The 72,089-nt window shown below is 34.6% G+C and overlaps 2 protein-coding genes and 1 pseudogene across 5 annotated transcripts; 1 reads left to right on the top strand and 2 right to left on the bottom strand.

The window, feature by feature from the left end:
* Positions 1–6,610: 6,610 nt before the first annotated feature.
* On the bottom strand, positions 6,611–10,238 carry LOC114177636 (Pyruvate kinase family protein). Its single transcript, XM_028063062.2, has 3 exons — positions 9,909–10,238; positions 8,206–8,667; positions 6,611–7,714 (listed from the first exon to the last, which is right to left on the bottom strand). Exons 1-3 carry the CDS (start codon positions 10,137–10,139, stop codon positions 6,902–6,904), a joined length of 1,506 nt encoding a protein of 501 aa, XP_027918863.2. The 5' UTR covers positions 10,140–10,238; the 3' UTR covers positions 6,611–6,901.
* Positions 10,239–23,622: 13,384 nt separating this feature from the next.
* On the bottom strand, positions 23,623–28,870 carry LOC114176460 (protein FAR1-RELATED SEQUENCE 6-like). 4 transcript variants are annotated; one of them, XM_028061506.2, is made up of 2 exons: positions 28,647–28,870; positions 23,623–25,775 (listed from the first exon to the last, which is right to left on the bottom strand). In XM_028061506.2, exon 2 carries the CDS (start codon positions 25,773–25,775, stop codon positions 23,772–23,774), a length of 2,004 nt encoding a protein of 667 aa, XP_027917307.2. In that variant the 5' UTR covers positions 28,647–28,870; the 3' UTR covers positions 23,623–23,771. The 4 variants fall into 4 exon arrangements, with proteins under 4 accessions (XP_027917307.2, XP_027917308.2, XP_085526779.1 ...); XM_028061507.2 differs by having other exon boundaries at positions 23,623–25,731; XM_085670653.1 differs by having other exon boundaries at positions 23,623–25,711.
* A 7,516-nt stretch (positions 28,871–36,386) lies between these two features.
* On the top strand, positions 36,387–37,410 carry LOC146887681 (uncharacterized; annotated as a pseudogene).
* The last annotated feature ends 34,679 nt before the right edge of the window (positions 37,411–72,089 follow it).

The raw sequence follows: 72,089 nt of genomic DNA, 5'->3' as shown, positions 1-72,089 counted from the left end.
AGTATTAAATATCATAAATATTCCCACTACCCACATTTATTAAATAATTATTTATTTAATTATTTAAATTTCTTGAGTCTTACATGAATGACAAAGGATTACTTAATAACCAAACCTTTCCTAGCCAAAGTTTACGTCAAACTCTTTTGCACCAAACTTCTCAAATGGAATTAGGTTTGATACACAAGTGAACATACACTACGCTATTAGATACATAAAGCAAATATAGGAAGCAAATTAAACTAACTATACAGCCTAATGGTAAAGTTAGAAGGCACTTAGAACCTTTAAGTCATTAACAACTAAAAATGATTCAAATATGGTTTAGATGTTCAAGTTAAGAGATGGGATTGAGAATCAAAGACTCCCTAAGACACCTAAAAAGTTTGTGAGCTACAAGTTTTAAAGCAAAAGCAATTTTTCAACTCAAAAAGCAAAAATAAAGGTCTTAAATAAAGGAAAGAAAAGCAAGAAAATAAAGCTAAAAACATAATGTTAGCACAAGTGACCTTGGTGTATGGATTTGATGAAGCAAGTTCATGTGATCATAAGAGGTTGATGAAGAATTGATGAAAATGCATAGATGATCAAGCTAGAGATCTGCTACATCTAGAATTGTCTTAAAGATCATAGAGATTGTTGTTTATATCATATTCGTAGACCATATGAAATAGGTTAGATGTCATTTTGTTTTGGGTGTGCCCTTTTTAATCTGTTAAAAAGGTGTTTAACAGGTTAAAATGGTTTATGCATATAGTTTTGATATGAAAGTATTCAATAAGTTGAATTGTTATTCAAACGACTGTTTCACTTAAGTCAAATGAAATCAACAAATTGTACGGACAAGTAAACTTGTTGAATTCATGATGAAGGATTATCTTGTTTCCTTTAATATTTACGAATATGGTGAAGTTGTTTAAGAAAGCTTTTCGAAAATTCCCACTGGACATTAAGATAGCAAGCTATCTAGATGTGAAGGTTCATTTCTCAAGCTCATAAAAGGGAGGAGAGAGTTGGATTCAAGTTCAAGTAGCACACGATTTTAACAAAACTTAGAGAGCAAAAATGAAAGAAGAAACAAATAAAATGGAAAGCATAGAAGGTGGTGCAATGGAGGAAGCATGCCACTCATAGGGGAGATCTAAGCCAACCAAACCCTAGAGATGAGTGAATGGTGTCGCCACTTGCAAGCAAGATAAGGCAAAGGTGAGTTTCACTTCATGGAAGGAAAGCTCACGAAAATTTAGTGGTTGAAACACAAGGTTTATAACATCAAAGTGATCAACCCTTTTACAAGACAAAGAGCCCCCTTTAAATAGAAGTCCATAGGGGTCTTTTAGCAAAAACACAAACATGAAAGGGATCAACTAGCAAACCCTAATTCCTAGGCTAGGAATGCCACACGGCCAAAATGAGAGGCATTGATTGGTGGATGCATTTCCATGAGGATTCTAGGCCAAAAAGGGAAGGAGACCAAGTAGCTTTCAAAGGAATCATCCAAAATGGCAAAAGGAGACAAGGTACATGTTTACTTTTGCTTTTACTTTATGTTTTTTGCTTTTCTCTCTCCTCCACATCATTCACATGCTCCAATCACCATGCACCACCTAGCATGCTCTACTTTCTTTAATTACCTACAAAAATAAGACAAACAAAGATTAGCACGTTGGTTTAACTTAAGCTAATCTTGGTCAAAGGTCAACTTTGGTCAAAGTCAACAAGTCAACCAAAATAAGTCAACTAAAAACCAACTTAGAGAATTCAAACTAAAGTAATGGAAAACAAAGATAAAGGTGATGGAATAGAAGACTCCCCTCTAGACATGCTTCTAGTGATCCTTCTTGAGGGTGCTTCTATGGAGGTATCATGGTTGGTCACGCCTTCATCAATTCACTTATGACCAAGCTATATAAGATGATTTCCAGAGAGATGAGATACAAATTGAGATTTTTGAGTAGGAAAAATAGTGATATGAATTTGGGAAACACTCTCCCTCTCGATTACACAGTGTGCAACTATTGATTGAAGAACTTGGTTGATTTTTGAAGCACTTTTGCTTAGTTGAAGCTAGAAGAACACGTGTTTGGTTGGCTAGGGAGATCCTCCATCAGGTTTGGTTGTTCTTGTGCTTTTGTGTTGTTACTAGTGTGATTCCAAGTCTGTAACTGGGATTCTTACAGTGTGGGGAATAAGATTCTTATAAAATTCAAGAATCTTGGTGTTTTTGGTATATTCAAAAGTGTAATCTTGGAGGAATTGTGTAAAACTTTGGATATAGTGCATGATTAGGCTTAGTTTGTCCTAATAAACTAGATACAACTTAGTTATTGAGTGAACCAGTATAAAAATCATTGTGTGGTCGTCTTTCCCTTATCTTGTTCATCATCTAAATATCAAGAAAATCAATTAGATCAATCTTTGTAAGGTGTGCATGTGTTTTCACGTCATTTGGTAATATAACTAAGTTGGATATATTGATTGGAATGGTATCTTGGTTGAGAAAGCATGATGTTTGAGTGAGTTTTGTGTATTTCACGTTTCTGCATGATTTCCCAGAATATCAACTGACTGATTTTATATTTTATTCTGTTGAATCATATTGCATGAACAAATTAGTATGTTGTTGTTAATTTTAAATAGTTGAAAGTGTACAGTTCCACAATATTTGCTTTCCGATTTCGTGGTTAGTTTGATTCAACGAAAAGGGGTCTTAAGTTTTTAAAAAGTAAACAAAGTTTTAAAAAGCCAATTCAACGCCCATTCTTGGCTAAACTATCCATTTCAATACTTACAATAAGAATGTCCTAAATAAAGGCGATAGAATGGATGCACAATAAAAATAACTACAATATAAAATGGGTGTTTCATGTCTACACAAGTAATGAGCTAGTGGTGCACTATGGACACTCTTTTAGCCTCAAAGCCGAGACATATAGTTGTTGTTTAAACTAAAAATTAATGCAAAACAAAGAGCAAAACTACAACAAAATTTCACACACAACAAGTTAGTGGTAGTGGTCTTAAGCACATGATTTTCAACATTTTTCTTGGCTCTTTTGATACTTTTTTTGTAGCCTTTTTCTTTGAATCTTTTGACAACTCTTTTTATCTCTTTTCTAAAGCATAAACTATGACCATTACACACCCAAAACAGTTTGAAAGTTCAAAAAGATCAAGAAGCACATAAATGGAAGAAATTCTATTAGAATAAAAAATAGAGCATGAAACTCAACAAAACATAAGAGAAACTTAACCCTAAGTACTTACCAATGATCTAATGACATGTATGAATTGAAATATGTAAAGTAAAAGCACTTAAATGGATGCATATGGTGCAATTTTCAAAACCAAAATGAGCATATATTTTTGTGATTTTTCTAAAACTTAAACTAGGAAGAAATGATATAATGGACTAAACATGAATTTAGACAATATGGATGAATTTAAAAAATAAAATGACCCAACAAACATATATGATCGAATGGAAAGATGAAGAATGGCTCAAGAAAAGCAAAAGCACACAAACACATATAGATATGGAAAACTTAAAGAAAAAGTCGAATGGTTCCAAGGAAAGAACAAAAAACTAGAACCATGAAACAACATATATATTGATGTGAAAATGTGACAACAAAGAACAAAACATGGAACACAAATAAAAGCAATAAGATAGGTAAGCACCAAGAAATTTAGCTCTTTTAGAACCAAAGCTCTTGATACCAAATGATAGACTCTTCCTCAAGTTATGTTTGGCTAAAGCATGAAAGTAAGGCTATGACATGGAGTAGTGCGGAAGCAATAAGGTTGGGCGTGAATATACGCTTTGGGTTTGGTGGTTTAAATGGTGAGGTGAAGGTGTTTGATGGTTACCTTGACAGGTTGGGCCGACTTTAAAGAAGGATGGCTAGAGGAGACCACATGAGATAGTCTAGCCTTAACTTAGAGACAAGTATGATGACACAAAATATTTTGGCAGCATAACATTACAAATCTCAAAGTGAAAATACAAGGGGGAGACACCTCTATTTATAGGCTAAGGTGTCTCCAAAAATTTGTAGACACAAAGCCCTAAAACTATCATCTTCGCCCCCAAAGGTACAAGGGTACAAGTCTAGAAATCCTCTCTATTGAGAGGAGGACATGTGGCCACGAACTTGTTGGAATCCTCTTCACTCCTAGAGTGACATATGGCTACACTTTGGAAAAAGCTTCTCCATTAGGAACATGACACATGACCACTACCTACGAAAAATCCTCTCCATTAAGAGCTTGCCAAATGGCTATCACTTTTTTAGTGGGACGTCCTCCACCTTGGCAACCAAGCTAGGTTAAAAACCTTAACCTCCCATGGTTAGCTTAAGCTAGGTGGAAATTGGATTAACAATAAGTGTTGACTTTTGTTGACCCAAGTTGATCAAAAACCTTGCACTACTTAGCCCATGATACAAGGCCTAAAAAGAAAATCCTATACTACTTGATACAAGGTCAACATATTCCTACGTTACTAAAAAGGCTCCATGATGGCCCAAGAAAATAAGAGCTTTGCTTTATCTTACATAGATGAACCTAGTTCTTCTTGAATATGCTTGGCCATTCTTCTTGGGATTGGACCCTTGGCAGTTTGCCATCACCTGGAGATAGGAGTTGCTTAAATGTGCGAGATAGGAACATGTGAGACAGGTACTACAAAACCTTAAAAGGCGGGAGTGAGAGAGTTAGGAGGGTGACCTGCAATAGTGAGAGAGACCAAGAGAGGGACGACGACGATACCACCAGATCGAATGTGATAGGAGCCACAAGAATAAAGCAAGTGCTCGAAGAGAGGAGAATGAGACCTCGAGGAGACGAGAACGAGAGCCACCATTGAAGGGCAAAGCGATAGCGAGATGCAACTGGAGAAGGTGCTTCAAGGGTCCTTAAAGAGGGTGGAAAATGGTGAAGTACAACGATTGGGAGAATAAGGAAGAAGAAAATTAAACATCATATGCCAGTTATAATGAAAAACAAACATAGTATAAGTTTTTTAAATTTAAAATAATATATGCGTCCACTTTATATGACGGTTCTAGATACAACCGACATAGAAAATCTTCTAAGTACTAATTTGCCATGTTAGTTCTCGGTACAATCGACACAGAAAATTTTCTACATTATTACAAATTTGCCACCGTGCCTACTTTCTATGCATATTTTAGTGATAATTGATATAGAATGTCCTTTCATATTTACAATACTTTTTATTGTGCCACCTATTATGGTGGGTGGATTTGAACCGACATAATAAGTCATCATAAAAAATAACTTTTATACTAATGTTGTGCTCTTCTTTTTTCCTTCGCTGAGCTCTCAATTATAAACACACAAAAAAATGACCTTTTAAGCTTTTTACATTTTTATTATTAGCATGTTCCTGAGTCTCATATTGAAAAGTGTACTTTCATCTTATACAATCTACAAAAATTAATTTGTAAAGAAAAGATTGTAAGTAGTTATATCACTACTAAAAATTCTTATATTATATGGGACTTTGCTTGTAAATTTATTAAAAATATTTGCAAAAAATGACTTCTTTCTTCTATTTTTTCTAAAAATCTTTATTAGCGGATAATTTCTTCATGGGTAGTTATTTCCTACAAAATTATAAAATTTGTAGGTATTTCTTACAAAATTTGTTGTGAAAAGTGTTTTATACAAAATATTTTATAAAAAATTTACAATAATTTTCTGCAATTTTTTTTATAACAAAATTTATAAATATTTTTTTAAAAAAAAATTCAAAACAAAATTAACATACGAGAGTGTATATTTTATTTGAGTTAGTATCTAGATAATGTTGAGATTTCTCATAGATTCATACACGGAATATCTAAAGTGTAAAGTTAGAAAACTGCAGCACAATAAAAGGAACAAGCTTCATTAAAATAAATACTGAAATTATAGAAAGTAGGATTAATTGCGAAATATATATTTAGTTGAAAGACCAAACATAAGTTTCCGAAAGATAATTTAAATGCACTTTCAACCAATTATACACCACATTCATTGATAAACACAATTCAAACAAGTCATGCAATATTCACATTCAGAGAAAATACATAGAGGGTAACAATTAGAAAGCATAAAAGTAGATTTCCCAAACTTGTATCTGCAACTAACTTTTGAGAAATTATTTCTGAAAATTGAATTTAAAAATATCCATTTTTATTTTGCATAATTTCAGAATTTATATTTTGGTTTATAATTAAACATGTTCAAGATATCTTTTAACTTCTAGAATCTAAATAACCTCAAACTTTTCTTAAAAACCTAGGGGATGAAACTAAAAATAATCAATCAGATTCACCAACAGATATGGGGCACCAGCAAAAACTGGTAAATAGACAGAGAAAAATATTAAAACAAAAAAATAAACTCAATTTCGTAGTGTGAATGGAGAAAGGGTGAAACAGTTCTCATCATTCCCCGTCCTGTATAGTTCTTCTACCTCTTTTGCTTATATAAGTTCTATTTTTATTTTTTTTTTTAGATAAACAAGTTCACTTTCCAACCCATCGTAATAGAATATACCTATCCCGCTGGATTTACGAAGGATGAGAACCCAGTTAGCCAATGAAACAAAGAAAAGGCATACACTTGTCAATCAAACAGCAAAAATTCAAAATCCAGAAGGCGGTTAGTTTTTTGGTTCACCAAAAGCCTCGTACAAAATCTTAATAAAAGAAAACAAGTGGCTACTCGCCACAAAGAAAACTTCATATATGGTATGAGAAAAGCAGGGAACCCGTCCTAATAAATTGCTTTTACGTAAGTTTGCAACCAATGTAGATTCGAAATGGTGTGATGAAAACCTCTTTGCACCATCTAAAATAATCGCCAAAAAACAGAACTCCTAATGGGGTGATCATTTCACAGTCAAGATCTTGATGATAGATGCAGTGCCCACACGATGCAGTGCCACAATAGAATCCCCATTATGGCAGAGACCCTTGGACTTGGCATGTTGCATGGCAAATTCTATGGCTTCTTCAGTTGTTTCAGCATGAGAAGCTCTAGCAGAAGCTGCACTCAATACTGGAACCAATCCACGGAATATGAGGCTGTGTCTCGCAGGGGCCTCGTCACTGCATTCCCAGTCAAAGGTATCAGTCTTGAGCTCAGGAACAACTACAGAAAGAATTGGCATGCCTGGCCTGTATTTAGCCACCAATTTTGCAGTACTCCCTCCTCTAGTTAAAACCAATATAAGAACCGCTTTAGCCGAGTTGGCTGTTCTAACAGCAGAAGAAGCTAAACTCTCCAATGGGCTCATGGGTACTGGTGAGTGTTCCATAATCCTTTTAAACACATCTCCATAATCAAGGGTGCTCTCTGCTTCAATGCATATTTTAGCCATAGTTCGAACAGCAAGTTCTGGATAAGCTCCAGCAGCTGTTTCACCACTAAGCATCACACAGTCTGTGCCATCCAGAACTGCGTTGGCAACATCAGTAGCTTCAGCCCGGGTTGGCCTGGGAGATTTGATCATTGACTCCAACATCTGGGTTGCAGTAACAACAGGTTTTCCTTGAATATTGCACTTATAAATCATCACTTTCTGTGCGAGAAATATCTTCTCTATTGGAATTTCCATTCCAAGGTCGCCACGAGCCACCATAAATGCATCTGAATTTGCAAGGATTTCATCAAAGTTCGCAACCCCTTCTTGGTTTTCAACCTGTCATATACATTTGAAGTAATGGACAGCGTAAGTGACCAGGAACAAGTAAATACAGAGAAATGATAGCAACACACTATCATAAAAAATATTCTTTATTATATAATTGAGAGAAATCGACGTGAGACCCTTTAAATAAAGGAGTGTGGACCCATTAAATAAGAAGTGACAGCGCATCATTTACTAGGACCCACATTGATTTCATTCAATAGTGGCATGCTGAAAAAGAATGAATTAGATAAAGTGTTGTTAGCATTCCTTTTAAATGTAACATTATAATAGAGATAGCAAGTAGTTAGAAATTCATAAGGTAGTTTAGTTTCTTTAAAGAACACAACAAATTTGACAGATGATATCCTATATCATACATTAGCAGGAATGTAAAAGGCATCTCAAGGATATTACAACTAATTCAGAATAATTAACATTTCTTTTTATTCATATCTTGAATCACTTTCCTTTTCCATAAAAGAGAACACAACACAACATACCTTAGACATGAGCATAATGTTCTTAGCATGTTTTCCAAGAACTTTCCTGACTTCCACAAGGTCAGAACCTTTTCGAACAAAAGAAAGAGCAATCATGTCGATTTTATTGGGAATTCCCCAGGCCAAGATATCTTCCTTGTCTTTCTCTGTCAAAGTTGGGAGATCCACTATCACTCCAGGCAAATTAACATTCTTCCTCTCACCAAGAGTGGCAGAGTTCTCACACCGGCATTTAACCAAACCCAATTTTTTGTCACACGATAAAACTGTAAATGATATGGTGCCATCCGCACACAGTATCACCATTCCGGGCTTCACATCCTCAGCCAACTTTTTGTAGCTCATACAAATCATTTTTTCATCACCCTTTATGTCATAGTCAGTGGAAATTGTTATTTCATTACCTTGTTTCAGTTGGACAGGCTTACCATCCTTGAGAAACCCGGTTCGAATCTCAGGCCCCTACAACAATGTAAATAGTCAAATAAAATGAAAGAAAATTATGATTATGGACGAAAGTTTATTAAAAATGATTGGCCTCGTCTACCAAACAATACCAACGCAATATCAATCAAAAGGATTGTATCATGCAATATTCCTCTTGACAAGAATAATGAGATATGTATCAAAAGGACAAGGGCTTCAACTCAGTTAGATAAAAGCACCTGGTTTACACAAGCACCAATGTAGTAGTAAGAGCCGATCTTTATGCGAAATTAAAGTCTTACTCCACTTTAAGGAACAATATATGATAACAATAGCTTGACAAAGGATTTAGCCATAAAATATAATCCATCATTGATTTGAAACATTGATAAATTGAGTACCCTTTTTGCTCAATGGTAATCTTCATGAAGGTATAGGGACCTCAAAAATACTCATTTCTTATAACCTTATGCACTTCAAAGTATACGAAATCTCAGCTGCATTGGTTTTTCTAACTTACAAATAATGTCGGGTAGCGAGGAGTCTCTGACAAACACAATTTAAAGGACTTGGATCCTCTCATATGTACTTTTTAACAGAAGAGGAACCACTTAACAAATCCTAATAATTTATTATGTCTATTACTTATGCTGCGAGTAAAAACCAACAAAAAAAAGAAAACCAAAACCAAATGAAACTCAATGTATTACAAACCCACTAACCTACTAAAGCAGATTCACTTGTTCCCTATCATTCTTGCGTAGTTATAGTTAGTGTTTATTGTAAAGAAAGATTGTAATAAATAGTTACGATTTATTGAATCAAACCTCTCCTCTTAACAGCAAACCAGAGAAAATCCAAATTTCAATTTAAATCCTTATGGATACATACACATAAAAAATAAGATCATGGGTGGGAGGTCACAACTGATTGTTAGATAATCTCAATTCTCCAACACTCAATCCAAGATTAGATTTGATTCATGCAATATTATCAAATCTCACTATTAGCATTCCTCACACACTTCACTTTCACAAACAAACACATGTACAGTCAGATTAGACAATAGCAATCGATCACAACCTATTCCCATCAGAATCAGAAAATCAGCAACAATCAAATCAAACATCAGATTTCAAAAATATATAAAAAAAAAAAAAATCGGCTACGAGAATATATATATATATATATATATATATATATATATATATATAAATATAAACATAATCGCAATTAAAGAAAAGGTACAAAAGGATCAAGAAATAGAAATCTCGTGCCTTGGTGTCGAGCATGACAGCGCAGAGAATACCGGTGTTCTCCATGGCGGCTTTGAGGTTATCGAGGGTTTCTTGGTGGTATTCATGGGACCCATGTGAGAAGTTGAAGCGAGCAACGTTCATGCCCGCTCGTAGAAGTTTCTCGACCATCGGAACGGAACGCGATGCGGGTCCCAGCGTGCACACGATCTTCGTTTTGGGTCTCTTCTCTGCCTCAACCGTCGTCGCCATTTCTGCTTTAGTTCCTGTGTCTCTCAAACAACGAAAACCACTCTCTTTGTTTTTCAACCAAAACACGCAAAAGAGTAGACAAGACAAGAAAGGTTGAGATGCGACTCTTGTATTTTATGCTCCCTGCGACCTTTTTTTTTATTTCTTTTTTTAAAACACTAAGATTGTGACACTTTTGTAGGAATACCATCCACATACCACCAATCCTATTTTCCTTCAGTTACATAACAAGTGTACTGTAAAAATTTTATTTTCTTATTAAATTTTTCTATTTATATTTCTAATTATTTAGTGATAGATGGTTAAGAGGTGTAAGATCGAACTAACTATACCCGAAAAAACAAGGTGCACACTTATATATTTATCAAGAAATTTACACAAAGTTATGATTTAATTACTAAATTTGTATACAACTCTTGTCTCCTTCGTTTTTAAACATGGGCCATAATCATGATCAATAATTACATGATAATGTGTAGACACTTTTCAAATTTGAGTAACATGTTGTCCATTAAGTTACTTTTGTCTACAAATCTCAATTTCTCCCTACCTACCACTTTAATTTATGTAATGTATAATAAGGTTTTATCTTTTAATGATAAATTTTTGTACTTCATATTAAATACGATAAATTTGTTGATATTTTATCCAACTCGATGTATGGTCCTATGTATGTTTCCATGGTTTGGTGAAAAGATCATGTTATTATGCCATATCTAAGTCTACCAAAGGAATGCTATTTAATAAATTGCTATTTAACCAGAAGTAGTTATTTATATTGGCAAAGAACTTCATGACTTAGGAATTTCATGCAAATTCACAATTATCTTAAATGTGAAGAGACCCTCAAAATATGGATAATGATTTTAACTTAACCAAAACATATAATACATGAATGACATGCAAAATGACAAGAAAATATTTTGTTAGAAAATAATAAATGAAAACCTTGTCACTTATAATATGAAATATTTATTCAAGACTCTAGGTATTAATTTTCTAATAAGGTTCCTATTTGATGAGTATTGAAGGTAAGGAGGATCTAAACTAGTTTTAAATAAACAAGTTATTGTAAAGTATAATTTATTTTGTTTATAAAATTTTAGAAATAAGAAAATTTTACGTTTACGTACTTTCTTGTGCCAAATAGTATTTTTTGTAATTGAACCCATTAAACTCAACAAATGAGGGTTTGTAAATATTGAAGAGTTAAGAAACAAAGAGCGGTAGAAGACATTAAAAACCTAATTCAAACCATTCAACATCTCACCAAGATAGTCGAAGGAAACAAAAATTGTCAATAAGAGGGCTAAGGCATGACAAACATAAATGAAAGACAAGCATGACACTAGCATAAAAAAATGTGCTAATATTTTTACACATAAGAAAAATTCCTAATTATCTTCTTTTGATTGAATTTCGAATTCAATTTTTCTCTCCCATGATCTTTGGAATTCTTGACCAAATTGAAGTTCTTTCAAGTGATGTTACAACTTCCATAAATCCATGCATTTATTTCTTCCACTTTCTATTTTTCTCTTCTTCCATAATTATTGTTTAATGTGTATGTTCCTCTTCTACTCTTAGTATAATATTTTGGATTGAAATTATTTTCAATGGAAAGCTTTTTAGTGTTCTTTATTCTTCTTGTTATTGTGTTGTTCTTATTATTCTTATTATTATCTTGTGTTCATGTTGCTATTCTAACTCTTGAATGAAAATTTTCACACTTATATAATCCTAACGATTAAATTCATGTTTGATAGTTAGCTTCCTTGAGTTTTCAATGCATAACTATGTGTGATAGATATTAAAACACAATCCATAACAAACACAAGCTAAATACAACATGAGTATCATCAATGTTAGAAGTGTGGTTGAGAATCCAATTGCAAGTGAAGTTTTTTATGTAATTGCCTGGGGATTTTCCTTCTAAACCATGACATCATCCTGAAAGGGGTTACCATGATATGTCTTGGTAGTTGTATATCAAGTCTACCAAGGTTCTATTTTTGTTGATTCCATATATCCTTTATACTTATTTCGAAGTTTATAATATGCATATAAGACCTATAACAAAGTTCACTTGTACTAAGCTAATTTATGTAATAGAACTAGATTGACCTACACTTTCATTGAATCACCTTTGAGTTGGTTTATCACTTTTACAATGTTTTTTTTTCTCAAAAATATAGTGTTAGAGCAAAAACCCTATGTTTAGCATTGATAATGTGTTTAACAACAAAATATAAAATATGATGTTATATGCATAAGATCTTGACAAACAAGTGTTCCATCTAGTCAAACAAACATATAAATAGATGATATATACACGTAGTTTGAAGCATTTCATGGTACACGTCAAATACTTATAAATGTTTATTCCATGTTTTCAAAGAATGTTTGTCTCTTCATTTCTTACAAGAGAATTTTACAATGAAATGTCTATATCAAAAATCTATTGAAGAATGCACCTAAAGTTTTTCAACGCTAACAATTAAAAGGTGGAATGATAGTCCTTCCTAAAGAATCAATCTTATTAGGTCTTATGCTTTACTCCAATTTGGAAAAAATTAGTTGTCTTAGTCCTACATGTCATGTATTAAAGGCTTTTGTAGAAAAGAGATATGCATTTAATACTGCATGAAGAGCATTTAATGCATCTTCAAGCTTAAACGCAAACATATGAAAGGCAAATTAGAAAAACTTCACAATACTTCACAACAATTAAAAGAATTTGTAGTGACTCTTTCATACTCAACATTTATATATGGAACATCTTTTGAAGAAGAAAGGTTCACAACATTCACAGTGACGAGAATAATAACAAAACTCTTGTAATCTGTAGTAATCCTTAAGTTTTATTGTGAACAAGAACATTGTTGTGTTTGTTAACAACCTACAAGAGTATTATCAATATTTCATAGAACATTATCCTCTTTTAGTTAGTAAATTTGTGATTGTTTAGATCATAACTTTGTGTAAAGAAGGTGTCTATTTAGGAGTGACTATGTGTTCAAACAATACTTAGTGCTTAGCTAGGATTGATTGTGTGTTCAAAGAGTACTTTTTGTTTAGTAAAAAGTAGTTATGTTCCAAATAATACTTTGCCTTAGTCAGGTGTGATTCCAGTCCAAATAATAATCTATGTTTAGCCAAAAGTGGTTAAGGTTCAAATAATACTCATCTTGTATCTTATATCATTACCAATGAAACATGATTGTATTGATAAAAAAAATTGAATGTAGTAATGTAAATCTCTCTGATACGATCCTAATCAGAAAGATTACGATCTTTTTTTACTTTGGATTTCTTTTGTAAAATAAACAATAAATTGAGAGTAAAGAACGTGGAAGAAGACAAAGAAGGAAAGTGCCACAATTTATCATATTGATAAGCAATGGAAGATTCACCACAAAGAGCTCCTTCTTTGATAACAATCAAAGGGTAGACGCCACAATCAACAAGGAGAACATCTTTGATGTTGAAAGGATCCATTGCTTATGATCCTTGTTCCAAGGATTTCCCTTTGTTGTTATCTCCATAAGTCACGAATCATTCATTCTTTAAACTCAACTTTGCAAAATTTGCTTGGTCACCAGTCATTTGCCTAAAACAGCCACTATCTAAATACCACACGCTTAGTGATCCAAGTCCCTCAACGACAAGTACAATTCGCAAAAACTTAATAAAAGGTTTGCCCAGTGAATTTTGTCTCGCCTAACAAACTTACAACTTGAAATTATGCTAAAAGTGAACTATAAGCTATGATATTGATGTTTCAAGGACTTTCAACTTCTTGTATCATCAAAAGTCTTGAAGATATTTGTTCTTCTATTCGTTGACTCATTGACCTTGTCATAAGCCCCTTGAATTGCCATGGTTCTTCTATTCAAATCATTGATGTATACTACAACAACAAATAAAATAGGAATAGAAAAAAAAGGCAAAGATTGAGTAGAAATGAGAGATGTATCACTCACTGAAAGACGAAAACAAAAAGGCACTAGAAAGGATATATCTTTCTAATACCCTATAGCACATCTTCTTACAGAGAAGTATAAAAGTTGCTCGATCCCTCCATAATAGTATTAACAACAATCCCTTTTCCTCATACTCTCACACTCCTTGAATAATAGGGTTTTACTCTCTATAAATAACTTTGCTAGCCCAACATTCTCTTTTGCACCTCTAGTTATTAGAGATATGTAAAAAAATTCAATCATTCAACTAGATGTTAGTTTATATTTTTTTCTTTCTATTTTCCTCTCTTATTCGATTATGAGATGCAACAGTATAGGCTTTTGGGCCTATATATATACTCTCTTTGTACTATTTCTTGAATGAAAAATAAAGAATACAGTTTTAGTTTTATGATTACCTTTCTCTTCCATATTCTTTTATAATATGGTATCAAGAGTCGAAAATTGATCCACAATGGCCAATCAAAGCTCACACCCTTCCTAGTTTTTCCTAATTCTATAGTAGAAAAGTTTGATTATTCTAATTACTTTCATTGGAAACAACAATTTGAGCCTATTATCAAATCATCATCTTCATCACTTTGTTGATAACCCCGTTATCCCTCCAAGGTTTCTTAATGATGAAGATCGTGATGTTGTAGTTGTCAATCCGACTTATAAGGAGTGGGAAGTTCAAGTCCATATCTTACTTTCTTGGTTATCATCAACCTTTTCCAAGTCAACTTTGTCATGCGTCCTTAGAGTTGCTCACTCCTATCAAGTATGGGAACAAATTCATGACCCTTTCTATACTCAGACCAAGGCTCGTGTGAGGTAGCTGCACACTGATCTCCGAGTAACCTTTGTTGAAAACAAAACCATGAGCGAGTTCCTTAGAACCATAAAATCCATTGTCAATGAACTCACTGTAATTAGGTGTCTTGTTAAACCAAAAGAATATATTGACACATTTCTTAAAGGTCTTTCTCCGAAATATTCCCCAGTGATTTCAGTCATCGAAAGCAAGTTTGAAACACCACCAGTCACAAAGGTGAAGGCGCTTCTTCTAGCTCATGAATCTCGCACAAATTGTTTTTAGAAAAATTTTCTTTCTCCTTTGATCAACTATACCCAACACTATGATCAATCAAAAGTTCAAGAACGTACCAAGAACTATAATCGCATGGGTTCTTATGATTATTTCATCCGTGAACGCACTAGATGTGGATGTGGTGGAAGATTTACAAGCTTCTAATGTCAAATATGCCTCAAATATGAGCATATTGCAAACTTCTATTTTTATCGAGTTGATCCTTCTTATCAATGGAATTAATTTCTTATTGTCTATGGTCTTGCAACCACTATTGTACTCTCTTAATCAATTTCTCACTTGCCCAAACAACTGTATTAATCTAAGTGATAAAACTACAAATCAGAACACTCAAGGTGTTCCTTTTACTACGATGGCAAATTTAGCACCTCAAGAACAAACCACCTGGATTCCAGACTTTAATGCATCATATCATGTGACAAGGGAATCACAGAACATATAACAATTTGATCACTTTGATGCTCTTGATAAAAAATACATTGGCAATGGTGAAGGTTTGCAAGTTCTTGGTATTGGATGTTCTTGTTTAAAATATTTCTCTATTTTACTTATATAATTTGTTGCATGTCCCATCTATTACCAAATATTTACTTAGTGTTAGTAAATTTTCTCTTGACAATGGTGTTTATTTTGAGTTTTATTTTCATTATTGCACTATTAAATATCAGGCAACAAATGAAATTATCCTTAGAGGTATCAATGGTGTTGATATATATACTCATTTCCTAGTCTCACCACTCATGTTTGTTTTTCTACTTTCTTATCAAAGATTTCACAATCTTACCACACTACCACCATTATTGTTTCATCTAAATCTTTTAATATTGGTTCTGAATGCAACAATCTTTGGCACACTAGATTAGGCCATCCAAATGCTAATGTCTTAAAAATTGTTATGACTAATTGTAAACTTCCATCATCTAATAAAATTGTTGTTTTTTATACAATAAAATTGTTGTTTTTTATACATCTTGTGCTGGAAAGTCTCATAGACTTCCTTCCTTTGCTTCTAAAATTGTTTATAGTTCTCTTCATTTAATTTTTTCATATTTGTGGAGGACATCCCATGTTCCCTCGATCAGTAATTATGTTTACTATGTATCTTTTATCGATGCATACTCTCATTTTACTTGGTTTTATTCTGTTAAATAAAAATTTGAAACTCTCAATATTTTCTCAAAAAAAAAAAATCAAACAATGGTTGAACTATAATTCGAAACCAAAATTAAAAATCTCCGAACTTTCTAAGAAGGAGAACTCAAATATTTTACAAACTTTCTAAACACATTAGCATTATACATAGAGTTGCTTGTCCCTATACTCATCACCAAGACGGTGTGGATGAGAAGAAACATATGCACATCACTAAGTTAAGTCTTACTTTACTTCATCATGCCTCACTTCCTTTAAAATATCAGGACTATTCTTTTCAAACAACTATCAACCTTATAAAAAAATTGCCCACTACCTTATTAAACTTTTAGGTACCCTTCATTGTACTCTATAAATAATCTATTGATTATAACTTCTGATATTGTTAGGATGTGCCTGTTTTCCCCATTTTAAACCATATAATAATCACAAGTTAGACTTTCGTCCTCAAGAATGTGTCGTTCTTGGTTATTTTATATCTCATAAGGGTTATATGTGTCTATCCAAATCTAGCCGCATTTATATATCTAAGGATGTTTTGTTCAATGACAATAGGTTCCCTTATACTGAATTATTTTCAAGTTAGACTGATTATATTCCTCAATCTAATCAATTTTTCAATCTCACTCATAATCTCACACCTCTTATTGTTGTTCACACTAACCCAGCCACAACTAGTCCTTTTGAAAATATTGTCGCAACCGAAATTGCGACGGGATGACGAACCAAAAAGAAAACAAGTTTAAAAAGAGATTTGGAGTCGCCACCATAGTTATTTTTGGAAAACTACGGAAAACCATAAAAATAAAACAAGTCTGCGAAAAACCAGATTTTAGATCCGGGAGTCGGTTACGCATAGGGAAGGTGTTAGTACCCTATCGCGCCCACCCGAGGGCGGTACCTTTAATTAAAAATGCAAAATCGATATGGTTTTCAAAATGTTAATTTTCCCCCAAAACAATGAAACAAATAATACTAAAAAGAAACAAAAATATTTTTTGATTTTTTGGGCCCGACAAGGATTGACCTTGGTCCTACGTATTCTCATTTAAAGTGAAAAATCAGAGTTACGTAGTTCTTGAAAGATATTTGGAAAACAATTGAGAAAATGATTTGATTTTTTGGAAGTGAACCTGACAAGGATTGGCCTTGCTCCTACGTATCTCACGGTGGAGAATCAAGGATCACGTAGTTCTTAAAATGATATATTTGTTTAAAAACGTTGATGTTTTTATATTTTGAAATTTTATATTTTTTTTTGTATTTTTGAATTACTTGAAAACATGTGTCATACGACGCGAGCAGTCAGACAAACATTAAAAGAGAAATAAAACTATTTTTGGTATTTTTAAAAATGAGTGTCATACGGTGAGAGCGACCGGACAGACATTAAAAGAGAAAGAAAATTATTTTTGTTTTTTCGAAAATGAGTGTCACATGGTGCGGGCGACCGGACAGACACAATAAAGCAAAAGAGAATATTTTCTCATCTTTTAGATTTTTTGTATTTTTTATAATTTAAAATATTTTTTTTCTCAATCTTTATTTTTTTAGAAAAAAAATAATAAAAAAAGGATAAAAGTGAAAAAAAAAACAATAATAGGGTGCATGAGTAATGTGTGAGGTGCATGAAGTAAACATAAAACACAAGCCCAAAAATGAGAAACAAAGACATAGGGGATGCATGAAGTAAATGTGAGGGTGCATGAAGTAAACATGAAACAAGTGTGGTAGAGGTGCGAGGTTAGTAAATATCAAGAGGTACTCGCAGCATAAAATTAAAAAAGGGGTGTGGGATAAAGGAAAAGGGGGTGCGTAGAGTAAAACATGGAACAAGTGTGACAGGAGTGCGAGGTTAGTAAACATCAAGGGTACTCGCAACATAAAATTAAAACAGGGTGTGAGATAACGAAAAAAAGGGGTACGTAGAGATAAAAAAAATTGGGGTTGCGCATAGATAAAAGATAGGGGTGCGCGGAGAAGACAGACCCAATACACACATGAGACCTATGGATGTGGGATTAACCACAGTGGGGTGTATGAATAAAAGAAACAAGCTTGAAACATAAAATATGGGGGTGTATGAGTTAAAAACCGGGGGTGCACAAAGAAATGGTCAGCCTCAGCCCAGATCTCTTACATCACCATCTTTAGGGTTCCTTCCTTCAAACAAGAAAGAGGAGCCAAGACAACCCTCTTCTTCCCTCCATGGATGCAGCACGTGAGGACCAAGTGTCATCTTCCCCAACTCCGGCGAACTCCACACGGCCGCCCCGACCAAAGCCTTTGGCGACGACGCCAACCAACATCGGGAGCTCCATCGACGATTACGTCGCTCTCTAGTTCGCCTCGCACAAAGCAACATGCACCAACGTCCGTGACTATCGTGCCACCGCTCACCCTCACCGACACGGCCTGGAGCCGGCAACGCTGCACTTTTGTTTCCTTCTACACGAGACACACCTAAGACCAACACCGTGACTGGCTGCGTCTCCTCCCTCTAGCCGAGACGACCATAATGATGCCTTCATCCTTCGCTTGAAACTTCGACTCGTCGGCGGCATTGTCGTCGGCGATTGGTTATCCTCCTTCCTCTGGCCATTCAACCTTCTTCTTCCTCTGCTATCTATTTTCTGTTTCAATGTTGGTTTCTATTCTTGTGATTGGTTTGGAGTTATTATGATTGGGGAATGGAGGCGTTGGATGATAATGGAGAAGAGTGGGAACGGTAACGGTGGTTAATGGAGGTGGTGATGATGCACAGTGGTATTGACAGGCTATGGAGGTGATGATGATTCACGGTGGTATTGGGTTGGGTTATGTGGTGTTGAGATTGTGAGGATGAAGGTCCTGATTTTGATTTTTAGAGAACAGAATGAGGGAAAGCCTCCAAAGAAGGTGAAGCCTCTTGAATGAAGAGACTCCTACCTATCAGAGACTTTAGATCTTACGTTAACCTCTTGTCTTTTTCTATTATTTTTTTTTTCATATTGTTTATATACATATTTTTTGATAAAGGAATAAAAATAAAATAAAATAAAAAAGGTAAACAAAATATGACTAAAATCAAAATTAAAAATTAAAATAAAAAACAAAAATAAAAAATAAAATAAAATAAAAGAGATAAAAAAAAAAGAAACAAGATAAAGAAACCAAGATTAAGTAAAATAAAACAAGATTAAACTAAATTTAAAATGAGATGAAAATAAAGTAGGAATCAATGTTCACTACTCTTTTGTTTTTTTTTTTTATTTCCTCCTCTTCCTAATTATTTTTTGAAAATAAAATTATTTTTTTATCCAGACGAAATTGAGTGTTGACAAATATGTATCAATCATAGTATTCAATTGTTCTTAAGACTACCCATATTGTTGAATAACTTATGTCTCGGTTCTTAAATACTCATGTTATGCAAGCAAGATCAAAATCTGGTATTCATAAACTAAGGGTGGATCCTTTACTATTTTTAACTAATAAAACCATCCAATGTTAAATAGGCTCTGCAGGATCCAAGATGGTTGTCAGGTATGAAACAAGAATATGGTACCCTTATCCTCGATCACAACTGGGGTTTGGTACCCCTTCCCTTCCTACTGTCAGGAGAATTGTTGGCTACAATTGGGTGTTTAGGATTAATGAAAATGTTGATGGTATTGTTGATAAATAAAAAGTGAGGTTGGTTGCAAAGGGGTTCAGTCAAGTTTATAGGTTTGATTTTCATGAAACCTCTTCCCATGTTATTAAACCCATTACAATCAAGATTATATGCACTATTGCGCTAACAAATGAGTGGGATTTGTTTCATTTAGATGTTAACAAATTCTCAGTGGCAATCTCGATGAAATTGTGTATATGGTTTAATCGTCTGGATTTGAATACTCGTAAACTATAAACTAATTTTTCTCTCAAACAACTAGACAAATTTGATTATTTTCATTGAAATTAACTACTGTGCAGACAAAACCATTGTGATGACTTAAAGTAAATACATCAAGGATTTGCTACACAAGACAAAGACGGTTGAAGCCCAACCAATTTCTTCCATATTCTTTTCTAATATTGATGACAATCCACTATAAACTTGATTAATTTTCATTTAAATTAACTATAGTGCAGACAAAACCATTGTGATGACTAAAGTTAATACATCACAGATTTGCTACACAAGACAAAGATGGCTGAAGTCCAACCAACTTCTTCCATATTATTTTCTAATATTTGATATTTTATAGATAATCCAATATTTGTATGTTGTGGTTGCCTCTTGGAATAGGAGGCTTCTTCCAGCACCTACAAGTATTTTTTATGCGCCTACAAACTTTTCACCGCGGCCAATTATACCTTTCACAAAATAAATAAAAATATGTTAAGTAAAGGTAAGCAGGAATTACTGCTTACCAAACGTATTTACCATGTTTGGTGTATATTTATTGAAAGTCTTCTTCTTTCTCGACGAACTTTGAGCTTCTTCTTTCTCACTGTTTTCATATTTTTTCACATCGTTTTCAGTGACATTTTGTCTTTGTTTCTCACACACAAGTAAGTATATTTACTTCATTCTTCTTCACATTTTATATGTTTTTTTTTTAATTTTGTCATTATTTTTATTGCACCTTGCATGTTGAATTGAGTTAGAAAAAAATAAATTAAGTAGTCACCGAATTTCGAAATTCAGTTTAAGGAATCGTCGAATTTGAAAATCCAGTTTAAGGCATAATATGATTTTAAAATCCGGTCAAGAAACTTACACATTTAGAAACTCACTGAATTTAAAAATACGGTTGAGAAACTCGCCAGATTTCACCGAATTTTGACATTCGATTTTGGAATTTAGCGGATTTCGGAAATTCGGCTATGGAAATCATCTGATTCGAAATTCGGTTAACTCTTCTTCCGAATTTTAGGTTTCCCTTTTTTTTCACTTTTTAAAATTTTAATTTTTTTATATACATTTTCTTATTTTTTTTATAGGCTTAGTTTTTGTTATTTTATTTTTTTGTTTATTTTGTGTGTTGTTTTTATTTTTAATTTTATTTTAACTTATAGTTTTGTTAATTTTTAGTTAATTTTATTTATTTTGTGTGATATTTTTAGTTTTTAGTTTTTTTATTATTTTTTTAATTTTATTTAACTTATTGTCTTTAATTTTTATTAACTATTTTTAGTGTTTTTTATTAATTTTTTTAGTTCTTATTTTTTATTAAATTTTAGTTTTTTTTAATTAATACTTAACAAATATTTTAATTGGTATATTTTTTTAAATATTGATTTGAATTAACATCAAAACAAAATTTAATTAATTTTGGTTCAATTTTAATTTAATAAAAAATAAATAAGATTTAGGTATAATTACTGATTTGGTACCTCAATTTTTTGATTAAGTTCAATTTGGTCCACATATTTTTTGTTTGTTCAATTTAGTACCCAATTATCTAAAAGGATTTGATTTGGTCATCTCCGTTAAGTTGGAGTTAACACTGTACGTGTCAAGCCGTGAAATTTTTATTTTATTTTTTTAATTTTTTAAATTTTTTCAAAAAATTTAAAAACTGCCACGTGTATTCTCCTATTTAAATTTTTTTGTTCAATTTAGTACCAAATTTTTTAAAATGATCCAATTTCGTCCTCTCCAATTTGAGACCAAATTAGTAAATAAGTTTAATTACAACTTATATATACATGTTACAATAATTTTTTCTAATATATACATCAAATCATTTCACCTAAATACTTAAATTATTTTATTTTTTTACATTTTTTACCTTTGTAATTTTTTACACTTGTAAAAAATAAAATAATTTGAATATTTAGGTGTAGTAATTTGATGTATAAATTTAAAACAATTATTTTAACATGTATATATAAGATAAAATTAAACTTAGTTACTAATTTGGTCTCAAATTGGAAAGGACCAAATTGGATCATTTTAAGAAATTAGGTACTAAATTGAACCAAAAATTTAAATAGATAACTAAATTAAAAACTATTATTAGTGTCACGTGTCATGATTGTAAGCTGTCACGTGGCATGATGGTAAATTGACACGTGACAGTTTTTAAATTTTTTGAAAAAAAATTTAATTTTTTTTTTAAATTTAATTTTTTTAAAATATTAAAAAAAATTAAAAATTTCATGGCTTGACACGTGTGGTGTTAACTCCAATTTAATAGAGATGACCAAATTGAATCTTTTTAGATAATTGGGGTACTAAATTGAACAAACTAAAAGTATGAGTACCAAATTGAATTTAACCAAAAAATTGGGATACCAAATCAGTAATTATACCTAAGATTTATTAATTAATATGTTAGTATAATTTAATATATTAAACTTTTATAAATATTTTAATTAATATATTTTTTTAAATATTAATTTTAATTAATATATTAGAAAATCAATTAATTTTAGTTTATAAAATTAAATAAAATTTGTTAAATATTTTATTCAGTTTAATTTAATATATGTTAACCGATTACAAACCGGTTAACATTTTTAGTTAAAGTTTTATTTTAAATTAAAATTTAATAAATATTTTAATTATTACAATTAACATAAAAATAAAATTCAATTAATTTTAGTTTAATTTTAATTTAATAAAAAATAAAGAAAATGTGTTAAATATTTTATTTAATTTAACTTAATATTTTAATATTTAGAATATGTTATAGGGATTTCAAATTTTTGTCCTTAAAGTTTTGTTTTACATTAAAATGTATTAAATATTTTAATTAACATGAAAATAAAATTAATTAAGTTTGGTTATATTTTAATTTAATAAAAAAATTAGATTAAATATATTAAATATTTTATTTAGTTTAATTTAAAATCTTAATATAATTTAATATATGTTAACCTGATCTCGAAATATAATTAATATTTTTAGTTAAAGTTTTTTAAAATACTATCAGATTTCAAAATTTGTTTAATTATATTATTGAATTTTGAATTTTGGTTAAGTATTTTTCAGATTTCGAAATTCATAATTTTTTTTCTAAATCAGATTTCGAAATTTGATAGACTCCTTAACTAATTTCGAAAACGAAATAGTTGTTAAAATCATTTTGAAATGGAGCATAAAGCTGACACACTGAGGGCAAAAACTCTATCCCAAAAAACATAAACAAACTAGCAAAGTTCTCAGGGTATCTGTATGAGCAAATGCTGATGAATAGGTTGAAGATTATAATAATGCCTAATACAATTTAGAGGTGAAAAGCTAGAGAGTGCTTATGTATTAGTATCAACAGAGCCAAAATCATTTACAAGAAAACATATGTAACTGCCATTTCATTTTATACAATTATCAGTACCACAAAATCTTGAATAAACCAAGCACAGGAGGGTTATAAACAGTCAATTAGTAGTAAAATCGTTATAAGTGGGGAATGAGGATCTTGTATTGATTAGTTACATTGAGTTACTGTCCTCTATATCAAACTTATCTAGCAACTCCTCCAATTCTTTTAGAGCAACCATATAATGCTCCTGTGACTGTGCCCCTACTTCTAACACTGGAAGAGCACTGTTAAACAGATGGGTATACAAGTGCACAGGGTTGTAGGAATCAGTATTACTAGGAGCATGGAATTGATTAAACGATTGCTTGAAATCCCTCGTCCAGCGGCGTAGGATGTACCGAGATGGGATTTCCTCAACACCATTATAATTGAGAACATTCAATGCATGTCTGCACAGATATCCTTTGTAATTGAGCAAACTGCAAATGCATCGAATATCCAATTTTGTAGTCTCATATAAAACTTCAAAACTTTTAACTCCCTTCTCATTCCCCTCAACTTCAACTCTTTCTTTCACAATATATGTTATTATAGATCCGTTAGCATTAACCTGTCTTGTGTTGAAGCAAGAATACATGCCCTCAACCTCTGCTTGAAACTTTTTAAAGATTTCTTCTGTGTACACCTTTGAGAGTTGTGCCTCAAAATTACATCTCGTTTTGTATTCAAAGCGTGCTTTTCTAGTCTCCAAATCTACCATGGCTTCTTTCATGTGCTTCCTGTGCAGAGCTAAGTCATACTTATCAAGGAACTCCTTAAAGGATGTGTGTTTATGCACATAACCCTCAAAAAATGCAGTCAGACCCTCATTTTCTTTAGTTGAGACCAGTCCTATCAAAAAAACATCTTTTAGGTAAACAGGGACCCATAGATGCCTATCCTTATACAATGTCTGAAGCCACTTGTTATCTCCCAGTCCATGACATTTAATCATATCAGCCCAAGAAGATTCAAACTCAATTATCTTTAATGACTCGTATATAGCATTATACATCTGTCTTCTGATTGCTTCGTATCCTTGCAGCCCTCCCAACTTCTCTGGAACTCTTTGTATGATATACTGCAAAGAATAACAATGACGAGCATGAGGGAAAACCTGAGCAACTGCGATTTGCAATGGCTTGCACTGGTCAGTAATAACAACATGTGGAGGACGACCAAGCATACACTTAAGCCATGCCTTGAATATCCATACAAAATAATCCACTGATTCGTGTCCAAGGAAGCCACAGCCCAATAATACAGAATGTCCATGATGGTTTACACCAACAAATGATATCAAAGGGATCTCATATTTGTTTGCCAAACAAGTTGTGTCTATTGTAACTGTGTCATTAAAGTAATTATAAGCAATCCTTGACCTGGAATCAGCCCAGAAAACATTTTTTAGGTGCCCATCATCATCAATATCAAACAAGTAAAAGAAATTTGGATCAGTCAACTTCATTCGACAAAAATAATTATATATAGCACTGGCATCCCCTTCTCCAAGTTCCAAATATTTAAATTTATCAAAATTGGTGTCATGGCTTTCTTCAGAATTTGAGTAACCATTGTAATCAACATCCATGACAGTTGTTCGATACAACTTGATGGTGTGTACTTCTGTGACTGGCTCCGGAGGTGGTTGTGATTTGCTGGCTTCAAGGACCATTTTCTTGTGTGACTTGTAAAATTGTTTGCTCTGTGGACTCACTTGATGGTTGTGTTGAAGCTCAACTTCCACTATTCTCCATCTCCTGGACTCAACCATTCTAATCACTATCATTGCAGGACAACCAGTTCTTGTTTCTGGTCTTGGATTATTGGCTTCACTTTTTTTCTTAAAACCAGCACTACTGCAGCTAAGTTTTGCCCTATAGCGCTCTTTTTTCTTTGATCTAAACCATGAATTGCTAACTCTGATTCCAAAGCCTTGTTCCTTTGCATGGATATTGTAGAAGTTGTAAACTTCCTCAAAGGAATCAAACTCCAGACCCACTGTTGGAACTGGAGGGTTTTTCGGTTGTGAATTTAAAGATTCAAGCCCGTGTTCTGCTACAGAAGAGCCTTCAACATCAACATCATCGCTTACATCAAAAAATGGCTCACTATTCAGACAAACTTCTTCCATCTAAAATAAAATAAGTGAATTTAAGAAAACTGATCATCAATAAAGGCTACAATCATACCATGTACAGTCTTTGGGAAAAAAATGCATAACAAATATTTTGTATTGATAAAGAAAAATTCATAAACAAAGGAAAGATGACAAGTACAGATCAGGGAAATAAATATCCTCTCATAAAAGGAGGGAAATATGTGAAATAGGAAGCCACTAGAAAATTGAATAAAACAAGGTCGTCCATTTGGTCTATCTGAAACAAAAGCATAATCATATCCCAAACATGTTAAAGGGGAAAAAGATATGGTCAAAAGTGAAACCATTCAACAATAACAAATAACTGTATCAACTACATATTGCCATAAAATTTTAGCCTAATATCATTTACCAAAACTGTGAGGCATGGAAATTACTCTACAATTGGATAGGATAGGAGGCCCCCCACACAACCAATGCTCTGCAAAACCTTGAAAGGATTGTTCTGGAGCAAAATGCGGACATAACAAAACAGGAGTAAAGGGACCTACTGCTTCTGAACTAAACCAATCACACAACAGACCCGCCTGGTGGAGAGGGAAGTGTGAGACCTATGAATACGCAACAAGTCATTTGTGTTAATCTTATTGAGTGTCACTGCACAACTAAAATACTTGACCTTAGAGAAAGCTTAGGGACTTTCCAATGGGTTTGTCAAAATAATGAGTGAGTTTGTTATTAGCTTATTGCACAAATATGCACTCTCATGAATTCATATATGAACACTTCTTGTCTTCCTATGTTCCATATACACACACATACATACATACAAATAATGGGCGGCTGCAAACACTGTCAATTTTAAATCTCTTCTTTCCTTTTATTTTTTCTGGTTTCTCTTCTCTATTCTCCATTTGCTCCTTTTTCTTCTAAATCTTTTCTCTATGTTTCTTTTCTTTTCCTTTAGTTTTCTTTATTCAGTTTGTCAACATCTATTTTCTTCAGTTTTTTCAACATCTTTTTGTTTTCTCATTTTCTTGATCCATTTTTTTAAACTTCATTTCCTTCTCATTTCTTCTTGGATTTCTTTAGTTGTGTGGTGTTTATCTTTCCTTGTTAGTTTTGTTGAGACTTTGATGATTTTATTTCTTAGAATATATTGCTAAATTTTTTATCTTGATATGTGTTATTATTTTCTATAGTTTATTACATGTACTATTTAGCAGATATTTGTGTTTTTATATATATCTTTTCATTCAGCTATCGAGCTTCCTCTATTTGTCTGCAACGACATCCACCATATTATATGGACAAGCTTCCGCAATTGACAACATTGATGTATGAACATATCAATGTTACACTTTTGACTATTTTAGTATAAAGATTTAAGAGGATATAAAGCATGTAAAAAATCCAATTCATGAAAAATAAATTGTTGTATAGCACCATGTTGACTTAATATTGGTTCAAAGTACACTCTACAATCAAATCACTAAAAAGACACAGAATCAGGTAAGAACACACCAGTGTATGCATAAAACATGCATAAAGATTTCTATAAATGTTTCTGAAAGTGGAAGAGCTAAATGCCTAAAATCCCTCTTCTGCTGGTTAAGGTTAAGTACAAAGTCCAACTCAGTACTGTCATCAAATTAAAAATTTCTCAAAGATTAGAAGGCAGATTCACAGCTTTGGCAATGACATGTTTTGCCACTAAGATTTCAATTAGATAATACGGATAGTAAGAAAATATGGTAACCACGTCATGACATAGTACAATCAAAGCTCATCAAGCAATCAGTGATATAAGATGTTATTTATAAAGCACAAAGACAGAGACATACCAATGTCAACATTGCAAGTCCCAACAATCAACAAAATATAAAGGAGGAAAAGGATGAGTTTTGTTTTTGGAAAAAGGAATAAAGAGAACAATACCCCCCATTAAATATAAAGGAGACTTGTTAACTACACAAGCGTTTGCGTGCTTAGAATATATGGGACAGGGTAAGGTTAGTTATATACATCTAAATCTCTCCGACTATACAATGATGGGAACCTCATCCATTGCAATGTATATTGAAAAAAAAAACACGACCAATTTCAATGCCAATTTTACACTGAAGTGTCAAACACTACCAATTTAACTTGCAATTCTACACTGAAGAGGTAATATGAGAAGGTTATTCGTTGCGAACTTGCTTTGACAACTCACCACCGTGACTGTTTTAAGGATTAAAAAACACACAGTCAATAACTTCGACTCTAATTTAACATATCTAGGGTGAGGGCGAGCCCTAACAACTTTGAAGTTACCTTTGTGACCAGGTGGCCATAGGTTTGAATTCGAAAACAATTTCTTTGCATAAGCAAAGGGAAGAAGGTTGTCTACAAGAACCCTCACACCTCTGCAAATCCAGGAGTCTCACTCACAGTTAGTTAGTTTAGTATATTTGGTGCAGAAAGCCTCAAATTTAAAAGTTCTGGAGTAAAAGAGTTAGAGTGGCTAGTTTATTGTGCCTATGTTTGTGTTTTATCCAAATATCAAGTCTAAACCGTTTGATTAGGCCACCTTGAACCTAATTTTCCCTGTGTTGAGTAGTACAACATAAGAAACAAAAACAAAGAACATCTGGTGGTGAATGAGAAACAACCTTTGAAGACAACAACAACTAATCCTACTACTTCCCCTATAACATCAAAGGCAGCTATAACATCAAACAATACCAGAGAAAAACACACTCGGCGGTTTTGCAGTGTGAAATGCTCATGCACACATCACATATAGAGAAACTTAAACCACGCGCATTGAAATTGAAAATCGTGAAGAAAAATTAGGAGTGAGTGCTCAGTGAACATTGTGAGAAGCTGAATTGGTTTGTGAATTGAAAAAAAAAAAAATACCTATTTTGAAACTGTTGGATTTTACGAGCATCACACTACGGTTGCCGTGGCTGTGGCAAAATAAGCATGCTCATCACTTCCCACTCCCACCATTTTTTTTTTTCACAACGCATTAATTTAAGGGGAAATGACCCTCAGTTCAGTTCTCACCTCATTTTCTTTTCCTTTTCAGAGACCAATAGCATCTTGGAGCCATTCTAGTCAAGTTGAACAGAAGATGAACTGTTACGAATCACAAAACTTCATTTTTCAAATATTTAAAGTGGTATTAATAAATATGAACTTGAGAATAGCAAATATTTTTGTTAATTAATAATTATGTTTTATATCCAAAGTTTTTGTCTATTGAAAACTTGTTTAACTTTGTTCGGAGAAGATTGAATTGAAATATAACATGTAATTAAACAATAATCTTTTAACGAATTAACTAAATTAAGCTTATAAAAACAAGTGTTATACCCTTTCAAGATGTTTTAGATAATTTGATATATGAAAAAAATATATAATGAATAATGTATCAAAATAAGAGAAACAAAGGAAAAGTTAGAGATTGATAGCTTACTTTTGCAAGATATTTTGAAGATTTTCTTATAAAAATGGGTTATTTTGATTCTTTCATTAAAAAATGGGTCAGTTAAATAATTAATTACATGATAGGATCAATTTACTGATGATTTGTATTCTCTTTATTTATTTTTTAACTTTTATATAATTTTTAAAGTTTTAAATATTTTTTAAAAAACAAATTTTTAGTAATTTGATTAAAAATATTTTAAATAAAATTTTATTAAAATTTTGATATTTTAAATTTTATTCTTACATTTTATTATAAAATTTGATTGAAAATATTAAAAAAAATATTAAAATTTTGATATTTTAAAACTTAATATTTTAGATTTTATTATTACATTTTTAGTGTAAAATTTACAATAATAAAATTTGATTAAAAATATTTTAAATAAAATTTTATAAAAATTTTGATATTTTAAAACTTATATTTTAAATTTTATTGTTTCATTTTATTATAAAATTTACAATCATAAAATTTTAGTTAAAATATTTTTAATCAAATTATTAAAAAATTATTTAAAAATATATATATATATATATATATATATATATATATATATATATAACTATAGAAATTATTATAAAAGTTAAAAAAATAGAGAAAAATCAAATCATTAGTCAAATCTACGATATAATTAATTAGTAAACTGGCCCATCTTTGTAATAAATAAATCAAAATGACCCAATTTTGTAAAAAAAAAAGAAAAAAACTAGTCAAATCATTAAGAAATTGATCCTATGTAAACTGACCCACTTTTGTAATAAATGCGTCAAAGCCATCCATTTTTAAGAACCTATTTTGAACCTAACACATTTTATGAGTATTATAATATCACTTTGATAATTCCAATCAAGCACAAGTAAAAAAAAATGGTCAAATTACTCTTTTGTCCATCTATTTGTCAAGTAATATTGGTTCTTAAGTCTTTTTGTCTCAATTTGGTACTCAATTTCTTAAAAATGATTCAATTTGGTCTTTGCCGTTAATTTTGATCAAACAATGTTAAAGTCAACGTCGTGTGTCAATTTCTGGTTTTTTTGAATTATTTTTTATTATTTTTGATTCTTTTTTTTATTTTTTACACATGTTACTTCACAGTTATGCCACGTGTCAAAATGATTCAATTTGGTTCCTATATTTTTTTATTTCAATTTAGTCCCAATTTTTGTAAAAATGAAGCAATATTGTTCCTACTTAAATTGACACTCAATTTAGTTTTTGTATAAATCTTATGATGATATTCTTACTAAAATTGAAATTTTTATTAAATATTTGTAGAAATATTTTTAAACAAATTTTTTTTCTAGTTTTATTATTAAACAAAGTTAAACCCAAAACTTAGTCACCCATAAGTTCAAGAACTAAATTTCAAGTTTAAAAATCAAATAACTTGTCACCCATAAGTTCAAGAACTAAATTTCAAGTTTAAAACAAAACCAAAGTTTAATGTTTTGTATATAATTTAAAGTTAATTTAAAATATTTCTAGAAATATTTAATAAAAACGTTAATTTTAGTAAGAATATCACCATAAGATTTATAAAAAATTAAATTAAGTGTCAATTTAAGGAGGAACAATATTGCTTCTTTTTTTAAAAAAATTGAAATTAAATTGAAACTAAAAAAAAATATAGAGACCAAATTGAATCATTTTGACATGTGGCACAACTGTGAAATGATACGTGTAAAAAATAAAAAAAAAACCACAAATTGACACGTGACGTTGACTTTAACACCGTCTGGTCAAACTAATGGTAATAACTAAATTAAATCATTTTTAAGAGAATAAGGACCAAATTGAGACAAAAAAAAAACTTGAGGACCAAAAGAGTAATTTAACCAAATGAAAAAAAAATCATGCTAAAAAGATATAATTGTAAGAGATGAAGTCAATAAAATTCTAAATGGTCTTTCCAATCTTAACATAATCTTTCTCAATATGAATAGTTTTCAATAACTAAAAAAATCATCTAATTTCATAAAGTGTAGAAAGAATTATTATGTATGGTATAAATTTTATAAAAATTAAAAATCAATTTAATCGTTTAAAACATAGTCAGAAATTGTAATGTTTTGTCTACCATTCTTTAATTTTCTTTTCTAATCCCCTCCTCCTTTATAATTTATTTTCCTTCTTTTTCCTAAGTTTTCTCTTTCATACAAAATCTGAATTGATTATTATTCGTAGTAGTTTCGAGACTAGGAAACATTGCTCGATCAAATTTTTAAGTGATCGAATATTTAAATAAAATAAGTTTTTATTTGTTCTATAAATTATTTCTTTTTCTATTTATTTAGTAACTGAATAAATGTTATATATTTTGACTTGATATGTCTATTTACACAATGAATTGAATGGTGAATGAGTCAAATTGATTCGATGAGAAATTATTTTTGTTTAAATGTATCCTTTTACTGACAAAAATAATTGGATCATTTAGATCTATTTTGAGTCATTGATGTATTTTTGTTGAACCGAACTTCATAATTTAGTTAAATTGGTTTATAATATATATATATATATATATATATATATATATAAAATGAAAATTTTCTATTTGTAGGCAAATTATTTTCTTATTTTACATATCTCATTATATTTTCTAAGTTGTGATATAAAATTTAAAAAGAAGGGTATTAATTTAAAAAAAAAACAGAGAAAAACACTAAAATACTGTAAGGCCCAGTTTTCTGCCTTAGTGTTTTAAGGGACTGCCCTTAACCTAATGGGCTTAAGGGCTGGTCCAAGGAGAAAAAACATACCCTAACTTGCCCTAACTGTCCTATTTCTCCTTCACTTTTAGAAATAGTACACTTCGTGCCTCCGTGAGCAGCCTCAACGTTCTGCTAGGGTTTTGCCGTCAACCCCTTTCCAAGCTAGTTAATGATCTCTTCTATTCCTCTATTCCACTTTCCCATTTTCAGCTCCTGAATCTACTCTTAGATCTGCTGTGCTTGGCAGTTGAGTGTCGGAAGTCCCCTTTCTAGCTATATCCAGGTAAGGGAAGCTAGGACCCCGGTCGTTTGTGTTTCTTCTCCGCTGTTTTGTCGTCATTTCGTATCTGTATGGTTTGGTTGTTGTTCTGTTCGATTGGGATTGAGTTAAAGCATGGTTTTGTTCTTGGTTTGGGGTTGTTGTACGAGAAAACAGGGGCGAGTACTGGTTTTCTCGCCCAAACGAGCTAGTCTCGCCTAGGCGAGATTATCAAAGGCTCGCCCAGGTTTTTGTTGCACGAATTGTCACCTAGGCGACATGCGTTCTTTTTTAGCGAGGAATGCTCTCGCCTAGGCGAGAAGGGACTCGCCTGAGCGAGACCTCGCAGAGTCCGCTCTTTTCCTTTTTGCGATCTCGCCTAGGCGAGAGGGGTTTCGCCTGAGCGAGAGGGCCCCGTTGCCTGAGCGAGCCCTGCCTGCTTGAGCGAGGCAGCGAGTAGGTTTGGGTGTTATTGTTGAATGGTGCACTGATGCGTGGTTGCTTGTTTGATCTAAATGCTTTACTTTGTGGGTGGAGGAAGGATGCCATGATATGTATGTGAGTTCGAGATGGAAATTGTATGTTGCTTTATTGGGTATGAATGGGAAGGCATGAATTGCATGATTTGTTACTTATGCATGATATTAATGTTATGGAAATTCTTGATTGGTGGGTGAGACATGTATAAAGTATGGGTAGGGCATAATTCCAGGACTCTTGTGGTGAGAGATCTTGGTGGTGCCTCATCTGTTGGACATAATTCCATGGACCCTCTCAAGGGGAATTTCATGGCGGTGCCTCGACGAAAGGACGTAATTCCACGGGGGGTCGTGGTGGTGCCTCAGGGCTAGGGCGTAATTCCATGAAGGCCACGTGGTGGTGCCTCCTGTAAGGGTATAATTCCGCGAAGGCCTCGCGGTGACGCCTCACTGCTAGGACATAATTCCACTGCCACGTGGTGGTGCCTCGATATGCGTATCTGGATAGTCAAGTCTTGGAGTCTCATACATGTTTTTGATATCTCCGATGTGATGCTTGTTATTTATGTTGACCTGAGACTGCATGTTGACTGTGATGATATAAGATCCTTTACTCTAACTTACCCTGTTGCTTGCTTGTATGTTGTGTGTGGCCTTCTCTATTGCGATGATTATCAACCTTGATGATGTGAGCAGATGTGAGAACCCCTGGGAGCGGTGATGGTAATAGGAATGCTGCAACTTGATGGATGGGACAGGTGTTGGGCCTACTGAGGGGCCCATTGCTGGAATATTTTACTATTTATGTTTTCTTGTCCGAACTTGACCTAGGGTCTTTAATTGCGTTCTTTTCTGTACTTTTCGGTTTGGGCCGTGTAGGGCCCGTTCTTTGTATTTGGGTATATCCGATGTATGGAATACTCTTAAACTCTAATCTCCGTATTCTCTAAACAATTCATGTATGTGATACTTTATTTAATTTGAGGTTATCCAGTTTTGAGACGTTACAAATACGGTAGAGAAAAGATAATAAGAAAAGAAGTTAACAAAATAGTAGAAAAAAGGGCTAATGTAAATTAAAAAGAAATGAATGATCACATTTTTAAGTCTTAAATAAGAAATGGAAAAATATATTTTGATGTAATTTGTTTGAGTACACTCAATATTTTAAAAATAATTTAAATATATTTTTCTTTTTCGACGAAAGCACCTTAAAAATCCATAATGAAATAATTATTAAAAACAGATAATAAGGAAAATAATGCTACTTTACCCTAAATGATACTATGTAAGGTATATTATGTAATAAGGAAAAATAATGATACTTTACCCTAAACAAATAATAAGGAAAAATAATAAGTATATTATGTAAGGTACTTGAGTTACCCTAAATGGGTAATAAGGAAAAATAATGCTACTTTACTGAAACAAATGTGTTAAATAGATGTATCCAGAAAAGGTAATCTAGACTAGAATATTAGATTAAGCAATTTGGGACACTGACCTATATTAATTAAGTAACGAAGAAGGTTCACTGTAGGTGCATCTTGAAATGTCGCTGCCTACAGGAACATTGTGTTGGAATGGGTTTTTTTATCAGTCTATGACTAAGCTTATTTTGCACACACTGAAATATTTTATGGTTCACGTAATGAACAATGGACACTGGGAATGTGAAAGAACAGTGGGTATGTGGGGTTCATTCCAAAACCACAGTGGGAATGGGACAGAACAGAACAATGGAATTGGTGCACGCTTGTAAATTTTCATGCACCGTCACTATCAGTGTTGTCGTTTTAAAATATGCATTAGAATTCAGGAAGCAATTGTCTCACTTGTAACCATTTTTTTCACATGTCTTACCTAATCAGCTGTTTGTTTTTGTTGTCAAAGAATGAGTGTGCACAAGGTGTGCAGGTGTGCCATGCCACTACAACTAGTCCATAAATAAGAAGTTTATTTGAGAAGTTCTTTTACATTTTCGCTCTTTTATTTGAGATACTCTTCTTTTATTTTGAAATATTTCTTAATTATAAACGTCGTCTCATTCACGTTCAAGTTAAGTAGGTACGTGTAATAAAAATTGTAATAATGTGTATTATTAATTATCTCGTGAACATTATATTAGGTTTATGTGTTTTTATTTTTGGGCTTAGACTACTTAAGTGATTACTTTTGTTAACTTGTTTAGGATTTTGTTAATCCGTTTTATATCTTAATCTATGTTAATTACCGTGATCCTTCTTAGCTTTAGTCGAAATTCTCTTAATGACATGATACAACTTTATTCGATTCTAGATAATCTTGATCATATATTATACGGCCCAAGATGATATCACGCACATGTAATACAACAAGAAATGCACAATTAAACATTACTATAGAATATAAATTCCATGAATGCATTTGGCACACATTGGAAAAACACAAGTAAACTTTGATTTTGGTCATTACACTATCCATCATATTTATAACCTTCCATTTGTACATATTCCTTCCAAGAACTCCATAGGCTTGTGCCTAGATTGGTTCCACCAAATGTTTTAAATTTCACATATATTTCCTATGAATCATTAGTAATACTATACAAGAGAATATTATCATTTTCAATACAAAACTTAGAGTAATAGATATGTGAACTTTTATATATATATATATATATATATATATATATATATATATATATATATATATATATATATATATATATATGTGTGTGTGTGTGTGTTTTGTTCATTCCATTTTCTTTACTGATGTAAAACTTTCAACTTTATACTTCAATTCTTTACGATCTCTATGTTATAAATAAAGTACATATCAATAGAGAATAAACACAAATAAAGTTATAAAGACTTGAATTACCGCTTGTAATCCAAGAAAATGTCTCAATAGCAAAATAAAGACTGGTGATTTATTTTATGTATTATTTTGCATGTGCACAAGCAGGGGCGGAAGATGGTGTATTGACAAGGAAGCCACGCTCCCCAACCATTTTTTTTACTTTGTTTTCTATATATTTAAAAAATAATATTTATACATTATTATTTTATTTATATTAATTGATTTTATTTTATTTTCTTTTCTATATATTTTAAAATATATATTTATATATTATTATTTTATTTATATATTATTACTTTATTTATATATTATTACCTTATTTATATTAATTTAGTTTGGAATTTTTTTTTAAATTTAAAAATCACGTTTTTTTCTCTATTATAATTTTTTATACCTTTTTATTTGGTTTCCCTCTTCTCATTTTATTTTCATCTCAATTTTCACTATCAATTCCTTATTATTTTCAAAATCAAATTGCACTACGGCAAAATTGAAGAGTTAAGGAACATTTTGGACCGAACAATTTCTTCTTTTGAGTAAGTTCATATTTTCCCTTTTTCTTTGAAGCAATATGTTTTTCTCTTGTATGTGACTTTTCTACGCTCTAGGCATATCTCTATCTGTTAGAGATCATAAAATCGTGCTTTAATTGTTGATCAAACTCTTCTTTGTGTAGATAAAACTATTTTAGACTTTGAAGTTGTGTAAGGGAAGAAAAAGATTAGGAATCTACTCTAAGGTAAGGGAAGCTAATCATTTACAAGTTATTAGTTTTCTTACAATATTGAGTCTTGCTTTTAAGATTTAATTTTGGGTATTCATAATTTTATCTTTTTGTAAATAGGTGATAGGTGACAAATTTATATTAGAAAAATTATGATAAAGAGTAAAAGAGTTGATTCTTTTTTCAAGAGGAAGGCTTGTGATGAAGATGAAAAAAATGCATCTACGTCATCTAAACTTGAGAAACTTCATGAGAATCCAAATATTAAAGAAAACAAAAAACAACTCTCTAAGGTTCCTAAAGTTACATATAATGAACTTGAAAATACTTTAGAACGTGATATGGGGAAACATATTCAAATTTGGCAATACCCACCAAATCAAATTGATGAGGTACGAAGGGCTTATCTAAAATGGGGTCCATATCAAATGCATCTAGAAAATTATCTGTTGTCTGGTAAAGATGATCATCCAAGAAGATTTCAATACACATGGTTTAGCTTATTTCCTTTATGGTTAGAGTATTCGCCATTAAAAGATGCTGCATATTGCTTATCGTGCTATCTTTTTAGTAAAAAACCAAGCAGACGACCTAGTTCAAATGTTTTCATTGTTACAAGTAATTGAGTTTATTTTCATTGAATTCTAATTGACAATAAGTTAATTGTCATCAACATGTTTTAACTTTTTGAATGTTTTTTTATAGGTTTTAAAAGTTGGAGGAAATTTAATAATGGAAAAGATTGTGCTTTCCTTAAACACATTGGGAAGGATCCTTGTTCACCACACAATATTGCAGTGTCTGCTTGTCAAGACTTGTTAAATCAAAATTGTCACATTAGGAATGTTTTGGAAGTGTAAAGCTCAGATCAAATTATGAAGAATCGGTTACGTCTCAAGACTTCAATTGACACGGTTTGTTTTTTTATCACTTCAAGCTTGTGCTTTTAGAGGTCATGATGAAACTACTGAATCGAGAAACCAAGGTAATTTTCTTGAGATGGTAAAACTCATAGCATCATACAATGACGAAGTTGCAAAAGTTGTGTTGGAAAATGCTCCATTCAATTCCAAATATACTTCACCTAAAATTAAAAAGGAGTTATTGAATATTCTTTCTAGTAAAGTGAAAAATCATATTCGTGAGGAAATTGGGGATTCCTGTAAGACCCACTAAATTTAAATAATTAAATAAGTAAAAATTTTGATTAACGTGAGGGAAAGAAGCCTTTAAGGCATTAAATGCTAACTTCATGATGTGGAAAAGTATTAGCTTAAGTAGTTGAGAGTACTTTGGTTGTGTGAGAGGACTTGGGTTCGAGTCCTATGTATGCCATTTGTGTAGGATTTAATTTTTTTTTTATTGTTTTACTAATATGTATGTGCGTGTAAGTAAGAAGATAATAATTGGGTTATACTAGTTGGCATGAAACAGGGATTGGCATGATGGTTTGGTATTAACTTGGCAATTGCATTGTGGTGAGTTCTAGCCTTGGGGAAGACCTAAATTAAACTTTATATTTTTTTGCTAATGCTAGATTTGGGTGGAATGGGAAGGGTTAAAGGAAACCCTAACTGATCTAGCAACCAAGGGTGGCTGAAAAACAGCCATAGGGACCATGAATGGCCATTAACCATTAATTAAGTGGGAATCCCGTTTTTGCATTATTGACCTTAATTTAAGCACCATTTAAAAGGTAAAAGTTGAGTATTAGGAAAGGTTTTGGCAAGGCTGAGACTATACCAGAAATAGAGCACGAAAGGAGAGTTTTTGTGAGTGTTGGGTGAGGTTCTGGGTCTAAATTGTAGAAGAGCAAGAAGGAGATTGGCAAACAAGAAGGAAGTAGCACATTTAGCAAATTGAGCAAGGAAATCCAGGTTAGGGGAGTTCCTATTGATAGCTTTGATTTTTATTAAATGAATCATGATGTATGAGTGATGTGATCCCAACAAGGCTTATAGCTTGGGTCAACGCCTAGGCCCAAATCATGCTTAAGGCCCAATACATGGCCCACATGCACCTTCAAGCCCAAGCCCATCAAGAGGCAAAATAATAAGGAGCATGCTCAAAAAGATCCAATTAGGCTTCATTCAAGATGGCCCAAACCCACATGGGCTTCTCATAATCTTCACATGGGCCAAAGAAGATGTGAAGATTTGAAGAGGTGTCTCAAAGAGCAATAGAATAGCAATAATATTGGCCCATTGTTTAGGCTTTGCTTTCTAGAATAATAAGTCAAACAATGAGTAGTTCAATTGATAAAATTGGGCTTGACTAAGCCCAATAGGAGATTTGGCCATGAGCTATCAAAAGAGCCAAGGTGGACTAAGTGGAAGTCAACACTTCTTCCTACACCTCATGGATCCAAAGCATCCAAGGGTTAGGAATGCTTCCTCCTTTTCCAAGGCATCATCCAATGGCCAAGATCAAGCCTCCTTCTCCAAGCTTGATCTAAGGTCCAAGATCAAGGCCCACTCCATCCAATGGCTCTCCTTTCTCATGTGTAAATGGCTTCATATAAAAGCCAAAATTTCACTCATTTGTAGACACTCTTGAAATTTTATGCAATAGATGCAACTTGAGTTGAGAGCACTCCTCCTTCTATTGCCTTTGAGAGTCACCACTTTCTAGAGATTTCCTCTCTCTACCTCTAGCCACCTTCCTTAGGCTAGCATAGATTAGGAAATCCTATCACCTCTTTCACCTTCCATTGCTTGCAAGTGCCTTCCAACTTGCCTCTATTCCTTCATCCATTTCCGCTGCACATGGAGCTCTTCATGCACCTTTGGAGCTCAACCATAATGGTATCAAGAGCCATCAAACCATGGTCTCTCAAGGTTTGGTAAGGTTCTTTCCTAGTCTTATGTTTTCTTCATTTTTCGTCTTGTTCTCATCTTCTTCTTCTTCTTCTTTGTTTTTCTTTCACATTTACCGTTAATTGTCTATTATATTGTGTTTCTCCATTGATTCCATGCAACTATGAGACTACAAGAGTGTTCTACACTCTATTTGTAGATTTCCTTGCTTGCTATGGTTCACATATTTTACTAGCTTTCCTTTACATTTCAGCACCATTTTTTTGCTTCCATTGTGTTTCTTGTCATTTTTATTCGGTGATTCTTTTTTCTTTTCAATTTCCACCGTTCAAGTTGTGTTCTATGTCTTGTTCATGCTTTCTTTTACATGTTTCTTCAATTTTCCACTGTTTACAATCATTTTCTGCACTTGCTTGAGTGAAACCGTGCCAAACTCCACTCCAAAACGCAATGAAGCTTCATGCTATGCGTGTGGTTGTTTGAGTCAGCTTTCCTCACTGTTTTAATGCCATTTCACCGATTGGTTTGTGCCTTAGAGTGTCCTAAGATGTTCATCTTCATCTATGCTTGATTCTAGATCATAATCAAGCTCCAAATCGAATTGATTTGTCTATTGAACATCTTCCTCTTTCACTCTGCTTTTGCTTCTGTTTTCAACTTTTTTCCACTGCACACCTTCTGTTTGAGAAATGTCACGAGTGACTCAGTGCACCAAATTTTAAGCTGATTGTTGTTTCGAAAATCTAAGTCATAGACGAAAATTCTCCAACAAGAATCATTCAATTATGTTTAGAATTGAATTCTATACAAATTTTTGAAGTAGAGGCAACTTTCTGCATTTTTCAGTGCCAGTTTGCTGTTGTTTTCACTTGTGTCCTGACGCACACTTTTCTTGTGTGATTTAACTGTAACGATTCATAGCACCGAATCACCTTCTGATTTTTGCCTAATTTTCTTAACATCTGGACGAAAAATTAACTAAAAGAATCATTCAAATATGTCCACTACAAAAAATATGAAAAATTTTCAAAGTTAAGGCATCTGTCAGCGTTTTCTGGTGCTGTGTTTTCGGGAAAATCACTGTTTAGTGCGTTTTTGGTGTGTTTTGCTTCAAAATTTCAGTGCTCTTGGTCTATACATTTGCTTGTTTATGTGTGGATTCCATATTACCATCAATTGCTTTCATTTGGAGTGGATTACTTCCCTCACATTGGCATACATGCAATGAATACCATAAGCATTTTATGAGCACTGTAGTTTCTGTTTTTGGTTTTTACTCTATTCTAGTTCCATTCTAGGATTCTTTTTTTTGTGCTTTCCTTTCTTTCAAGCCTTAATTTCTTGCTTGTCCTTGTTTTTGGCTATTCAATTCAGTCTTGTCAAATCATATTTAATGTGGTTTAGCTTTCTTAATTAGCTTTTCTTGTGGTATACATTTCAATTGGCAAGTAATGTTCGCTTCAATGCTCTTGATTGTGAATTAAGTGATTTTGTTTTCCAAATTGGTTGCTAGTCTAAGGTAGCATTTTAGGTGGTGGTTGAGAAGTAAAACTCTAGAGAGTGTGTTTGAATTCTTCCTCTCACCTTCTCCATATTTTGGAAAGTTTTGAGCCATCAATTTCTTGCTTGAGTGAGAGCTAACCAATGCCTTTGGCATTGTTTGTTTGCTGTTTTTGTTCATTATTTTGGCCAGGTTTTTGTTGCTGTTTGGTGTTGCATTTTGCATCCACAAGGGGTCCAAAGTTTCCTCCAATTGGTGTATACTTCAAAGCCATCAACTAAGGCTTCATTTGGCACCAAAGTGGTCTTGGGAGTGCATCACTTTGCTGTCCAAAATTGTGGTGTTCAAGTTGGCCTCGGGAGTAGCTTCCAACACCAATTTCAAGCATTTTTGTTGGCCATTGTGGCTTGTAATTGTTGCATCTTTTAGTTTACTAGTTTTTCTACAATTTGGTCACTTCTTTTGGTCAATTTGGAGCATCCTTTGTGCCTTATTTTCTACTCAAAGTTCTTTAAAAGTTTGGTGCTCTTGGGTTGCTCCTCTTTGCCTAAATTTTGTGTACCAATTTTAACTCTCTTTGAACTTGTATTTTGGCCTACTTAGGTGTCTTGGGGAACCACAAGGTGTTCAATCCCATCTCCTAAGTAGAACCTTTCCTATCCATTAGTAATTCACTTTTAGTTGTAAGTGTGTTGAAAGTTCTAAGTGCTTTCTCACCTTACATTAGGCCGCATAGCTTATATTCAAGTTTTCACGTTGCATAGTGGCTTGATTTGTGAGACCAAAGTTTCTAATCTTTTTCTATTTAGGGGTCCATTTTTAGTGTTACATTTCTTTGAGTCTTTTTTGCTTGTTTTGTGCTTAGTGACTCAAGTGATTCTATTTACTTAGCACTTAGACAATTGTGTGATCTTTGACACCTTTTACAAGTGTATATTGGCAAGGATTGGCCTTGGTATTTAAGAAGTCTTAAAGACTCACCTCGCCTAACTTGGAGGTCCACTTGTGATTGATTTCCTCTACCACACTTTGTTCAAGTTGCATAAGTTCATTCAATCACCATGAGTACATATTCTACATATAGTCCTAGGTTGTATAAGCATGGTAGTCATGAGTTGCATCATACATTTCATAGTGGCATTCCATTCTTTGGGGAGGATATAGGACCAATATCATTTAGAGATTGGATGTGGGATACAGAGAAATTGGTGCAACCATTGTTTAGTAAATATAGTCAATTTGACATTCTTAGGCATGTTACTTCTAGGTTTATAGGACGTGCATCCGAGTGGTGGCAAGAGAGGCAGTATAGAGTCAAAAAGGGGAGAGCATCATGCATCAATACATTTTATGAATTAAAAACATGCATGTGGAAACATTTCATTCCCCATTCTTTCAGGATCACTAAAGCCCAACAAGCTAGGATAGAAGACTTCATTGACATTGGGGATGCATTCATCTAAAACATTGCTAAGTTTTCTAGACTAGAAAAGGATTTTAAGCACAATTTGGACTTATTCTTGAGTGAACAAAGAAAGAGAGAACAATATAATAGAGAGCAAGCAAAACTTGGAAAGCTTCGAGAGTATGAAAAGAAGTTGAGAAAAGAAGTTGAGAAAAGAAAATGAAAGAATTGAGAAGAAGAAAAGAGATGAAGAAGAAAAGGCAAAAGAGGATAATATTAGAAAAGATAAAGAAGAGAATGAGAGAAAAGACTTTGAAGCAAGAGAGAAATTAAAAAAAGAGAGTGAGTTTGAAAGAAAATCAAAAGTGGTCGAGTTAAAGAGTAATTCAACCTCAAGGGAACTCATTGTTAGGGATTTGGTGTGTAATCCTTCACCAATTCCATTCATGAAGACCTAAGTTCCAAAGGGAGTTTTCCCATCTTTAAACTCTTCTCACTTTTTCATTAAATCTCTTGTTTTGTTTCCCTCTCAAAAATTTTGTTCTTTATCTCATTCCCTTATTTCATCCTCTTCAAAATATAGTGCCAAAATACACTTTGACTTTAAAATTCTTTTCAAAAATCATCCAAGTCAAAGTGTGAAACACTCTTTTTGTGAAGTGGACCTAATACCAACTTTTTCCAAATTTATAAGCCCACTTTCACACATTCCCCAATCAATTATACTGCATGGTCTTCATGATTTTAATCCAATTCTGTTTGATGACTATTGCAGATATGTTTTTGATCCTGGTGGAACCCAACTTTAGTTACTGTGAGCCTTAAATTACCTTCTTGATTTGAGGTCAGATCCTCTTCAAGTGGGAGGGGATGATGTGATCCCAACAAGGCTTATAGCTTGGGTCAACGCCTAGGCCCAAATCATGCTTAAGGCCCAATACATGGCCCACATGCACCTTCAAGCCCAAGCCCATCAAGAGGCCCAATAACAAGGAGCATGCTAAAAATGATCCAATTAGGCTTCATTCAAGATGGCCCAAACCCACATGGGCTTCTCATAATCTTCACATGGGCCAAAGAAGATGTGAAGATTTGAAGAAGTGTCTCAAAGAGCAATAGAATAGCAATAATATTGACCCATTGTTTAGGCTTTGCTTTCTAGAATAATAAGTCAAACAATAAGTAGTTCAATTGATAAAATTGGGCTTGACTAAGCCCAATAGGAGATTTGGCCATGAGCTATCAAAAGAGCCAAGGTGGACTAAGTGGAAGTCAACACTTCTTCCTACACCTCATGGATCCAAAGCATTCAAGGGTTAGGAATGCTTCCTCCTTTTCTAAGGCATCATCCAATGGCTAAGATCAAGCCTCCTTCTCCAAGCTTGATCTAAGGGCCAAGATCAAGGCCCACTCCATCCAATGGCTCTCCTTTCTCATGTGTAAATGGCTTCATATAAAAGCCAAAATTTCACTCATTTGTAGACACTCTTGAAATTTTATGCAATAGATGCAACTTGAGTTGAGAGCACTCCTCCCTCTATTGCCTTTGAGAGTCACCACTTTCTAGAGATTTCCTCTCTCTACCTCTAGCCACCTTCCTTAGGCTAGCATAGATTAGGAAATCCTATCACCTCTTTCACCTTCCATTGCTTGCAAGTGCCTTCCAACTTGCCTCTATTCCTTCATCCATTTTCGCTGCACATGGAGCTCTTCATGCACCTTTGGAGCTCTACCAATAAGGGGTTGGGATTGCATTTTATGTGAATATCAAAGCTGAAATCGGGTTTCTGGAATTTTTCCAAAAACCGCCTGGTAGTCACGCACGACCCGCCAGGCGACACAAGCACCAGATCCATTTTCTGGGTATCATCTATGAACCGCCTGGCGGCGGAGGATGAACCGCCAGGCGACACGAACACTGTGGCGTTGTTTTTGGTTGTTTTGGACCTGTTTGGGGTACCTATGATGTGGTTGTGATGTTAAATGTTTGAATGTGAATTTTACGCATATGATTGACTGTGTATATGATGGTTATGTTGGAAGGCATGATTTTTGATCTGAAATTGGGTGTTAGGGTTTTGTTGGGGGTTGGAAACAATTATGCATGTTAAAAGTTAATGATTTGTTCACTGTTTGATGGAGTGGGAACAGTATAGGACATATACGTATCTGTCGACATGTATGATTATATGAAGTTGCATATCACGAGCTTCGGTGATGATCCTTTTGCATTTTTGTTATGATTGTATGAAAAGGAGAATTTGCGGGATAAATTGTATGTGTGATGGGGATTAGTAGGGCAATGGGGTGTAAGGACTATAACCATGGAATACTAAAATGAGAATACATGAGATTTGCATGCTGATATAGGTTGAGATTATTATTAAGGATGAAATTACGTGCACTGTGTGGGGGTTAGGGTTAAATTGGTGAGGATTGATAATGGGTAATACTTTAATTGAGTAAGTGGAACATGTCATAATTGTGGAAAGGTGAATTTGAAATGGTGAAACAAGAAATAATTGGGAGTAATTTTGATTGAATCATGATTTTATAAGGTCCATGTGTTATATTGTTCAAACTGCAGTGACATGAACTACCTAAAAATTTAGATTGCATAATACAAAGAATGAGAGTATGTTTGCATGATGATGATTAAATTGATAGTAGGTGTGAATGTATGTGATGTAATCTAATTATAATTATAGAAAGTGACTGGGAAATCATTCTGTGCTATAATTTCATATGTTTGAGGTCCATGCGGGATTTGTTTAAGTGCTAAGAAACCAGTAGCAGTGTGCTACTGGTATGGTGCCTAGCGGCGTGAGCGAGCCGCCAGGCAGACGGAACGCAACTCAGTGTCAGTGTCACAGTGCGAGCAGGGCGCCTGGCGGTAGAGAGGGTTCCGCCAGGCAGAATGGAGCATCAGAAGGTTTGGAAGGAGACTTGTGCCTGGCGGCGCGGGGAGGATGCGCCAGGAGGTGGCGACAAGTGGCGCCTGGCGGCATGGTGAAGTCTGCCCGACGGTGACGGTGCAATGATGATGCTACAGGCGCGTGGCGCCTGGCAGTGTGTGATGCCCGCTAGGCGGTTCGGACCTAGTGTCCGCCTAGCGACGTGGGATGCGTGCTAGGCGATTTTGGTTCCGTGATGGTGCGCGAAGAAAGGTTTCTACACAGCTTTAGGGGATGTTCATGATGCGATGCTTTGGTTGGGGACCCGGTTACGAGTGCATCTTGTATTGGGGTAACACGTGACCACTCTAGGTTGTAGCCGAGTGGTTTAAGAAGTCCAGTGGAGTGTGCGGGTTGTGGCTCGTACGGCGAGGTTTCGGATGATTGCCCTCTTCAGTGGTTTCTGATAGAGATTTGGTAGTCTGGAAACAACTACAAACTTAGGTTTGTTTTGGAGAACTCCACTTGGTGTCACGATGAGATGCTGTGGCAAAGTTATTCCCATGTGTGGACTATCAGGTGGTGGCTTGTAGTCGGAGGGGCGAGTAGACACTCGTACAGCAAAGATCGATCATTGATCTCATTTAAAGGGTATAGAGATGATAGACGTCTGATGAAGGATTATCTTGTTTCTTTTTAAGATTATTGAATATGGTGTGAGTTAATTAAGAAAGCTAAGTGAAATCCCCACTGGACATTAAGATAGCAAGCTATCTAGATGTGAAGGTTCCTTTCACAAAGCTCAAAAGAAGAAGATGATGGATTGATTCAAAATGAAAAGGAAATGGAAAGCACATAAATCATAGAAAATCAAGAACAATTAAAGGAAGAAGAAAACATAAAATGGAAAGGGAAGAAATGGTAAAAATGTGAGAAGCACGCTACTACAAGGCTAGGCTAGAAGCCATGGCAACCTTGAAGATGAGTGGATGTGTGCCGCCACTTGCTATGCAAGATAAGGCTTAAAAGTATTCACTCCCAAGGGAGGAAACTCTCACAAATGGTTGAGACACAAGAGTGTTTTTACTTCAAAATGTTCAACCCTTTTACATGTCTAGGAGCACCCCTTATATAGAAGAGTTTAGGGGCCTCTAAGCAAATAAAAGATACCTAAGGATGTCTCTACAAAAACCTAACCCTAGCTTCTAGAAACTAGGTCAAATAAGGTTACAAAAAATGAGAGACAAAAGAGCTAGCTATGGTGTGTGCAAGGCTAATTTCGTTCTAGCACAAAAGGAGACAAAGAATGTGTCTCATATGTCTCCAAAATGTGGCCAAAGTGTGCTAAAAACAAAGGAGACAAAAGGTACATAGGTACACTTGTTTTATGCCTTTTACTTTACGCTTTATGCCTTTGCTTTACTCTCTCCTGCACATCATTTATGCTCCCCAATCACCATGCGCCACCTAGCATTGCTTTCTTACTCCTAATTAACCTACAAAGCAAATAAACATAGATTAGCATGTTGGCTTAAGTCAAGTCAACTATAGTCAACAAGTCAAACCTAGTCAAAGGTCAACAAGTCAACTAAAGTTGATTCAACTAAGTCAATTTAGGGAATCAAAAATAACAAACACAAATGAAAGGCATGAAAGATTAGTGCACTTCCTTTCTAAACATGCTTAGTCTTCTTAAGCATGTGCCTCCATCCTTGGTTGGGGTCAATCCTTCATTAACGTCTAAAGGCAAGTGTTGGAAGTGAAGGAGTAAAAGAAAATGGGGAAGTGTACTAACCCGGGTTTAAATTTGTTGATGTGGTATTTAATATTATATTGTTTGGTTTTATTTAAATGAGCTCACCCTATCTGTGTGTGTGTGGCGATGATCATGTAACTTGTTACATGGGAGTAGATGTTGATGCAAATGAGCAGACAGATACATAGAGACGGAGTGGGGACTTCTCAGGGATTTTATTACTAGCTATTATGTTGAACTATGGATTTATTGTAATAATTTTATAGACAATTTTATTTGTAATACGTATTGATACGACTTAATTTATCTGTGTTGGTGCGTTGGACTTTAAGTTTTAAATTTTCCCGCGATTTTTGGGAAATTGATGATTAATAAATGAGGTTGTTATTTTATTTATTTTCTTATTTATTTTAATAAGTAATTTTCGGCAAGGACGTTACAATTCCAAGTTTTGTATAGTTGTCGATGAAATATAGTTGTCGATGAAGCTCGTGATGAATAAAAAAAAGAAGCAAATGGCTATTGTTTTGAGATTTGTTGATAAAAATGGTTTTATTCAAGAGCGATTTTTTGATATTGTGCATGTTAAAGACACTGCAGGAATAACTTTGAAGAATGAATTGTGTGTTGTACTATCTCGACATAATCTTAATGTCTCTAATATCCGTGGTCAAGGGTATGATGGTGCTAGCAATATGAGAGGAGAATGGAATGGATTATAAGCATTATTTTTGACTAATTGTCCTTATGCATATTATGTTCATTGTTTTGCTCATTGGTTACAACTTGCCTTGGTTGCTGCATCAAGAGAAGTTATTCCAATTCACCAATTATTTTCAAAATTGACTTTTATTGTCAATATTGTTTGCTCTTCTAGTAAACGTCACGATGAGTTATAGACTGCCAAGTTAGATGAAATTGCATATTTGTTAGAAATTGATGAGCTTGAAAAGGGTAAAGGGGAAAATCAAATTGGTACTTTAAAACGAGATGGGTATACTTGTTGGAGCTTGATATCGCTGTCATTAGGCGATCAAATTACCACTACTTAACTTTAGCAACTTCAGTATTGCCAAGTTAGTAGTGAACAAAATAGTTAGGGTTAAGATAACCCTGAGTCGTCTCACAACGAATACGGAATTGATCTCAAATATTTGATTCTTAAAAATGCAATTAAAACTAGCAACTATAAAAATAAGGGATTTTGATATGCAAAGAAAATGACACGGAAGATTGTAAACACAGTAATAGTAAATAGGTCAATTCCACTGTTTTTTCTAAATAAGATTCTTCATTGGTTATCTAGAGATTATTGTTAAATTAATTATTGTTGTTGATTTACAAATCAATCAATGTAAAGACTCAATTCATTTGTTGGCATTCTCACTTTTAATCAAAGTACAGTCTCAATTAAAAGTGAGAATTGTTAGATTGTCTATAGTAAATTCAATCAAAGTACAGTCTCAATTAATTTTACTATGCCTAATCATGTCTATTCCTTTGTTTCTTCACCAAATAGAAAACTTAATTAATCAAAGTAAAGTGTTGACTAATTTTAGTTAAAGTAATTACCTCTAATCAAAGTAAAGTCTCAATTATTGGAAAAAACTTATTTAATCAAATGAAAGTTTCTAAATAAAATCAAAGTAAAGTCTCAATTTAATTTAAAAACCTTTTAACTCATATGATTGGCATGCATGTAGATTTAAATTCATTATTTTCTATTCGATTAAGAAGCAAAGGACATAGATAAACAAAAACCAAAACAATAATCAAAATAACAAACACATAAATTCATCTAACCTTAGAATCCATTTAAGAAATTACAGTGGAATCAACCCTTAAAGCTTAGCCCTCCATGGCTTTGATGGAATACATGATAATATATGATGAAGGAAAGAAAATAAAAGAGAGAATGAGAGATGTGATGGATGACGGTGTCTGCCAAAACCAAAGAGTTCTAAGCGTCTAAGTTGTCAGTTCTCCCTCTTCTGATCCCTTAAGTCTCTTTATATAGGCTTCAACTGGACTTTGGGCTTTATCTGTCGGTTGCTAAAATCTTTTATTTTTATTTAATTAATTAGCAACTTAATTCCTGTCCAATTTCCAATTCTGCCCCTCTTATTTAACCATTTTTGTAGTTTTGACCAGAGTTGACTGTTGGCTTTGACCAGTTGACCAGTTTGACTGTCCAATAGGAGCATGACACGTGGCGCAGAGAGTATCTCTCCAGAATTAGGGTTTCACTCTCACACTTTTCTTCCTCCCTTGGCTGTGTGTGACGGTGCGGCTGCTCCGACGTGGTGGTTGCTCCGACGTGGTGGTGCGGTGGTGTTTTCCGGCAAAGGTGATGCATCCGCTGCTGCAATGGTGGATCTGTGGTGATGCATCGTTGGTTCGCGATTTCTAGGTATGGCTCACGTTCACGAGAATCTGCTGGTGCGTGAACCTGCTGGTTGAACGTTTTTGTTGCTGGTCTGCGATGGCCATGCTGGTGTGCGAAGGTTGCAGGAATGGTTGCTGGATGGTGGAACGTGAATCTGGCTCTGCTGCAGAGAAGATGAAGCTGTCTTGCGTGTGCAATGGTTGACACGAACTGGTGCAGGTTCGTGGTTGTGGTTCTTGCTCGTTTTTCTGGCGTTTACGTGGTGGTGTCGCTGGTTCGTTGCGTGAATGGAGCAGGTGCAGGCGCGGTGGTTCGTGCTTGGTTCAGGTGGTGTGCGGAGATGGAAAATGGTGATGGTGGTGCGCGAAACAAGCTTCCATGGTGGCCCAAGGTTGGAAGATGGTGGAACTGTGGTGGTGGCGCGGTTGACGACGAGGTCCGTGAATGGTGGCCAGCGGCTGCCATGGTGATGGTAGGTGATGAAGATGTGACCACCTCATCAAGTTCCAAGGAGGCCAACCCTAGGAGGATCACTAGGAGCATGAAAAAAGGGAAGGCATTATCCTCTCTATCTTTCTTTTGCATTTCTTTAGTTTCAATTTCTTGAAGTTGGTTGTGGTTGACTATTTTGAGTTGACTTGTTGACCTTGACTTAAGGGTGGACTTGTTGACCCAAGATTAGCTTAACCTTAAACCAACATGCTAATAAATTCCTTAATTTGATTTTTGTAGGAATAAGAAAGGAGGAGGACTACATGGGAGACACTTGGCATCCTAAGGAAGAGAGAGAAGGAACAAGACTTTCTAGAAGTATCTAGAAATGGGAGGCCCACATGTCTTGGACACCAAGTCTTCTAGAATGTTCTAGAACCCTTCTTTGGGGGCCTTGGCCATGAAGACTTGCCACTTAGGAGGATTGGACGAAATTTCTCCCATGTGCACCCTATGTTGACCTACTTTCTAGAACATGCTAGCTTTGTTTTGTAACCTTCTACTTTGTTGTTTTGCTAAGGGGCCCCTAGACTTGTCTATTTAAGGGGACCTCTAACACTTGTAGAGGGGTTGAACATTTTGGAGAATTTATACACTTTGTGTTTCAACCTTTTGTGAGAGTATTCCTCCTTAGGGAGTGGAGTTCTTTCAAGCCTTATCTTGCCTTGGCAAGTGGCGGCATACACCACTCATCTTCAAGGTTGCCATGGCTCCTTCTAGCCTAGCCTTGTAGTGGCATGAATCCTCCATTCCTCCCCTTTCCCTTGCTTTTCATTTTATGTTTCTTTACTCTTCTTGGTTTATATTGTTTCTATTATATGTTTTTCCTTTTGGTTTCTTACTCTCTATCAATCCATCCTCCTCCTCTCTAGAACCTTGGAAAGGAACCTTCACATCTAGATAGCTTGCTATCTTAATGTCCAGTGGGGATTTCCTTGGTTTTCTTAATCAATCATCACCATATTCATTAATCTTCTAAAAGGAACAAGATAATCCTACATCATTTGGTATCTAGAGCTTTGGTTGTCCTTGAATATGGTATTTTCATGTTCTAACCTTGTCTTGTGTAGCTATCTTTGAATGGTCCACATAAAAATAATGCTGGCAGAAACTGTTCACGATTTTAGAAGATTAAACTGCACCTGCTCAGTGGTCCAAAAATTACGTTCTTGATGTCAAAAGAAAGCTCTGTTAGTCTATTTTTTAACAAAAAAAGAACCAATGCATTTGGAGTTCTATGGAGAGAGTTATGATTGAAATAGTGAGCAAAGGTCAGAGCTGCCGAGATCACCGCGAATCAACGTTTTTCAGGTTATGTTGGGCAGTTTTGGCTACTGGTTTTGTTACTCTTCTTACTCCTAAATGTTGTTGGATAACATGTCTTTGTGTGCTTAATCATTGACCTTCATTTCCAAAAGTTTAAATGCATGATAGCTACATGTTTGAGTCTTTAAATGTGCCCAACTTTTGCTTGAATCATATGTCATATTTTAGCTTGAAGTTTTCTTGTTCTTGTTATTCTAAGTATTTGAATATTGCATTCACCTTATGTCTTGTTTGATTTATGCTCCTTGAACTTGATTTTTGGCCTAAAAATTTGGGAACTAAGTATCCAAGCCACCCAAAACACCTTTCTCATCATTTTGTGAAACTAGTTTTTGAAAGAAGAAAAATTTTGGTACACTTTTACAATCTTACCGAGAGAAATATGGCTCTTTGATGAACCAAAATTGTGTTTCCACTAAGTGTTATGCTACTAGTTTTCATATTTGGGTGTTGGGTGATATTGGCTAATTAGTTCCATGCTTAAAACTTGGTTATGATCTTTCTTGGTGTATGCATGATTTGAGACTTGGTGATGCATAGTTCAAGTATTTTTCCAATAGAGTCTTTTCATGTGCTTTTCTTGCTTGTTTTGATTTAAAGTTTTGTCACCTTGATATCCTTTCCTTAGAGTTTAGCTTTCTTGGCTTTAAGTACTTTTATTGCTTGTCTTTAGGTTCTTTGTTTTGTCTTAGTAGTTTTCTTCATTTTCTTTCCTTTGAGTGTAGTGGCCAAGCCACTTGAACTTGTCTTGAAAAGGTTTCCAAAAACTTTGAAAGCATTTCACTCCTTTTTGGTGGATTTGAGTGTAGCCTTTCCTTGTTGCTTTGGGTGAGAGTGATCAAAACACTTGGGTTGTTTATTTTGACCACACTTGGTCACAAGTTTCTTATCATTTGCTAACCAACTTCTTTACTTGTCTCAAATTTTTGGAGTTATTTTGTAGGAAAACATGGATTTGAGTCCGGTTTTGGAGGATGTAAGAGAGGGAGAAGGTTCGGCTTCTCCATACTCACCTCAAGTGGTGACTCCCGTGGCACATCAAGGGACCATCATTGATGTCACTAGCCTCCTCCAATAAATGAAGCTTAAAAGGCAAGAAGATAGGAAACAACAAGAGAGAGCCTTTCAAATGTTCATGCAACAACAAATGCAACAAATACAACAAGTGCAACAACAAATTCAACAAGTGTAACAACAACAACAACAAATCCAACCAAGAGAGGAAAGAAGGGCAAGGAGGCGATCTCCTTCCGTGGATTCCTATGGAAGTGAAGAAAGAAGAAGAAGGCCCGGATGGGGTGGAGAAAGAAGGCATCAAGTGCAACATCAAAGGCAACCTCCTCCCATCAAAATCCCAAAGTTCAAAGGAGAACATGACCCCAATGCTTACATGGAGTGGGAACAAAAAGTGGATCAAATTTTTAGCATTCATAGAGTTAGTGATCAAGAGCAAGTAGACTTGGTAGTTTTAGAGTTTGAAGAGTATGCCATGACTTGGTGGCATCAAATTTGTATGGACAATTATAACCAAGAGCCACCCGCGGCTTCTTGGATGGACATTAAAGTTAAAATGTGCGAACGTTTTATACCTTCCTATCATAGGAGAGAGACTCTTTTGAAGCTCCAAAGGCTTCAACAAGGGTCTATGTGTGTTGAAGAATATTTCAAATTGATGGAGTCCATGCTTTTAAAGGTAGGACTCCATGATGAGCATGAAGAAGAGAAAGTCACTAGGTTTGTGAGTGGTCTAAGGAGGGAAATTCAAGATGTAGTTGACTTGTATGAGTACTCCACTCTTAGCAAAGTTTTGCACTTGGCCTTGAAAGTTGAAAACCAATTGAAAAGAAAACAAAAGGCCAAGAAGAGTACTTCATATAATTTCTACTACTCTAAACCTTGGAAAGGTAAGGAGAAAAAGGATTTTAAAACACCTTCCAAATCCTCCCAAGACCCCACACCTAAACCCAATTCGACTAGGACTATGCATGATAAACCAACTTCTTCTCAAGAGTCAAGAACTAGTTCTATCAAATGTTTTAAATGCTTAGGCTTTGGACACATAGCCTCCAATTTCCCTTCAAAGAGGAACATGTTCTTGAACTCCAAAGGAGAAGTTGAAAGTGAACATTCCCCTCCCTCTTCCCCCAAGAGTAGTTCATCACACACTTCCTCCCCTTCAAGTGAAGATGAGATCAAACCTCATGAAGGAGGTCTTTTAGTTGTGAGGCGCATGTTGGGCCAAGTCCCAAAGGAATTTGAATCTCAAAGGGAAAATATTTTTCATACAAGATGCCTCATCAACAAAAAGACTTGTTCCCTCATTATTGATGGTGGAAGTTGTGTCAATGTGGCTAGCACAAGGGTAGTGGACAAGCTTGGCTTGGACACCATCCCTCATGCCAAGCCCTATAAACTATCTTGGTTAAGTGAAAATGGTGAAATAAATGTGGATAAACAAGTTCTCATCACTTTCTCCATTGGGAATTACAAGGATAATGTTTTGTGTGACTTAGTACCCATGGAAGTAACTCACATACTTCTTGGAAGGCCATGGCAATTTGACAAAAAAGCTTTCCATGATGGCCATTCCAATAAATTTTCTTTTAACTTCCAAGGCAAAAGGATCACATTACTACCTTTATCCCCCAAAGAAGTAAGTGATGACCAAAAACAAATGTTTGAGAAAAGAAAGGAAGAGAAGGCGCAACTAATGGAGCACACCAAGGAAGCAAGGAAGAGCTTGATCTCCTTCAAAGGAGCTAAAAAGGTAATGCTTTCTCAAAAACAAGTTTTTCTTGCTTATCCAAGTGAGTCTTCTCCTTCCTTTCAAAACCCTCCTCCTAAGTGTCCTCAAGACTTGTCTATAGTCTTAGATGAATTCAAGGATGTGTTCCAAGATCCCCCAAAGGGACTTCCACCTCTAAGAGGTATAGAACGTCAAATTGACTTCATCCAAGGATCATCTTTGCCCAATAGGCTAGCCTATAGGACCAATCCCGAGGAGGCCAAAGAAATTCAGAAACAAGTCAATGATTTGTTAGAAAAGGGATGGGTGCAACATAGTATGAGTCCTTGTGCTATGCCCGTGATCCTAGTTCCAAAGAAGGATGGAACATGGAGAATGTGTATAGATTGTAAGGCCATCAATAATATCACCATCAAATATAAGCATCCCATCCCTTGGTTAGATGACTTGCTTGATGAGCTTCATGGTGCAACCATCTTTTCAAAGATAGATTTGAAGAGTGGTTACAACCAAATAAGAATCAAGGAAGGAGATGAGTGGAAAACCTCCTTTAAAACCAAGTTTGGATTGTATGAATGGCTAGTCATGCCCTTTGGGTTGACTAATGCACCAAGCACTTTCATGAGGCTCATGCATCATGTGCTTAGACCATACTTGGGCAAATTTTTTGAGGTCTATTTTGATGACATACTCATCTATAGTATCTCTAGAGAAGACCATCTTCAACACTTAAGGGATGTGCTAAGTACCCTAAGGAAGCAATCTTTATTTGCCAACATGGATAAATGTGTTTTTGGCATGGATCATGTGATCTTCCTTGGGTTCAAAATTAGCAAACATGGGGTCCATGTGGATCAAGAGAAAGTCATGGCCATCAAAGATTGGCCCACACCTAGGAATGTTAGTGAACTAAGGTCCTTTCATGGGTTGGCTAGCTTTTATAGGAGATTTGCGCCTAATTTTAGCACCATAGCCGCACCCTTGAATGAGTTGGTAAAGAAGGGAGTTGACTTCAAGTGGGGTATTGATCAAACAAAGGCCTTTGAAACATTAAAAGAGAAATTGATCAAAGCAACACTCCTAGTCCTCCCCAACTTTTCCAAGACCTTTGAAATAGAGTGTGATGCCTCCAATGTGGGCATTGGGGTTGTGCTCCTCCAAGAAGGCCACCCCATAGCCTACTTTAGTGAAAAACTCAAAGGAAGTCATCTAAACTACTCTACCTATGATAAAGAGCTTTATGCTCTTGTGAGGACCTTGCAAACTTGACAACATTATCTTCTATCTAAAGAATTCGTGATCATGAAGCTCTTAAGTTTTTGAAAAGCCAAGGCAAACTCAACAAAAGACATGCAAGGTGGGTAGAATTCCTAGAGCAATTCCTTTATATGATCAAACACAAACAAGGAAAGGCCAATATTGTGGCGGATGCGCTTTCAAGAAGGCACACTCTCATTTCCATGCTTGAAACTAAATTTCTTAGCTTTGATCATATTAAGGATTTGTATAAAAAGGATGATGATTTCTCTTCTATCTATGGTGAATGCCACCAAGGGGGAAGCAAAGACTTTTATCTTTCCAACCAATATCTCTTTAAGGGTAAAAGGCTTTGCATTCCCCAAGGGTCTCTAAGAGCATCACTCATAAGAGAAGCACATGAGGGAGGCTTAATGGGTCACTTTGGGACTAACAAAACTCTTGAAGTCCTCAAAGAACACTTTTATTGGCCTCACATGCGCAAGCATGTTGATAGGCATTGCAATTCTTGTCTAGCATGTCTAAGAGCCAAATCCAAGGTTCAACCTCATGGTCTCTACACTCCCTTACCCATCCATTCCAAGCCTTGGGTAGACATTTCAATGGATTTTGTTCTAGGGCTCCCAAGGACTAGAAAGGGTAGGGATTCCATCTTTGTGGTAGTGGATAGATTTTCTAAAATGGCCCATTTTATTCCATGCCACAAAGTTGATGATGCAACACATATTGCCAATCTCTTCTTCAAGAAAGTAGTGAGACTTCATGGCCTACCTAGGACCATTATAAGTGATAGAGACACAAAGTTCTTGAGCCATTTTTGGAGGACCTTGTGGGGAAAACTTGGAACCAAACTCCTCTTTTCCACCACTTGTCACCCTTAAAGTGATGGTCAAACCGAGGTGGTCAATAGGACTTTGGGTCAACAATTAAGGTGCATGATAGTCGAAAACACTAGGGAATGGGAGGCGCTTCTTCCCCATGTAGAGTTTGCATATAATAGGGTTGTGCACTCTACCACCTCTCACTCTCCCTTTGAAATAGTGTATGGTTTTAACCCTTTAACGCCTCTTGATCTTCTTCCACTTCCCACTCAAGAGGCATGGACTTGCCAAGATGGGGAGGCAAAGGCTAAAATGATCCAAGACTTGCACACACAAGTCAAGGAAGCCATTGAAAGGAAGGTAAAGAAGTATCAAGAATTAGGCAACAAGGGAAGGAAGGAAGTCCTTTTCAAGGAAGGGGATTGGGTTTGGCTTCATTTGAGGAAGGAAAGATTCCCTACCCAAAGAAAGTCCAAACTTCTTCCAAGAGGGGATGGACCTTTCCAAATCCTCAAGAGGATCAACAATAATGCCTATGAGTTGGATTTGCCTTCAAATTACAATGTAAGCAACTCTTTCAATGTAAGTGACCTCTCTCCTTTTGATATAGGGCTTAAGAATTCGTGGTCGAATTCTCTCCAAAAGGGGGAGGATAATGAAGATGTGACCACCTCATCAAGTTCCAAGGAGGCCAACCCTAGGAGGATCACTAGGAGCATGACAAAAGGGAAGGCATTATCCTCTCTATCTTTATTTTGCATTTCTTTAGTTTCAATTTCTTGAAATTGGTTGTGGTTGACTATTTTGAGTTGACTTGTTGACCTTGACTTAAGGGTGGACTTGTTGACCCAAGATTAGCTTAACCTTAAACCAACATGCTAATAAATTCCTTAATTTGATTTTTGTAGGAATAAGAAAGGAGGAGGACTACATGGGAGACACTTGGCATCCTAAGGAAGAGAGAGAAGGAACAAGACTTTCTAGAAGCACCTAAAAAGGGGAGGCGCACATGTCTTGGACACCAAGTCTTCTAGAATGTTCTAGAACCCTCCTTTGGGAGCCTGGGAGCCTTGGCCATGAAGACTTGCCACCTAGGAGGCTTAGACGAAATTTCTCCCATGTGCACCCTATGTTGACCTACTTTCTAGAACATGCTAGGTTTCTTTTGTAACCTTCTACTTTGTTGTTTTGCTAAGGGGCCCCTAGACTTGTCTATTTAAGGGGACCTCTAACACTTGTAGAGGGGTTGAACATTTTGGAGAATTTATACACTTTGTGTTTCAACCTTTTGTGAGAGTATTCTTCCTTAGGGAGTGGAGTTCTTTCAAGCCTTATCTTGCCTTGGCAAGTGGCGGCATACACCACTCATCTTCAAGGTTGCCATGGCTCCTTCTAGCCTAGCCTTGTAGTGGTGTGAATCCTCCATTCCTCCCTTTTCCCTTGCTTTTCATTTTATGTTTCTTTACTCTTCTTGGTTTATATTGTTTCTATTATATGTTTTTCCTTTTGGTTTCTTACTCTCTATCAATCCATCCTCCTCCTCTCTAGAACCTTGGAAAGGAACCTTCACATCTAGATAGCTTGCTATCTTAATGTCCAGTGGGGATTTCCTTGGTTTTCTTAATCAATCATCACTATATTCATTAATCTTCTAAAAGGAACAAGATAATCCTACATCAGTAGGAGAGGAGGAAAATTAGGGTTAGGGTTTCATGTGTGAGATGGAGGAAGATGATGACGTGGCACACCCTGATTGGTGCATATGTGTTTGCAAGGATAATGACACATGTTAGCATATGGTTGGTCTAATCTGAAAAATGGGGATTGCCACATGGCATAATCTGGTTAAGTGGAGTTTAAGTGGTAGGAGGGGTGCAACTTAGTAAAGATTAGGGGTGCAGAATAGGTTTTTGTGGTCCACTTCCAGGAGGAGTGTACAAATAAAATCTAGGGGTGCATTTAGCTCCTGATTTATTCTTTTCCAGAATTTCTTGATTTTAGACTTATTTTGTAACTTTGAATATTTCAAATCCACACTATTAATGACCAAAAATAAATTCCAGCTGCATTAACAAACGTTAGAATATCCAATAATATTTTATGCAACTAAAATCAATTTTTACGCCACTTTTAGCAAACTTACTCAATAAATTCAATAATCACAAATCCTAATTAAATCAATCTTTAAGCACAGAAAATTCAATTAAATCCCCAAATTTAAATATTAAATGAGGGCAAAAATTTGAACTCATCAGAGCTCCCATTTCTCTTCTATTTGTGGCTTGATCAATATGTATGATGCAACTTGTTTAGTTCTATAAAAAATTATTGTTGATGGATCTACTGTTTAGTTAGTAATTCTAAGCTCTGCTTTGGATCCTAAGGATACTTATAAAGCTTTTAATATTGATAAAATTTGCACTCTTGTGGATAAATATTATCCCATGGATTTCAATGAGCAAGAGAAGATTAATTTGAATTTTTAACTTCAAGATTTCATTATTGATGCTCGTTAAGATTCAAATTTGAAGAATTTATCAACAATGCAAGAGTTATGTACATGTTTGGCAACAACAAAAAAGTTTGAAGTTTACTACTTGATAGATAGATTACTTCATCTTATCATGACTCTTCCAGTTTCTACAACTACAACTGAAAGATTTTTTTTCTACAATGAAAATAATCAAGAACAAGTTGAGAAATAAGATGGAGACTGAATTTTTAGCAAGCACTATGATAATCTATATTGAAATGGATATTGCAACTAGCTTCAATTCTAATTCAATTATTGAAGATTTTAAGTAATTGAAAGAGCGTAGAGGAGCACTCTGACTAAAGGTAACTTTTGTGTTTTTATATATTACTGTTGACACTACAAAAAAATTAATATTTAGTGGAGGTTTTTTTTTCGATCTGCGGGGGTTTTCACCCTCCACAAATTAATTTGCGGAGGTTTTTTGGACCTTTATAATTAGAGTCCCCACAAATTATTTGTAGAGGTTTTGAACAACCCCTGGTATCCGAATTATATTGTGGAGGTTGTTTTGTGGAGGGTTTTAACCTCTTCTATTGCTAACTATTATTTTGTGGAGGTTTGAAACCTCCTTTATTTGTAATTACCCACCAGTATTTATAATTTATTAATTTAATGGAATTATTTTTATAATAAAAAATAAATAAAATATATAAATTCGTAAACTACACAAAAATTAACCAAAGTTACTTTTATTGATTATTTCATAAAGTATTAACAATTACAATGTAAATCTAAAAAAAGAAAATACATGATGTTGAAAACTGTATGAGCACCAAGCTTTATCAGAAGCAGCAAGCTGAGATCTGAAGGTACAATGCTTCATAGCTGCTGAGACAAACTCTTCATCAGAATTGTGTACTAGCCCATCTAATACAATCTTCATCAACAACTCAAACATGTGGACCAACTCTTGTGCAGCTTTGGCCCTCTACTTTTATTGCCCCTCTGCTTCTATCTTGTTCAGTGCCTAGATAATTGTTAAATTCGAATAAATTCAAGAACCTGCATTTATCACAATGTAGAACATCTTAATAATAAATAGCATTAGCTTAATAGACTTCATAGATCAATCAACTGCAACAGCCATAGATTGGTATGCATATTGAAGAATTGCAATAAGATGCATGGGATGGTTCTCCTCTTAATTTAATTTTGACAAGATATGTAACAAAGTTCACTTAAATGATAGTCATCATTGCAGTTCAAGATTTAAAGATTATTCTCTCAATACTACACATCCATCATGGTTTCATCCTTCTTATCTCAACTATCCTTATCTGTTTTCAGAATTTCTTGTTGCTGCCAATTTTAATTTTCAGTTTTCATATGTTGCAGTAGCATTATTTTAGGCATATAGTGATTTGTTGCAATCGAATTTCCATTATGTAAATACTTGCTTAAGTAGTTTAGTTTGAGCATGAAAGCTTGTTTAGTTGTTGAATATAGTGATATAAGTAATGCTAGTTCTGTTTCAGTTTTGCATAGCTCTATAGTACTTTAGAGTTAGATAGATTTTATGTTCATAGGTGAAAACTAGAATTCTACATAATTCTCTTCATTTCTCTTTATTGCTAGTCTTAGCTGTTTGAAACTTGTTGAAATTAGGTTAGGTAGTTTTTAATTGTTGTTTTAAGATTAGAGTAGGCTATTGTCCTGTTTTTGCTATTTTTAGCTAAGTTTCTTAGGTTCATAGGGTCATATATTAGATTTCATGCTTTCTTAAGTAGATAGGAATATAGTTAGCTTAGTTTTATGATTTTAAAGTTGTGTGCAGAGTTACTTTTCAATTTTCGCTTTCTGTCTAATGTAGTCCATAGTTGTCCTTAGTCTAACATACATTTTAAGGTTTAAATATGTGGTTTTTGTTGTTTGTAGTAGATAGACCATTTTTTAGTGCTCTTTTATCATGTAAAACTTGTTGGCATAGTTAATTTTCTATTTTCATAAGTTTTAGCTTGAGAATTCATATTAAGTTGCATGAAAACATAATTCTGACAGTTTTGAACACCTTTGCTTGTCTGACCCATAACGTCCTCCACAATGATCCTATTAAGTTGATTCTTTTTGCATTGGATTCCTTATTCAATTACCTTTAATTCTAACTCACGAACTTAATTTTTGACTTCTGTGGTGGTTGCAGTTTGGTTTCAAAGTTGGCAGACAATTTGTGGAGTTGGTTCTTTAATGCATTATGAGGTCTGCATATATCAGATTGTAATTCTTCAATTGTTTTTGACTTTTAGCTTGGTTTTTGTCTTCCTTTTACCTTTTAGAAGGTGTCTAAGTAATTGATTAGTATTTCTAATAGCTAGATTAGTACAGTTTTCTATACTGTGTACAATTTCATAAAGAATTCTTTTGCTAAAGTGCATAATATAGTTGAATACTCTGCACAAAAAATTGAAAAACAATGCTTAATGAAAGATAAATTGGAACTTATCGAAGTTGTTCAAAACAAGCTTTTCAAACAGTTTCTGATCCATCATATCTTGAGCTGAAATCTCAGAATTCAGCCAAGATAAAACATACGGAGGGTAGCTTGCAAGGGGATAAACAGTGGCCAATAATGGCCCAACTGGAATAGCAGGAATGTTCAAAGCCTGAGCAGGTTCTACCTGCAAGAGAAGGCATGGTCTTAGTTTTTCGGTATCTTACTGACATGGATCAAAACAAATAAAATTTGTCACCACATAATCAGTTTCCTTAAACACTTGCCAGGGGTAAAAGCAACTTGAGAGATGATTTTGAAGGGGTGTAGTCAAGTGATGATGCCAATAGCATAGGAAATATAACACCAATAGCATAGGAAATAATGAAAAAACTAATGATGGATATAACCCTTTCCATCCACTTCTTCGTTCTTCTTCTGCTGTTTTTCTTTCCCTATTGGTGCCTCACCTAGGAAATCACAACCAAACGACTTGCGGACCACCACACACGATCCCCTCTCATCTCTTAGCTGATTTGAAATGGCTCTGCAATGAAATCGCAACTAAGGACAATACATTCATCGATTAAACTACTTGGCGCTTGAAGTTTTGATCCCTCATTGTTACACTGCATGCACCACCTCCTCGGCATGTGTGTGGTAGTCTGATTTTATAACAGCAGAGCATTGAAAATGAAATAGTAAATCTACTCAATTGCTGATGAGTTCAAATTTTTGCCCTCATTTAATATTTAAATTTGGGGATTTAATTGAATTTTCTGTGCTTAAAGATTGATTTAATTAGGATTTGTGATTATTGAATTTATTGAGTACGTTTGGTAAAAATGGCATAAAAATTGATTTTAGTTGCATAAAATATTATTGGATATTCTAACGTTTGTTAATGCAGCTGGAATTTATTTTTGGTCAATTAATAGTGTGGATTTAAAATATTAAAAGTTACAAAATAAGTCCAAAATCAGGAAATTCTAGAAAAGAATAAATTAGGAGCTAAATGCACCCCCAGTTTTTATTTGCAACTCCTTCTAAAGTGGACCACTAAAAACCTGTTCTGCACCCCTAGTTTTCACCAAGTTGCACCCCTCCTACCACTTAAACTCCACTCAACCAGATTATGCCATGTGGCAATCCCCACCTTTCAAATCAGGCCAACCATAAGCTGACACGTGTCATAATCCTCCACTCACCAAATTGATCAATTAAATCTTGCCACGTCACCATCTACCAAAGTGAAAACCTAACCCTAATTTTCTCCTCTCCTTCCATCACCATGGCAGCCGCCGTCGCCATCTTCTCGCCGGCCACCGCGACGCACCAACAACCTGCAGTAGTTTCACACCATCTCCGACACTTATTCCTTCGACCACCGCGATGGGCACCGTTCGCACAAGCAGCCACGAATCTGCACCTTCACGCCGGTGAACGCGAGCCATCAAGCAGCCGCCGCAACGACATCTTCTTCGTTTGCACAGCAGCAGCCGCCGCAACGGCATCTTCTTCGTTCGCACAGCAGCAGCCACCGCGATGCAACGCACCTCCCTCGCTCCCTTGCACCCGCGTTCCGCAACCACCGCCTGCGCTCTACCACCGTTCATAAACGCACCTGCAACCATCGCGTCCGCAAACGAACCACCACTGCAGCAGCGCGCCTCCGCACCTGCAACCATCATTCGCGCACCTCCTGCAGCTCTGCAACGAGCACCACCTCCATCTTCTCTCCAGACCAGCGCAGTTCCTTGTTAGCCACCGCTGCAACAACAACTCCACCATCTTCATTCACGCCTGTACCTGCAAGACTCGTACCAGCAGCGCCATTCAAGCCACGGCAGCCACGACAACCGCAGCTTCACCACCATCTTCGAACAGGAACCGCATCGGAATCCATCTGCACCACAGTTCCGTCACCACTAGGCGCCATCACCACCATGCTGTGAGCATCGCCGGAGAAGAAAGAGGAGCAGCCGCGCCGTCATCCACAAGTCTCCATGAAACCCTAAACGTAGCAAACCCTAGTCTGGAGAGAGAAAGTGCATTCTGCGCCACGTGTCAGCATCTGATAGGCAGTCAACTGGTCAAACTCTGGTCAAAACTGCAAAAATGGTTAAATAAGAGGGGCAAAATTGGAAATTGGACAGAAATTAAGTTGCTAATTAATTAAATAAAAATAAAAGATTTTAGCAACTAACAGATAAAGCCCAAAGTCCAGTGGAAGCCTATATAAAGAGACTTAAGGGAGGAGAACTGACGACAGAACTTAGACACTTTGAACTCTCTGGTTTTTGCAGATACCGTCTCCACCACATCTCTCATTCTTTCTTTTATTTTCTTTCCTTCATATCATCATGTATTCCATCAAAGCCATGGAGGGCTAAGCTTTTAGGGTTGATTCCACTGTAATTTCTTAACTGGATTCTGAGGTTAGATGAATTTATATGTTTGCTATTTTGATTATTGTTGTGGTTTTTGTTTATCTATGTCCTTTGCTTCTTAATCGAATAGAAAATAATGATTTTAAATCTACATGCATGCTAATCATATGAGTTAAAAGGTTTTTAAATTAAATTGAGACTTTACTTTGATTTTATTTAGAAACTTTCATTTGATTTAATAAGTTTTTGCCAATAATTGAGACTTTACTTTGATTAGTGGTAATTACTTTAACTAAAATTAGTCAAGACTTTACTTTGATTAATTAAGTTTTCTATTTGGTGAAGAAACAAAGGAATGGACATGATTAGGCATAGTAAAATTAATTGAGACTGTACTTTGATTGAATTTACTATGGACAATCTAACAATTCTCACTTTTAATTGAGACTGTACTTTGATTAAAAGTGAGGATGCCAACAAATGAATTGAGTCTTTACATTGATTGATTTGTAAATCAACAACAATAATTAATTTAACAATAATCTCTAGATAACCAATAAAGAATCTTATTTAGAAAAAGTAGTGGAATTGACCTATTTACTATTACTGTGTTTACAATCTTCCGTGTCATTTTCTTTGCATATCAAAACCCCCTATTTTTATAGTTGCTAGTTTTAATTGCATTTTTAAGAATCAAATATTTGAGATCAATTCCGTATTCGTTGTGAGACGACTTAGGGTTATCTTAACCCTAACTATTTTGTTCACTACTAACTTGGCAATACTGAAGTTGCTAAAGTTGAGTAGTGGTAATTTGATCGCCTAACGACAGCGATATCAATTACAAACAAGATTTCATTGATAATAGGGATCAAATAATTACAACTAACCTTCTTTCCCTCTATGGTTTCAGGAACATCGCCATTTGCAATCCTTTGGGCAAGCCTTTCAGCAATATAGAAATGACAAAAAGCCTTCACATTAAAGACAAAGACTGAGAACAGAAACAGAACCACACTCAACACATCTACAAAAGAAAAAACTCAATATCTGCAAATGTAAAACTCACCACATGAAAAAGCTAATGCCTCCAAAAAATTAACAGTAGCCAATTACTTTAAATCAATGCCATAAAATAATCTAAACTCAGTTTCAACTCATCCTTCTTTTTCCTCCTTTCAATCTCACGCTGGTAAGATACAAACTTGGCCACATGTATCACCTGCGAGATTCGAGCCTATGCCCCTCTTTTTCTCGGCTTCTAGCAATCTAAGTCGTTTCATTTTAGCAGCAGCTCATTTTGGTGAATTGCAGCACGTACACACTCTTTATATTTGCTTTCTCGAGCCATCCTTCTCATCAATGTTTGAGATGGCCCTTCTCTAAGAGAAGCCCTTCTTTGCCTAAGAGCCTTAAGGATAAGCATCCGATTAGCCTCTACCTGCTGAACACGTGACTCAACTTTTGTTCCAAGCTTCATACATTCATTCTCATAGCGCATTTCAACTACATTTCAACTCACTTGCCGAAATATTGAAACAGAGTTTAGTATTTCGCCTTCCCTCAAATATTCATATTTGATTTCCAATCATATTTTGTATTTTGCTGAATAGATTCATATTATGTACAACTTTGATTTCCAATCAAACAATAGAATGCTTAGAATTCTTACCTTTGCTCGCGGAATCCCTAGGTTTGATGACGAGATTGATCAATCCTAGGTGAAATGAAACCGATTTGGGAGACGAATCCTAAACTCACCAAAACGAAAATGAATGTGGTGCTTAATTTTGGATTTGGGAATTTGGGGAAAACGTAAACTGAGTGTGAAATCTTTGGAGGGAAAGGATGAAAAGACGAGGGTCTAATTGAGTGTGAATCCTTTGGAGGGAAAGGATGAAAAGACGAGGGTCTGAAACCGAAATCTATTACCGGAGGTCATATACCCCTTCAGAATAACTTAAAACCTCTACGATTATTAGCTTTTACATAATTCATCATATTTATCTTAAATAATATTAATTTGTGGAGGGTTTTTATAACCTCCACAAAATAACCTCTACTAATTAACAATTTTTTTGTAGTGTGATGATAAACTTTATGTTACTCTTTTATATATATTATTGTTATATTGTTTGGATTCTATTGTCATGAGTGTTTATTTTGAATAAAAAAATGATGTAAAGAAATTAATTTTTTTAATTAAAAGAAATTAATTTTTTTTAATTAAAAGAATTATTTTTTTTAATTAAAAAAATTATATATAACAAATATAATTTGCCCCTTCAAATTTTTGATCAAGTTTTGCCATTATGCATAAACATGCTTGTGTTTTTTCCTTTATAATTCATATCAATTCTTTAAAATTTTGAAAAACCTTTAAATTTTTATGCATTAGTGAGGCCAGATGAAGTTGTTGAGTCTAGGCAGAGTAGGAAAAGAGGAATAGTAAAATCTAAAATCGTATTTTTATTAAAATGCATTTTTGGTATTCATCTGGTGAATTGTATTTGTAATTCTTATTATATTAATAATTATTATATAAATATATTATATATTTGATGAACTGTATTTGTAATTTTTATTATATTAATAATTATGATATAAATTAGGTTAAAATACTCCGTTGGTCTCGTTTTTGTACTAAAATCTCAATTTGGTCATCATATTTTTATTAGTCTCAATTAGGTTCACATATTTATAAATCAGTAACAATTAGGTCCTTTCCGTTAGTATGGAACTAACACCGTTAAGTTAAGTAGGTGCCACGTGTCAGTTCCTTGTTTTTTAGAATTTTTAACTTTTTTTTAATTTTTTTTAAATGTTTTTTATTTCTTTTTTAATTTTTTTTAAAATATTTTTGCCATGCGTCACGTCTGTAACACCAAATTTAATTTATAAGCGAAATTAAATGTAGCGTTGCATAAAATAACATACAAGCGCAGCCCGGGAGTTTGAAACTAAGCTCCCAACGATCCATGGCACACCACGATGTCCAAAAGAAAATGGGATAAAGAGTTAACTAAAAGTATATAAATCTAAAACCATTTATTTCGTGGGTCGCAGTCGTAGATGAACTCATACAGAAAATATAAACTAGTCCACGCGGACTATGCGGCGGAATCTCCATTTCCTTGTTGACCTCTGGAACCTCGCCCATCTGCTCTCATCAATTAAATTGATGATCATTGCAAGAAAGAAGAACCACATACAAGACAACCATCCAATAAACAAGGTAAGCTAGAGCCAACAACATTTTTATCATACAGTCAAGATATATTTCTCACCATTCAATATCCAAACATCAACCAAGCATGTTCTGACTCTCAATCAATACACTACGACTCGACTCAACTCATCCGGATACGTATAACTTGGTTGGATTCAGCGGATGCTTGCACTTGTGGTGGATACCTCTGCTCACCCCCGAGCTATGTGTTACAAGTGTTACGATGGATCAATTTTCCCTCACCACAAGGTTAGCCCTTAATGAATTTCGGGCCTCCTGCTACTCTCATCATAGGAGTCAGTCCGCTCTAGGTGAGACTAACTGACCCCTTAGAGTGTCAAGATGCAACCTTACCTTGAATCCTTACCTAGTTATACCGATTTGCTCCACCATGGACACCCACTACCAGGGGCCATGAAATTACGTCCCGACCACTAAAGCACGACCCTGAAAGTCTCACCTAGAGACCCCAAGGAATTATGCACTGACGCAGACAAAATACGATCATACAGTCAAATAATATTCACCATGCGAGGGTACATTCATTATGTCAACCTTTAAAGCCGTTACTTTTCACATTTCCAGGTCCAACCCATTCCAACTCATCATAGCCCATTCATGTACATAGAGTCCCACTCATTTCATTTTCATGCCACTTCAATAATACCAATCTCATTTAGTTCACATGCCAAAACTCATACCAAACCCATCATTTAAATTTCATGAATCATGCTACGTATACATCATGTTCCATTATATACCTGTCCCACATCATAACATTCATACCCAACCAAAACAGATCATCCAGAATAAACAAACATCTCAACACAACATTGTCTCGCCCAACACCTCGCTCAGGCTGAGGGGTTTCACTCAAGCGAGACGTGCTCGCTCAGGCGAGCTCCCCTTTCGCCTAGGCGAGGGCTCGAGAAAAGGGACAGGAAACAACGCGGGATCTCGCTTAGGCGAGACCCCTCTCGCCTGGGCGAGTTGTTTGCTCGCTCAACAACACACTTTGGTCGCCTGGGCGACCACTCGCGCAGAAAACCCTGGGCGAACCTTTGCACATTTCGCCTGGGTGAGGCAAGCTCGCCTGGGCAAGACTATTAGTGTCCGCCACTGTTCGCACCTGCACAACGCATACACACGCCCAACAGAGATTTTCAGCCAGTCCAAACACCCATAATAGTACACAACCTCAATAGAACAACGAACAACAATGATACAAGCCCAATCACACCATACAAAGCAGTTCTAGCTTCCCTTACCTGGAAAACAAGCTAGTAGTTGGATCCCTAGGCACAAACAGTGAACGCAACGACGTCTAGAGCGGTTTAGTGAGCTGGAAAATAGTGTAACTAGATTAAAACGAGTTCGCCCTGATTGACCCTAGTTAGAACCACGAAGAAGGAGCTAGATGGAACTAAGGTAAGAGTTAGAACAGACTTACGTGAAGTGGAGTTCTGGTCGGAGTTCCCTTGGGGGTTGGCGGCTAACCCTAGCAGAGCTCTGGAAAGGAAAGGAGGCAGCGTTAGGTTCAGATTGTCAAGTGAGGCTGAAAGGGGGAACCCTAACAGCTTTAGGGCCTCTACACTCTATGGGCCAACCTTTAGGCCCAACGGATCAAGGCCAGCCCTTAGACATTAAGGTAGAAAAGGAAGCAGATTTTTAATGGTCTTACAACGTCTGTAGTGTGCGACATATCAATCTAATATGGTAACACATGTCAAATTATTGTATGAATCTCAATTTGGTCCTCATATTTGTTGATTTGATTTGATTTCAGTCCCAATACTTTAAAAAAAATTCAATTTCATGTGCTCCAAATTTTGACCAAGTTTAATTTTTATATAAATGTTATGATGATACTTTTATTGAAATTGTTATTTCAATTACATATTTTAAACAATATTAAATTTATTTAAATTTATATTTTACATTAAATTTTATTTAAATTTTATTTTAAAATTATAAATATATAGATTTATATATTTATATTCGAAATATTTGTATAACATTAAATATAAAAAAAAATTAGAGTTTACTTAAAAATAACAATTTTATAAATGCAAATGTTGTAACATCCCATTTAATTAATAAAATAATTAAAGGACACATCGCACAAAACAAAGTATAAACGCGGTCTAGGAGTTTAAACCTTACTCCTTACATAATTCGAGGCACACCCCGATGCCAAAACATACCAGATACAAGAACCAAAGGCTCACAGAAGAAGATAGAGTATTAAAGGATAAAGCAATACAAGGGCCATAGCCCTAACAAAAAGCCCAAACAAAACACGGTGTCCAACCCAAGCGGACTATGCAACAAAATCATCTCTTCCTGGTTGACCTCGAGTGCTTCTCGCCTCGGCTCACATCAACAAGTTGATGATCATCGCAAAAGAAGAAGAAGAACATACAAGACAATCAAACAAGCAAACAGGGTAAGCTAGAGCCGTAAAGATTTCATCAATCCAATCGTATATACTTTCGCAATCCAATATACATACATCACCCAAGCATGTTATGACCTTCCAAATCAATACACTAAGACTCGACTTGACTCAACCGGATACATATAACCTGGTCGGATTCAGTGGATGCTTGCACTTGTGGTGGATACCTCTGCTCACCCCCGAGTTGCTCACCCCCGAGCTGTGTGTTACAAGTGTTACAATGAATCAAATCCCTCACACACAAGGTTAGCCCTTAATGAGTTTCAGGCCTCCTGCTACTCTCACCGCAAGAGTCAGTCCACTCTAAGTGAGACTAACTGACTCCTTAGAGTGTCAGGATGCAATCCTTACCTTAAATCCTTACCAAGTTATATAGATGGGGCACCACCATGGACACCCACTAACAGGGGCCATGGAATTACGTCCTAACCATTGAAGCACGACCCTAAAGTCTTACCTAGAGACTTCAAGGAATTACGTACTGACCACATACCAAACATATACAAACAGCCATATAATAGATACATATATCATGCATAGGAACCTCATACCAACATCCGTAACCAACCCTCATTTATCATATGTTGATTCAATATCAATTCGTTATTCCCAACCATGAGTAAAGTGCTTCCTCTCATACCAATACCATGCCACTGGATTACCAACCATCAATGTCCATCGTTGCTCATGCCAAATTCGTGGCCATATATATATATATATATATATATATATATATATATATACCCAACCTCTCATGTATAATTGATGAAGGATTAACTTGTTTCCTTTTAAGATTATTGAATATGGTGTGAGTTGATTAAGAAAGCTAAGTGAAATCCCCACTGGACATTAAGATAGCAAGCTATCTAGATGTGAAGGTTCCTTTCACAAAGCTCAAGAGAAGAAGATGATGGATTGATTCAAAACAAAAAGGAAATGGAAGGCACATAACCATAGAAAACCAAGAACAATTAAAGGAAGAAGAAAACATAAAATGGAAAGGAAAGAAATGGTAAAAATGTGAGAAGCACGCCACTACAAGGCTAGGCTAGAAGCCATGGCAACCTTGAAGATGAGTGGATGTGTGCCGCCACTTGCTATGCAAGATAAGGCTTAAAAGTATTCACTCCCAAGGAAGGAAGCTCTCACAAATGGTTGAAACACAAGAGTGTTTTTACTTCAAAATGTTCAACCCTTTTACATGTCTAGGAGCACCCCTTATATAGAAGAGTTTAGGGGCCTCTAAGCAAATAAAAGATACCTAAGGATGTCTCTACAAAAACCTAACCCTAGCTTCTAGAACCTAGGTCAAATAAGGTTACAAAAATGAGAGACAAAAGAGCCAACTATGGTGTGTGCAAGGCTAATTTCGTTCTAGCACAAAAGGAGACAAAAAATGTGTCTCATATGTCTCCAAAAAGTGGCTAAAGTGTGCTAAAAACAAAGGAGACCAAAGGTACATAGGTACACTTGTTTTATGCCTTTTACTTTATGCTTTATGCCTTTGCTTTACTCTCTCATCCACATTATTTATGCTCCCCAATCACCACGCGCCACCTAGCATTGCTTTCTTACTCCTAATTAACCTACAAAGCAAATAAACATAGATTAGCATGTTGGCTTAAGTCAAGTCAACTATAGTCAACAAGTCAAACCAAGTCAAAGGTCAACAAGTCAACTAAAGTTGATTCAACTAAGTCAACTTAGGGAATCAAAAATAACAAACATAAATGAAAGGGATGAAGGTGATGAGTACGTATTTTTGCCCTCATTTAATGTTTAATTCTGGGTATTTAATTGAATTTGAGTGCCTAAAGAGTGATTTAATTGATAATTTTGATAATTAGGTTGTTTGAGCTTGTGTGATAAAAATGTCTTAAAAAGTGATTTTTAGCTGCGTAAATTATTTTTGGATATTTTAACGTTTGTTGATGCAGCTGAAGTTAAGTTTTAAGCTCATTTAGAGGTGTGGAAATAAATTGATTAAAGCTTCATGACACCTTAAAGATAAATCAAAGAATAAGAAATTATCAAAAGCACAAAAATTCAGGCCAAGCATTACATGAAGACGGCAAGAAAAGCTTGAAAAAGTGAAGAAGTTTGGCTAAACCAAGAAGAGAGGAAAGAAAAATTGGACCTTGCGGTTTTCTTTATCTTTATGATAGAAGATAATTTGGGAAAATATATCTTTATATATTTTATTTGATATTTTTAAATAATTATATTATTTAATTATATCATAAAATATTAAAAGATAATAACTACCAAATCTTTTTAAATATGACAAGATCTTCTTGAATCTTTTTAGTTCCACAACAAACAAATATATCTTGAAGATATTGGATTATTTAGAAGATAATTTAAGGAGATTGCAAAGGGTTGATTTGGAAAATTAATACAAATATTAATTGGTGATAATTTATCATATATCTTTAAGTAATTAATTAATTTAATTATATTAGATATTGATATTATCAACCAATTATATTTGTCAAATAGTCTATATCTCTCCAAGTATTTTTAAATATTTATATTTATCTTTATTTCAAAAGATATTTGAGAGATTTTAGCAACAGAAAAGCCCAGTCCAATTCCTATATAAAGAGACCAAGGGAGAAGCAGAAAAAAAGACAAGCTCGGCACGTCGGAATTTAGGAACCCTTAGGGGGACCTAATTTCTTTCTTCTCTCCATTCTTCTATTTTTATTTTGTATTCCATGGATTGCTAAACTTCTTGGGGTGATTCCATTGTAATTTCATTATGGATTCTGAGGTTAGAATGAATTAATTTCTTTGTTCTTTTTATTATTGTTGAGGTTTTAATTTATCTATGTTTTTTATCTTTGAATCACATAAAAAGTAATGATTTTAGATCTATATGCATATTGATCATATGAGTCAAGGGTTTTTAAATTTAATTGAGACTTTACTTTGATTTTATTTAGAAACTTTCATATGATTAAATGAGTTTTTACCAATAATTGAGACTTTACTTTGATTAAAGGTATTTACTCTAACGAAAATTAATTGAGACTTTACTTTGATTAATTAAGCTTTTTATTTGGTGAGGAGATAAAAGAATAGACATGATTAGGCATAGTAAAATTTGATTGAGACTATACTTTGGTTGAATTTACTGTGGATAATCTAAAAGTTCTCACTTTTGATTGAGACTGTACTTTGGTTAAAAGTGAGAATGCCAACAAATTAATTGAGACTTTACATTGATTAATTTGTAAATCTATAACAATAATTAATTGAGCAATAATCTTTAGATAACCGATGATGAATCTATTTTGAAAAAGCAATGGAATCAATCTATTTTCTTTACTATTGTTTTTATTTCTTTTTATCTTTTAAATTTTATTTCTATCTTTGTTTATCTTAATCCCCTATATTTTTTATTTTATTTGA

The sequence above is a fragment of the Vigna unguiculata genome, chromosome 3 (assembly GCF_037176805.1).
Source record: "Vigna unguiculata cultivar grain cowpea cultivar isolate G323 ecotype 2 chromosome 3, ASM3717680v1, whole genome shotgun sequence".
Taxonomy (NCBI): Eukaryota; Viridiplantae; Streptophyta; class Magnoliopsida; order Fabales; family Fabaceae; genus Vigna; species Vigna unguiculata.
Note: the sequence above shows the minus strand (reverse complement) of the source record. Positions and strands in the feature narration are given on the sequence as shown.

Bases quoted from the DNA above. Each gene is read 5' to 3' on its own strand.
- LOC114177636 (XM_028063062.2), bottom strand. From the start codon at position 10,139: ATGGCGACGACGGTTGAGGCAGAGAAGAGACCCAAAACGAAGATCGTG. The intron at 8,668-9,908 runs GCACGAGATTTC...ACATTGTTGTAG, and splicing joins CTGTCATGCTCGACACCAAG to GGGCCTGAGATTCGAACCGG. The intron at 7,715-8,205 runs GTATGTTGTGTT...TGTATATGACAG, and splicing joins ACATTATGCTCATGTCTAAG to GTTGAAAACCAAGAAGGGGT.
- LOC114176460 (XM_028061506.2), bottom strand. From the start codon at position 25,775: ATGGAAGAAGTTTGTCTGAATAGTGAGCCATTTTTTGATGTAAGCGAT.